Source organism: Oncorhynchus mykiss, chromosome 17 (genome assembly GCF_057628025.1).
Source record: "Oncorhynchus mykiss isolate SJ-2025 chromosome 17, ASM5762802v1, whole genome shotgun sequence".
NCBI classification, from domain to species: Eukaryota; Metazoa; Chordata; class Actinopteri; order Salmoniformes; family Salmonidae; genus Oncorhynchus; species Oncorhynchus mykiss.
Window position 1 is genome coordinate 2,496,980 of NC_143038.1, and position 72,089 is coordinate 2,569,068.

At 43.8% G+C, this 72,089-nt stretch overlaps 3 protein-coding genes across 7 annotated transcripts in view; 2 read left to right on the forward strand and 1 right to left on the reverse strand.

The window, feature by feature from the left end:
• The first annotated feature begins 10,850 nt into the window (after nt 1-10,850).
• Nucleotides 10,851-14,664, forward strand: LOC110485674 (uncharacterized). Its single transcript, XM_090204472.1, has 2 exons — nt 10,851-11,203; nt 12,145-14,664. The coding sequence occupies exon 2, from the start codon at nt 12,257-12,259 to the stop codon at nt 13,553-13,555; it is 1,299 nt and encodes a 432-aa protein (XP_090060598.1). The 5' UTR covers nt 10,851-11,203; nt 12,145-12,256; the 3' UTR covers nt 13,556-14,664.
• Nucleotides 14,665-25,449: 10,785 nt separating this feature from the next.
• LOC118940355 (uncharacterized) lies at nt 25,450-35,982 on the forward strand. 2 transcript variants are annotated; one of them, XM_036949330.2, is made up of 2 exons: nt 25,450-25,584; nt 32,301-35,982. In XM_036949330.2, exon 2 carries the CDS (start codon nt 32,594-32,596, stop codon nt 34,247-34,249), a length of 1,656 nt encoding a protein of 551 aa, XP_036805225.1. In that variant the 5' UTR covers nt 25,450-25,584; nt 32,301-32,593; the 3' UTR covers nt 34,250-35,982. The 2 variants fall into 2 exon arrangements, with proteins under 2 accessions (XP_036805225.1, XP_036805224.1); XM_036949329.2 differs by having other exon boundaries at nt 25,461-25,772.
• A 24,709-nt stretch (nt 35,983-60,691) lies between these two features.
• The window catches only part of LOC110487281 (ral guanine nucleotide dissociation stimulator-like 1), an 18,329-nt gene continuing 6,931 nt past the window's right edge, over nt 60,692-72,089 (reverse strand). For 2 of the 4 annotated variants that reach the window (XM_036949333.2, XM_090204473.1), the window contains 16 exons: nt 71,773-71,943; nt 71,441-71,589; nt 70,145-70,189; nt 69,883-70,052; nt 69,517-69,671; nt 69,138-69,425; nt 68,867-68,970; nt 68,584-68,668; nt 67,128-67,196; nt 66,098-66,184; nt 65,860-65,892; nt 65,537-65,754; nt 64,799-64,904; nt 64,245-64,517; nt 63,930-64,044; nt 60,692-63,699 (listed from right to left, as the gene is read on the reverse strand). In XM_036949333.2, coding sequence (XP_036805228.1) covers nt 63,545-63,699; nt 63,930-64,044; nt 64,245-64,517; nt 64,799-64,904; nt 65,537-65,754; nt 65,860-65,892; nt 66,098-66,184; nt 67,128-67,196; nt 68,584-68,668; nt 68,867-68,970; nt 69,138-69,425; nt 69,517-69,671; nt 69,883-70,052; nt 70,145-70,189; nt 71,441-71,589; nt 71,773-71,943 — 2,223 coding nt within the window. In that variant the 3' untranslated portion in view covers nt 60,692-63,544. Of the gene's footprint in view, nt 63,700-63,929; nt 64,045-64,244; nt 64,518-64,798; nt 64,908-65,536; nt 65,755-65,859; nt 65,893-66,097; nt 66,185-67,127; nt 67,197-68,583; nt 68,669-68,866; nt 68,971-69,137; nt 69,426-69,516; nt 69,672-69,882; nt 70,053-70,144; nt 70,190-71,440; nt 71,590-71,772; nt 71,944-72,089 lie in introns of all 4 variants that reach the window. The other 2 variants (XM_036949332.2, XM_036949334.2) reach the window with 1 other exon arrangement.

Sequence of the window (72,089 nt, forward strand, 5' to 3'; positions counted from 1 at the left end):
TATTTCATAGTAGTTTGTAGAAACAATATATAAAGTAGTAAAAATAAAGAAAAACCCTTGAGTGAGTAGTTGTGTCCAAACTTTTGACGTGTACTTTTTATGAAAGTGAATTCCATGAAAGTGAATTCATGGAAGGAAGGATTATAGGCTGCTTAACAACACAAAGTAGCTTAGTTGTGAAAGTTCAGCTAAGTTCAGCAATTTCTTTGGGAAATATTTTCTGATTTTATTGTACAGATAGAGGATGACAGTGAGGAAAGATGGAAAGAGGTTGTGTCAAAGGTCTGTAGTAAGCTGGATTCAAACCTATAGCGACACCATAGCCATAGTAAATGTACATTTGTTCCCCTCCAATTCATATGTGCTACACATGTACTAAATTCTTATGTACTATACATGTCAGCCTGGCCTATCAGAAAAGACGTGACATGTACATTTGTGTCACGCTGGTGTAAAGGATTTGGAGACAGACGCAGGAATACATCATCTGGGTTTTTAATACAAAACAAACACGTATACAAAACACTGGGATGTACCCAAACAAAAGAGCAAGGGTCAACCTTTAAGAACGACACGGGACGAGACCCATAATTCACAACGCACAAAACACGCAGCACAGGCTGAGACAATGCATAGGTACTCACACGACCAACGGACATGGGTACAATAATCGACAGACCAATGGGGAAACAAAGGGCACATTTATGCAAACACAATCAGTGAGGAATTGGAACCAGGTGTGCGTAAGGACACAGATCTGTGCAGCCTAGAAGGCCGGTGGCGTCGACCTCTGTAACTGGTGAACATAATGAGCAGCAGTACCGGGAGGATTCTTGACAATTTGTTCCCTTCCAATTAGTATGATATGTTATGTTGGGCATGGTTACATAACAAAGAAGGTTATTTAAAGGGATAGTTTACCCAAATTACAAAATGACATGTTGGTTTCCTTATCCTGTAAGCAGTCTAGACAGGGAATAACAGAAATCCATGCTTTGGTTTTATTTCCCTGGCACCATTTTCCAAATGCTAATGTTTGAGCATTAGTGGCACAAATGCTAATCAAATGTATGCTTACTATGGTACGTCAACCCCTGAGTCCGTTGGGTAAATGTAGCCTATACATACTATGAAAGTGATTTCCCTGGAGGTTTGATCAACTGGATAACCTGAGTGAGCTGTATTGAATGTTAATCTGAGGACCATTCAATGGCTCCATCTGTGCAATCCTTCAGTATACATACTGTACGCATTTTAATTGAAAGACAATCGCAAAGTGTACATGCCATAATTACATGTTTACATGGAACATATAAGACCACAATACAGTATAGTAAATTAATAACAAATAGCAATTGCACTTTTGTTTTCTGTAAATGTATTATATATGTACAGTACCAGTCAAAGGTTTGGACACCTACTCATTCAATGGTTTTTCTTTATTTGTACTATTTTCTACGTTGAAGAATAATAGTGAAGACATCAAAACTATGAAGTAACACATATGGAATGATGTAGTAACCCAAAAAGTGTATTTTAGATTTTAGATTCTTCAAAGTCTCATGGTTCCACCTGTCACAAGAGGGCGGCAGAGACCGTCCTAGAGACATTAACGACACTCAGGTGTGTCCTATTTACTCATTATGATTTCCCTGTTAAAAGAGGTGTGTTTTAGGTTGTCCTGTGCTGAAGTTTGAATTGTGTGCCGTGTGCGTTTGTCTCCTGAGTGAGTTTTTGAGAGTGCTTGTGGTTTTCCAAGTGTTACTGTAATCCTTCCGTTACCATTTCTCAGTAAAGTATTATGTTTATCATGAACCACTGATTCCTTGTCTGGTCTATTCTCTACACTTGAGTCCAACCTCACCATGTCACAGCAAGCTTCAGCCTACAACATGGACCCAGCAGAGAGCACCCAGATCAAGAATGTTGTAACCCACCAAAGAGCACTGCTGGGGAGGCAGCAAGAACAACTCTTCCAGATATATAAACTCCCCGGGCACTTAACGACTCCCTGCAACCACAGTCCAACCCCAACCCAGGAGGAGCCAATGCCCAAATCTCATCACCCAGTGCTACACGCGTCGCCGTGTTTCCTCCAGGGAACTTGCACTGAGAACCCAAGATCCCATCCCCCGAGCGGTATGACGGCCACCTGCGAGGATGCAAGGGGTTCGAGCAACAGTCCTCTTCGTTCCACACCGATCGGGCCATGATCGTCAACATAATCTCTCTACCCTTGGGCAAGGCCCTGACGTGGGCAACGCCGATGTGGGAACAGCAGCCACCATCCTGCAGCTCCATATTAGCCTTCACTGTCGAGCTGCGATGAGTCTTCGACCACCCAGTTGGCGGATGAGAAGCGTCCAGCCGACTGTTTAACATCCGTCAAGTGGCCAGACCAGTGACTGACTTCGCCATTGAGTTACGCACTCTCGCCGCCGAGAGTGGGTGGAATACAGAGGAAATAGTCATCGCTTTCCACCAGGGGTTGTCTAACTCGATCAAGGATGAACTGGCCTCTCGGGAACTGGGAGAGGACCTTGAGTCCATGATAACGCTGGCAATCAGGATCAACAACCAACTCCGAGAACGCGTGAGACACCCCAGTATCCCGGTTTCCAGAGCACCCCAAGCCCCGCAAACCCAGCATTGAGGAGCCTATGCAGCTGGGACGCACACGTCTGAGCCCACAGGAGCGTGACAGGCTCATGCGCAAAGACTGTGGAGGTCTCGGCCATCTCCATGCTACCTGCCCAGAGCTGACGGGAAATGCCAATGCTCGCCAGGACAGGGGGAGACCGTGACGCTTTCAGTTACCTCCCGGTTACAGAGTCACCGTCTCTTACTACCCGCAACCCTCCACTAGGACAACCATCAGCACCAGATTCAAGCCTTTGTGGACACCGAGGCCGCCAAAACTTTCATTGTTCAAGACTTCACCAGAGAGTTACAGATCCCCTGCGTGAAATGTCCCATCCCTCTGCAGATTCAAGCCCTCGATGGACGCCCCATTTGCTCCAGTCAGGTGGAATATCAGACCAAGCCCATTCTACTGCAGGTTGGGGTGACCCACTCTGAGACTCTTAGTTTTCTGTTGATCGCTGCTTCCGAGAACCCCCTTATCCTAAGGTAGCCCTGGCTAGCGCTGCATAACACACTAGTTTCCTGGTCCAAGGGACACCTACTAGACTGGAGTAAAGACTGCAAGACGAAATGTTTAAGACCCCCACCAAGAGCCTCGCTGTGTCCTCCTGCATCCCTTGAAGACCAAGACTTTTCCGCTCTCCCTCCAGAATAATTTGACCTCTGGCCGTCATCCTTTCCCCTCATTGTCCTTACGGCTGTGCCATAGAACTCCTACCCATCGTCACACCTCCCCAGGGTTGTTTGTAGTCCCCCTCGACCGCTGAAGATGCAGTCATGAACAATTACATCCGGGAGTTGTTGGAGGCAGGTTTAATTTGCCCCTCTATATCCCCTGCTGGTGCAAGCTTCTTCTTTGTGGGAAAGAAGAATGGAGGCCTGCATCCCTGCATCGATTACAGAGGGCTGAACCAGATTACGATCAAGAATTGTTACCCCCAGCCCCTGATGTCCTCTGCATTGGGGTTGGTCTAAGGGGCCCAATTCTTCACCAAACTGGACCTCTGCCATGCTTACAATCTGGTGAGAATCAGGGATATGATTGGAATACTGCATTAAGCACCCCTAGTGGCCACTGAGTATTTAGTCACGCCCTTTGGATTATCGAACTCACTGGCAGTCTTTCAAGCATTGGTCAATGACACCCTGAAGGATATGTTGAATTGCTTTGTCTTTGTTTACCTCAATGACATCTTGATCTCCTCAAAGACCCTTCTGGAACACACATACTGCATGTCCGCCAAGTCCTGAGATGCTTCCTGCAGAATTAACTTTATGTCAAGATAGAGAAGTGTGAGTTCCACGTATCCCCGGTTTCCTTCCTGAGTCAAATTATGTTTATCGCAGGCATCCAAATGGACCCCGTAAATATTGAGGTGGTTGCCAACTGACCCCGTTTTTGCTGGACCCCCGAGGCTGACAGGGCATTAATGGAGCTCAAGGGATGTTTCACCTCTAGATCCATCCTCGTTCATCCTGATCTGACTCCTCCCTTTGTGGTGGAGGTGGACACCTTGCACCCCGGAGCAGGGTCGGTCCTTTCACAGCGGCACGAGGAGTACAAGAAACTGCACCCATGCGCCTTTCTCTTCAAGCGGTTCTCGCAGGCAGAATGCAACTACAATGTAGGCAACCGGGAGCTCTTGGCAGTTGAGTGGGCTCTTGAGGGGTGGAGAAACCAGTTGGAGGGGGCACCTCATCCTTTCGTGATCTAGATGGACCACAAGATCTTTGTCTCCATTCAAGAAGCCAAGAGGTTGAACGCTCGCAAGACTAGATGGGCTCTGTTTTTTAACAGGTTCAATTTCAAACTAGCCTATTGCCCAGGATCCAAGAATCAGAAGGCAGATGTCCTGTCCCGCCAACACGATGTCTCTAATGAGGAGAGGGTCCTCAAGCCCATCATCCCCAACTCACGCATTCTGGCCCCAGTGATATGGAGTATTGAGACCACTGTCCGACAAGCCCAGACCCGAGAACCTGACCCCGGCAGGGGGACCCACTAACAGACTTTATATTCCTCGATCAGCCCAGGTCCCGATTACTACAATGGTGATACTCAAAATGAACTGGACATCCAGGGGTTAATTGGACACTGGAGATCCTGAGGCGGAAATTCTGGTGGCCCAGCATGATGGAGGATGTGAGATCCTTTGTTGAGGCCTGTTCCATCTGGGCCCAAAGCACGTCTTCACCTCAGCGACCGGCTGGGTTTCTCCAACATCTGCCCGTCCAAGCCGGCCCTGGTCTATGTGTCTGGAGACTTTGTCACAGGGTTACTTCCATCTCAAGGGCTTACCACTATCCTGGTGGTCGTTCATCGGTTCTCCAAAGCAGCCCATTTCATCGCCTTACCCAAGTTGCACTCAGCAAAAAAGACTGCTCATATCATGGTTATCCATACACTGACTTCCCCAGGACATTGTCTCAGATCGTGGGCCCTAGTTTGTCGTACGTGAATCTGGCCTTCATGGTCAAATTTCTGCAAATAAACCACTACTAAAGGACACCAATAATAATAAGAGACTTGCTTAGGCCAAGAAACACGAGCAATGGACATTAGACTGGTGGAAATCTGTCCTTTTGTCTGATGAGTCAAATTTGAGATTTTTAGTTCCAACCGCCATGTCTTTGTGAGAGACGCAGAGTAGGTAAACAGATGATATCTGCGGGTGTGATGGTGTGGGGGTACTTTGCTGGCGACACTGTGATTCATTTAGAATTCAAGGCACAATTAACCAGAATGGCTACCACAGCATTCTGCAGCGATACGCCATCCCATCTGGTTTTCGCTTAGTGGGACTATCATTTGTTTTTCAACAGGACAATGACCCAACACACCTACAGGCTGTGTAAGGGCTATTTTACCAAGAAGAAGAGTGATGGAGTGCTGCATCAGATGACCGGGCCTCCACAATCCCCTGACCTCAACCAAATTGAGATGGTTTGGGATGAGTTGGACCACAGAGTGAAGGAAAAGCAGCCAGCAAGTGCTCAGCATATTTGGGAACCCCTTCAAGACTGTTGGAAAAGCATTCCAGGTGAAGCTGGTTGAGAGAAGGCCAAGAGCATGCAAAGCTGTCTCAAAGCAAAGGGTGGCTACTTTGAAGAAAATTAAATACATTTTGATTTACATAACACTTTTTTGGTAACTAAATTATTCCATATGTGTTATTTCATAGTAGTTTGTAGAAACAATATATAAAATAGTAAAAATAAAGAAAAACCCTTGAGTGAGTAGTTGTGTCCAAACTTTTGACGTGTACTTTTTATGAAAGTGAATTCCATGAAAGTGAATTCATGGAAGGAAGGATTATAGGCTGCTTAACAACACAAAGTAGCTTAGTTGTGAAAGTTCAGCTAAGTTCAGCAATTTCTTTGGGAAATATTTTCTGATTTTATTGTACAGATAGAGGATGACAGTGAGGAAAGATGGAAAGAGGTTGTGTCAAAGGGCTGTAAGCTGGATTCAAACCTATAGCGACACCATAGCCATTGTAAATGTACATTTGTTCCCCTCAGAATTCATATGTGCTACACATGTACTAAATTCTTATGTACTATACATGTCAGCCTGGCCTATCAGAAAAGACGTGACATAGTAAATGTACATTTGTGTCACGCTGGTGTAAAGGATTTGGAGACAGACGCAGGAATACATCATCTGGGTTTTTAATACACCCAAAACAAACACGTATACAAAACACTGAGATGTACCCAAACAAAAGAGCAAGGGTCAACCTTTAAGAACAACACGAGACGAGACCCATAATTCACAACGCACAAAACACGCAGCACAGGCTGAGACAATGCATAGGTACTCACACGACCAACGGACATGGGTACAATAATCGACAGACCAATGGGGAAACAAAGGGCACATTTATGCAAACACAATCAGTGAGGAATTGGAACCAGGTGTGCGTAAGGACACAGTTCTGTGCAGCCTAGAAGGCCGGTGGCGTCAACCTCTGTAACTGGTGAACAGACTGAGCAGCAGTACCGGGAGGATTCTTGACAATTTGTTCCCTTCCAATTAGTATGATATGTTATGTTGGGCATGGTTACTTAAAGGGATAGTTTACCCAAATTACAAAATGACATGTTGGTTTCCTTATCCTGTAAGGAGTCTAGACAGGGAATGACAGAAATCCATGCTTTGGTTTTATTTCCCTGCCACAATTTTCCAAATGCTAATGTTTTAGCATTAGTGGCACAAATTCCATTCATGTCATGGTACCAATATGATTTTTTGTGCATCATGTCTAAATCATCTGAATGTATTTCAAAGTCACTTATAGATGATTTGAACATGATGGGCAAAAAATGATAATATCGGTACTATGTACTAAATGCTTATGTACTATACATGTTAGCCTGACCTCTCAGAATAGACGTAATTAGTATGATATGTTGTGTTTGGTATGGCTGCCTATGTCAGTTGGCTTCCTAAGTAGGTAGGCTTGCTTCTTCTGGATCGGTGTTCCTTTCCACGGGACGGTTGAGCTAATGTAGGCTAATGCGATTAGCATGAGGTTGTAAGTAACAAGAACATTTCCCAGGACATAGACATATCTCATATTGGCAGAAAGTTCTTGTTAATATAACTGCACTGAACAGTAGCTATTACAGTGAAAGAATACCGTGTTTGAGGAGAGTGCACAATTTTGAACATGAAAAGTTATTAATAAACAAATTAGGCACATTTGGGCAGTCTTGATACAAAATTCTGAACCGAAATGCAATGGTTCATTGGATCAGTCTAAAACTTTGCCCATGCACTGCTGCCATCTAGTGGCCAAAATCTAAATTGCAATTTTTTTTCTCTTGCATTTCAAAAATGATGGTACAAAAAATACTAAACGGTTGTCTTTTTTCTTTGTATTATCTTTTACCAGATCTATTGTGTTATATTCTCCTACATTCCTTTCACATTTCCACAAAATTCAAAGTGTTCCCTTTCAAATGGTACCTAGAATATGCATGTCCTTGCTTCAGGGCCTGAGCTACAGGCAGTTAGATTTGGGTATGTCATTTTAGGCGAAAATGTAGAAAAAGGGGCCTATGTTGCCTTTGGTCCAATTCAATAATCACCTTTCAGACTAGCCAGCCTAATGGGATTGGTGATCCCAAGACATGAAGATTAAAGACAGCATTGGAAATCTGTTATAACCCAAATTGAACCCATTTTACACACTCTGTTATTATTATTATTATTAATATTATGTGTTGTTCGGTGTTTACTGTTTACTGTATCTGTATTGTGTGTGTACTGTATATAGACTATATGTATATTCCTGTCTACATTCTGTCTGTATATTCTGTCTGTATATTTGCTCTGCCTAATATTTAAATGCCTGTCCTAATATGTATAAATTGCATTCCTTTACTTTTAGATTTGTGCGTATGGTTGTGAATTGTTATATATTACTGCACTGTTGGAACTAGGAACACAAACATTTCGCTACACCCGCAATAACATCTGCTAAATATGTGTATGTGACCAATAACATCTGCTAAATATGTGTATGTGACCAATAACATCTGCTAAATATGTGTATGTGACCAATAACATCTGCTAAATATGTGTATGTGACCAATAACATCTGCTAAATATGTGTATGTGACCAATAACATCTGCTAAATAGGTGTATGTGACCAATAACATCTGCTAAATATGTGTATGTGACCAATAACATCTGCTAAATATGTGTATGTGACCAATAACATTTGATTTGACTTGACTTAAATTCTGGCAACCGGTCAAATTCCTGGTATGTGTAAAAGTAAACTCCATTCATAATATAAACTGTACAAATAAATAACAAATAGTCATTGAACTTTTGCTTTAAACATATCTGTACATATTTTGTATATTTTGGTCATTTATCCAGATAGACTCACAGTCATGTGCATTAACTAAGGTAGCCAAGACAACTACATTCACAGTCAGTGCATTAACTAAGGTAGGTAAGACAACTACATTCACAGTCAGTGCATTAACTAAGGTAGGTAAGACAACTACATTCACAGTCAGTGCATTAACTAAGGTAGGTAAGACAACTACATTCACAGTCAGTGCATTAACTAAGGTAGGCGAGACAACTACATTCACAGTCAGTGCATTAACTAAGGTAGGCAAGACAACTACATTCACAGTCAGTGCATTAACTAAGGTAGGTAAGACAACTACATTCACAGTCAGTGCATTAACTAAGGTAGGTAAGACAACTACATTCACAGTCAGTGCATTAACTAAGGTAGGTAAGACAACTACATTCACAGTCAGTGCATTAACTAAGGTAGGCAAGACAACTACATTCACAGTCAGTGCATTAACTAAGGTAGCCAAGACAACTACATTCACAGTCAGTGCATTAACTAAGGTAGGCGAGACAACTACATTCACAGTCAGTGCATTAACTAAGGTAGGTAAGACAACTACATTCACAGTCAGTGCATTCAACTAAGGTAGGTAAGACAACTACATTCACAGTCAGTGCATTAACTAAGGTAGGTAAGACAACTACATTCACAGTCAGGGAATTCAACTAAAGTAGCCAAGACAACTACATTCACAGTCAGTGAATTCAACTAAGGTAGCCAAGACAACTACATTCACAGTCAGGGAATTCAACTAAAGTAGCCAAGACAACTACATTCACAGTCAGTGAATTCAACTAAGGTAGCCAAGACAACTACATTCACAGTCAGTGCATTCAACTAAGGTAGCCAAGACAACTACATTCACAGTCAGTGAATTCAACTAAAGTAGCCAAGACAACTACATTCACAGTCAGTTAATTTCAACTAAGGTTGCCAAGACAACTACATTCACAGTCAGTGCATTCAACTAAGGTAGCCAACACAACTACATTCACAGTCAGTGCATTCAACTAAGGTAGCCAAGACAACTACATTCACAGTCAGCAAATTCAACTAAGGTAGCCAAGACAACTACATTCACAGTCAGTGCATTCAAGTAAGGTAGCCAAGACAACTACATTCACAGTCAGTGAATTCAACTAAGGTAGCCAAGACAACTACATTCACAGTCAGTGAATTCAACTAAGGTAGCCAAGACAACTACATTCACAGTCAGTGAATTCAACTAAGGTAGCCAAGACAACTACATTCACAGTCAGTGCATTCAACTAAAGTAGACAAGACAACTACATTCACAGTCAGTGAATTCAACTAAGGTAGACAAGACAACTACATTCACAGTCAGTGAATTCAACTAAGGTAGCCAAGACAACTACATTCACAGTCAGTGAATTCAACTAAAGTAGCCAAGACAACTACATTCACAGTCAGTGAATTCAACTAAGGTAGCCAACACAACTACATTCACAGTCAGTGCATTCAACTAAGGTAGCCAAGACAACTACATTCACAGTCAGTGAATTCAACTAAGGTAGACAAGACAACTACATTCACAGTCAGTGCATTCAACTAAGGTAGCCAACACAACTACATTCACAGTCAGTGCATTCAACTAAAGTAGCCAAGACAACTACATTCACAGTCAGTGAATTCAACTAAGGTAGCCAACACAACTACATTCACAGTCAGTGCATTCAACTAAGGTAGCCAAGACAACTACATCCACAGTCAGTGAATTCAACTAAGGTAGCCAAGACAACTACATTCACAGTCAGTGCATTCAACTAAGGTAGCCAAGACAATCACATTTACAGTCATTGCAAGAAAACTTTCCTCAATAAAGCAGATATCATTCAAATCAGTGCTAATAAGATATGCTCCGTGTATTACACGTGGAGGGGAATTCCATGGATGGATGGATAAATGTAAAGTTCAGTTGAGCACTGAGTCAGTGGGCATCCCAGTTCAGGAGAGAGCTCTCAGGTCAATCAACATGAGGGATTGGAGGTGTATGAACAGACAGCATGAGACATATGTATCTGTAAAACCAGAACCCAACCCATTCTGTCATACATGAAGGTATTTAAACAAATTATTTATTTCAAAATAGGCATATTGTCAGTCAATGTCTTGCAAATGGATATTTGGAGAGATGGTGGACTGGATTTGCAACTTATTTGGAGACATTAACATACAGTAATTTGATCAAAGATGTTGAAAACATGGTTGAAAATCAGATAGAGAGAGAGAGAGCGAGAGAGAGAGAGAGAGAGAGAGAGAGAGAGAGAGAGAGAGAGAGGTGGATTGGGGTGAGAAAAATAGTATGTGACGCGTAGCAGCTGAAAGCGGATAGGCTCGCCCTGCTGTGACTAAATGAGGCATTGGCTCGAGGCCGAAGGGGAGGCGGCTTTGCGTTCCATTGGTGGTGGTTCTACTCTATAGGCTGAGGACGCGGGTTCAGGCGAGGTGAGGAGACAAACCAAGTTGAACCTATACTGGGTGAAGAAACAAATATGAGTAGCGTCAGTGTTCGCTGAGCAGAAACAAGCGCGAAGCGACCTGGGAGAGACGCGCCCTATCATCCAATCTATTGAGCAAATACAGTCTTTCTAATAACACTTTGGAGGAGATTCACATGAAGAAGATGAACTTCATCGGGCTATTTCACTAACAGGTAACCTCATCTCAAATGGAAAATAAAATGTTGATTTATTATGTTATATAGAAATGTGACTAAAATGTGTTTTTTAAGAACATTGTATTGTGTGTGGTGCTGAACTAGTTATTTAAGATGGATACGGAAATATACAAAGTGGTTGATAAAGAAGTGTAGTCTAAAGTTAGGAGTAGGCACTATGCAGCATATCAAAACCAGATAAAGTTTACCGACTCCCTTGTTCGATTCTCAGTTATCCTGCGCATGCTACCGCGGTTCTCATCCGCCAGTGCTGTTTTTCGGGGACATCGGGTAAAATCATGCATAAATAAGTGCATGTACTGTAATGTTCCTCTCTGTAACGTTGCGTAACGCGAGGAAATGATGACACGCCTTGGGGCTGCCTCCTCAGTGGGTGCACTAAATTCAACATGTTCAGACTGTGTGTGGGAGCAAATAGTTGTTAAACGACTGTTGCTGTGAAAACTACAGTATTCAGCGTACTGTTGAATTGACAGAAAGTTCACTGGATTCCTTTACACAACCTATGTTATAGCCTATAGAAGCTTTATTATAGGCTTTAATTATAGGCGAGTGAAAATTTGAAAATTCTCTCATCCCAATAAAACATTCAGGAATGTATTGCATATAACTGTATAGTCAACATAGAAATAATAGACTAGTATAGGATAGAATATTCTGCACAAATGAGCAACTTACTTTCATCCTCAACTTGCTGATATCCTTCTACCATGTCGCAAAATGGAATTGTCCTAGGGATGTTTTTCATAATGAGAAATATGTGCGTGTTAACCATCTATGTGCATCTGTTCAGTACACTGTACACTACAGGAATGTTTGGAGCTGTGACAGAATGATATAACATTGTGTTGAACTTACATAAGGTTTACTCAAACCTCACTAACCTCCTCGTTGCCTTTTCTCTCTCTGTCCACTAGATGGTGGCATTGCAACGTGAATCACAGCCACTCGGAGCCAGCGTCATTTTCAAAACAACCAGAGAGTGTATTTCTTCAGTGAGCTATTAAACGAAACTCAAGCACACAATCTATGAGTTTGGCAATTACTCGATCACACCAGGGCTATCCAAGCATGAAATACCATACTAGACCCACCAGTAGCGTCCTCCAGGATTTGTCTGGTGGTCCCTCCCATCTGTTGGGACTGGAAGGCCTGGACCCGAGGCCTCTGAGCGAGGCAATGTCCTTCACTGACGAGGCGGTCTCCATCCTGACTTCCAGCAGCCAGCTAGCCCGTTCCCTACTGGGCTGCACCTCTGCCCTGAAGCGGAAAGAAAGCCTAGCCGCCACCGCTAACCATACTAACGCTAATGCTATCTCTAACAATGACGGTGAGGATGACTTTGACGATAGCAACAGTGCTCTGCGCCGCAAACGCGAGTTCACTCCCGACGAGAAGAAGGACGACGGCTACTGGGATAAGAGGAAGAAGAACAACGAGGCGGCGAAACGGTCGCGTGAGAAACGACGTGCCAATGACATGGTCCTGGAGACGAGGGTTCTGGGGTTGTTGGAGGAGAACGCCCGACTAAGGGCCGAACTCCTGGCCTTCAAGTTCCGCTTTGGCCTAGTCAAGGACACCTCCGACATAGCCATAATGCCGCTGTCCGTGCCTCCACCCAAACATCTTGAACCGAGGTACTACTTACCCCACGATGATGGTTCCTACCCCCATAACACCCCCGCCACCACCTCCCACCACCATCCCCACCACTCATCCTCATACGAGGTGAGGGGAACTGGGCGGCCAGCAGGGCGTGACGTGGGCAGTAGTATATCCGAGGACTCTGGTTTCTCCCCTGGAAGCTCCAACGTCGGCAGCCCTGTGTTCTTTGACGATGGACTAGGGGACCACAGCCGAACATCCCCCAGAACGGTAGAGGAACAGGGGCGTTATGAGCCTCGCGCCTCCCTGGAGGCAGAAGGACAGTACCACGGCAGGCAGGACTCTAGCCTACCACACAAACTCCGCTTCAAAACCCCCGGTGGAGGTAGCGAAGGTGGGGAGATACCAGCAAGGTCCCCTAATAGTAAACGCCCTTTCCCCGTAGCTACAGTCGGACCAAACATCCAGAGGAGCCAGGCTGGATGGTACAGTCATAGGGGAGAGGGCCAGGCTGCGTGGCCCAGTGAGGAGGCCCGTGCTGGGCATGATCAGCAGCACCACTACTCCCCCTCTGGAGGGTCTGCACACAGCCCCACCACTACCACAGACTCCCAGTATGTGGCGGAGAATGGCACCCTCAAATCCCAGCTCAGCTCTCTATCGCAGGAGGTGGCCCAGCTCAAGAAGCTGTTCTCTCAGCAGCTGCTCTCCAAACTGGTCTGAGGTCAGGTTGAACACACTCACAACCTCACCTTATACACATTTTTACATTTACATACAGAGAAGAGCAACAGAGAGATAAAGGGGTATAGACTCAAAGAAAGTTTAATTCACTTAAACCAGAACATTGACTTTCACAGTGTCTCAGCTGAACTTGACTCACAGGGCACAGCACTGCCAATTTTTATTTGAACTAGGCAAGTCAGTTAAAAACTCATTCGTATTTACAATGACGGCCTAGGAACGGTGGGTTAACTGCCTTGTTCAGGGGCAGAACATTTTTTTTATTTTTTTTACCTTGTCAGCTCGGGGATTCGATCTAGCAACCTTTCGGTGACTGGCCCAACGCTCTAACCACTAAGCTACCTGCCGCTCCATTGATCTCAAGCAAACAGCTACATCAAGTGTGAAGAAGCCGAGCGAACCATATGACAACCTGAAAACTACTTCAATAACACATTCTCCAGATACGACGATACAGTGGCCTTCACCACTATAAAAGCACACCAGCACAGAAAATACCAGTTACAATAGCAATCAGCAGTCAAAAGCAATACTTCAGGATACTCTGTTTGATTCACAGTACTATAAAACAGCATTTATGGGTAACTTATATGATGCACATTTTTTGTATTTATATTTTCAGTAATTTAGCAGACACTCTTATCCAGGGCGACTTACAGTATGCGAGTGCATACATTTTCATACTTGTTCATATGATATCTGAAATACAGTTATTTTTTTTGTACACTGATCTGGCCTGTGTCTTTGATGAAGTTTCACATTCTTTCTTTAGAGACTTTAATTGAACAGGTGTTAACACACTGGATCACACTGGTAAACCTGAGTACATGCAGCGGTACACACACTGAGGTCAGAGATGGATCCTTTGTGAACTCATTCCGTTTGTATTATTGCGTTACATGTCCGATTACCCTGCTGCTGTAGGACATGGGATCCCTCACCTCTGTTTGTTTCTACACAGTTTGTCTTAAACGGTTTGGCTAATAAAATATCATAATAACAGATTATATGTGCATATTTTTTCATTTCAACTGTAAGTAATGCGATATGCTGTACATGTACGTCAATAAATAAACCGTTTTTCCTAATCAGTGTTTTGTGTCTATGAGTTTCTATTACGTGACTAATACACATTTATGATACTTTATTACGTGACTAATACACATTTATGATACTTTATTACGTGACTAATACACATTTATGATACTTTATTACGTGACTAATACACATTTATGATACTTTATTACGTGACTAATACACATTTATGATACTTTATTACGTGACTAATACACATTTATGATACTTTATTGCGTGTGTCTTACACCGGTAGTCTCACACCCACCATTCTCTTATTAATGCAGCGAGTCTGAAGTTACTAGTAGCCTCGTACACGTGGTTACGACCCCACACACTCCTAGGAAGTGTTCTCGCAGCACATGACGAGTCATCTCCAGTGAGTCATATGAGGGATCGAGGTAGAGAGTAAAAAAGAAAACAGGCTGTATTCCCGAACAAACCGCTGTGTTTCTACTGTGCTAAAAGCATGAATTATAAAGGTCCACCAACACAGAATACATCACTAAACAGCTGGTCTAAATGGATTCACAGTTTACACAGACCACCAAGTGCTTTACATTGTAATGGAGGGAAATATCCTCATCCACTATAAATATATGTAGTAGTCTACCCACCCAGCTCGTGTTTTCTGCATCAGTGATATACTTTAATGGTGCTCTTTTCCAACCCTCTATGTATACACTACTGTTTGCGTGCTTGAACCTAATGAGACAGGCAGGGAGAGGTAGTGAGAGAGTAAGTAAGAAGAGAGAGGGGGGGAGATGGGGACAGTGGTCTACAGAGGCCTTGCATCTCTCTATCTATCTATCTATCTATCTATCGATCTATCTATCTATCTATCTATCTATCTATCTATCTATATATATATAACTCTCTCTCTCTCGATCTATCGATCTATCTATCTATCTATCTAACTCTCTCTCTCTCTCTCTCTCTCTCTCTCTCTCTCTCTCTCTCTCTCTCTCTCTCTCTCTCTCTCTCTCTCACCAACGATGAACGGGTGATATCTTTCTCTAAGGGTCACTAGCACGACACGGCAGTGCACACAGCTGAACAGAGCAAGGCGTTAAAGGGGGAAAAGGAGGGGTTCTGTAGATACAATGCATCTCTACAATATGTACATGAAGGTAAAGTACGGGCAGTGCAAATGTGTTACAATAAAATGGATAAAAATGGAGATTGGGGCATAATCTAGGCCTCCCTCTCTGTTCAGTGATGGGGATGGGATGGGGGAGAGAGTGGGTCTCTGAGTGACTCATATGTACCACGTCAGCAGTAGCCACACACACACACACACACACACACACACACACACACACACACACACACACACACACACACACACACACACACACACACACACACACACACACACACACACACACACACACACACACACAGAGAGAGAGACAACGTCAGCAGCAGCAGGAGGAGAAGCTATTTTAAGCTTCAAGGAGAGGACAGGATATTGATTGGCCCATGTCAGGAAGCACTTCTGGACCTGAATATGAATGGAGAGAAAGAAAACGGAGAGAAAGAAAGACTTAGAGAAGAAAAAAGGAGAGAAAAGGAGGGGTATAGAGAGAAGAAGAGTAGATAGAAAAAGGGAAGTCAAAGGAGGGAGGGGGAGAGACGCTAATACAGGAGATATGATGATAGTGTAGAAGACTACTTCGTATAGAGTAAGAGATGCTAACTGTTCACTACTGGCTCGGTGATATTCAGAGATACATACAGAACAGGTTTGGAAGCTGTTGTTCTTCAATGATCAAAACCCAACACTAGGTGGCATCCGGCACTCTCTGTAGCTGAACACTTCACCCACAGCAGAAATATCCGTTTCCACACCAGTCTTTATCGTTCCAGTAGTAGACTCTCTATAGTGTATTTGTCCAGTAGTAGACTCTCTACAGTGTATTTGTCAGAGCACATGCCTCATGCTACACCAGTCCTTCTCGTTCAAGTAGTAGACTCTCTATAGTGTATTTGTCCAGTAGTAGACTCTCTACAGTGTATTTGTCAGAGCACATGCCTCATGCTACACCAGTCCTTCTCGTTCAAGTAGTAGACTCTCTACAGTGTATTTGTCAGAGCACATGCCTCATGCCACACCAGTCCTTATTGTTCCAGTAGTAGACTCTCTACAGTGTATTTGTCAGAGCACATGCCTCATGCCACACCAGTCCTTATTGTTCCAGTAGTAGACTCTCTACAGCCTCATGCCACACCAGTCCTTATTGTTCCAGTAGTAGACTCTCTACAGCCTCATGTCACACCAGTCCTTATTGTTCCAGTAGTAGACTCTCTACAGCCTCATGCCACACCAGTCCTTATTGTTCCAGTAGTAGACTCTCTACAGCCTCATGTCACACCAGTCCTTATCGTTCCAGTAGTAGACTCTCTACAGCCTCATGCCACACCAGTCCTTATCGTTCCAGTAGTAGACTCTCTACAGCCTCATGCCACACCAGTCCTTATCGTTCCAGTAGTAGACTCTCTACAGCCTCAAGTCACACCAGAACCTTATCGTTCCAGTAGTAGACTCTCTACAGTGTATTTGTCAGAACACATGCCTCATGCCACACCAGTCCTTATTGTTCCAGTAGTAGACTCTCTACAGGCTCATGTCACACCAGTCCTTATTGTTCCAGTAGTAGACTCTCTACAGGTTCATGTCACACCAGTCCTTATTGTTCCAGTAGTAGACTCTCTACAGCCTCATGTCACACCAGTCCTTATCGTTCCAGTAGTAGACTCTCTACAGGCTCATGGCACACCAGTCCTTATCGTTCCAGTAGTAGACTCTCTACAGCCTCATGTCACACCAGTCCTTATCGTTCCAGTAGTAGACTCTCTACAGCCTCATGCCACACCAGTCCTTATCGTTCCAGTAGTAGACTCTCTACAGTGTATTTGTCAGAGCACATGCCTCATGCTACACCAGTCCTTATCGTTCCAGTAGTAGACTCTCTACAGTGTATTTGTCAGAGCACATGCCTCATGCCACACCAGTCCTTATCGTTCCAGTAGTAGACTCTCTACAGCCTCATGCCAAACCAGTCCTTATCGTTCCAGTAGTAGACTCTCTACAGCCTCATGCCAAACCAGTCCTTATCGTTCCAGTAGTAGACTCTCTACAGCCTCATGTCACACCAGTCCTTATCGTTCCAGTAGTAGACTCTCTACAGCCTCATGCTACACCAGTCCTTATCGTTCCAGTAGTAGACTCTCTACAGCCTCATGTCACACCAGTCCTTATCGTTCCAGTAGTAGACTCTCTACAGCCTCATGCTACACCAGTCCTTATCGTTCCAGTAGTAGACTCTCTACAGCCTCATGCTACACCAGTCCTTATCGTTCCAGTAGTAGACTCTCTACAGCCTCATGCTACACCAGTCCTTATCGTTCCAGTAGTGAGCCTGGTTACTTAGACGTATTTAACATATTTCCTGGCATAGGTTTATAATGTTAATATTCTTGTTCTTTTTCTCTCATCTTTCCTTTTTTCACTCTTTAAAAAAAATGTGTGTGAGATAACTGGCGATAACATGGAGAGTGTGAGTGAGACACCCCAGATATTGTTTTTGACAGGCATGGACTCCATACATGGTAACCCCCCAGTTCACTGAGTCTACCTCGGTCTGTTTCCTCCCCGCCTGCCTAACAATAACACTGAATAGCCCAATAGATACACATCAGTTGTTTTGTCTACTCTACCCCAGTCCCCAACACCCCTCCCTCTAGTCTAGTCTACAACCAACCCCCATTCCTATAATCCATAGACCATACAGACAGTCTGGTTGCTGGTTGCTAGGCAGACGCTGGCTATGACGGTTGCCAAGGGAACACTGTGCAGCAGACGCAGCTCTGGGGGGAGTGCGTTGGGGGTTGGGTGGTTGTTGTCGGAGTAGAGGGGGTAGGAGCTACCAAGTTTAAGGTCAACGTCTCCCCAAGATTGTCTGACTGACGGTGGTGTGGTAACAAAGAGAGGGGGAGGGAAGGAGAGGGGGATGGAAGGAGAGAGGGGAATGGAAGAAAAGGGGGGTGGAAGAAGGGATGTATATGAATCTGTTCTTTCTTAATCCTTTCCAATTGATTCCTTTATTCCATGTTTCCAAAGGGGCTTCTCCGTGGCATATGTAAAAGCAATTATGTAACACTGTGAAAACATTTGACTCCAGGTTTGACACTGTTTTAATGAACATACGCACACTAAAAAAAGTGGCAAGAAAAAGCATTTGAATTGGCATTGGAATTGGATGGATTCCAACAGGATATTGGAATATAGAGTCAGCTCTACTGTAAGATACAGTAGATCTGTACAGTAGATACTTCTCTCTGTGTGTTTAGGGTTAATAAGAAAGATGACTAATCAGCACAGAGGGCGTTGGAGTAAACCCTGAGCTGACCAATGCTACAGTCCATAAAGTTCAAAGGGTTAAACGCTCTACTGACACTAATAACGATACTATACACACGTTATGGCCTTTCCTCTTTTGTCTTACAGAGATAGAAACTCACTCTCCTCAACACTACTTGTTGGAGGTTTATTGGAGGCAATGAAGAGGTTACCATTAGATTGAAGAATGGCATTGTGTGTGTGTGTGTGTGTGTGTGTGTGTGTGTGTGTGTGTGTGTGTGTGTGTGTGTGTGTGTGTGTGTGTGTGTGTGTGTGTGTGTGTGTGTGTGTGTGTGTGTGTGTGTGTGTGTGTGTGTGTGTGCATCAAGTAATAAGCATAAATAAGTGAAGACAACAGCCTAGGGTCCTCAAAACCATTTGATGCTTGACGTCTATGGAGAACAGGATTTCTTTATGTTCATGTGTCTTTCACCCTTGTAGTGCAACAGGTCAGTTCTCAAATTCCATATATCCAAAAATGCTCAAAGGCAATATGATAAGAAGTGATTCCATTTTCCCCCATTTTTATATCTCTGAAATGGGAGATCAAAGGGACAGCAGTATTGTATTAGAGAAAATGTGAGAGAATAATCACTTCTATTAAATGTGTGATAACCTTCTTCCATTGAAAACAACATCATTGCTTTCTCCATTGGCTGTTATTTCCTTATCTCCAAGGTCATTCTGAATGGCAGGCCTGCTCTATGATACAATAGAGAAAACACTACGGACCGAGAATAAAAACCCATTCAGAGTGCCAATAGAATAACTGAAGCTGTCCTTGACTATAGTTATCTATCACCACGGACATCCAGAGAGGCTCTTGATGTTGTTACAAAAATCGCCTTGGAAACAGCTTGTCTTATGGCATAAAACTGAGCTTCAGGGCTCAATTGTTATGACATAAAACGGAGCTTCAGGGCTCAATCGTTATGACATAAAACGGAGCATCAGGGCTCAATCGTTATGACATAAAACGGAGCATCAGGGCTCAATCGTTATGACATAAAACGGAGCTTCAGGGCTCAATCGTTATGACATAAAACAGAGCTTCAGGGCTCAATCGTTATGACATAAAACGGAGCTTCAGGGCTCAATCGTTATGACATAAAACGGAGCATCAGGGCTCAATCGTTATGACATAAAACGGAGCATCAGGGCTCAATCGTTATGACATAAAACGGAGCTTCAGGGCTCAATCGTTATGTTCCCTATGTAATCCAAATGAGAGTCCTAGCAAGCCAGATGAACTACCTTCAGGCATTTGGAAATTACTCCCAAGGATGAACCAGACTTGTGGAGGTCTACAATTATTCTTCTGATGTCTTGGCTGATTTCTTTTGATTTTCCCATGATCAAGCAAAGAGGCACTGAGTTTGAAGGTAGGCCTTGAAATACATCCACAGGTACACCTTCAATTGACTCAAATGATGTCAATTAACCTATCAGAAGCTTCTAAAGCCATGACATTATTTTCTGGAATTTTCCAAGCTGTTTAAAGGCACGGTCAAATTTGTGTATGCAAACTTCTGAACCACTGGAATTGTGATACAGTGAATTATAATTGAAATAATCTGTCTGTAAACAATTGTTGGAAAAATGACTTGTGCCATGGGCAAAGTAGATGTCCTAACTGACTTGCCAAAACTATAGTTTGTTAACAAGAAATTTGGGGAGTGGATGAAAAACGATCTTTAATGAGTCCAGCCTAAGTGTATGTAAACTTCCGACTTCAACTGTATATATCCAAGAAGGTAGAAGTTTGTGATGCTATATATAACCTTCAAAAGGGGGGAAGCATATACATAAAAACAGATTAATGACATGGCTATAAGCATCATTTTGAGGATTATACATGTTTAAGATGTAACACATCACCTAATAGGATGAAGTTAGGGATTTATTGACTGATCTCATTATTTTATCTAGAGTGATTTATTTGAACACTCATGCCCATTGTGATTGATGAGTTTAGTTTGAATGTATATTGAAGGGAGCTGAATTGGGATAAACACTTTGTTTTTCTTATACAATATATCTCTCTTTCGCCCTGAGTGCTTTTGCTATGAAAAATGACTTGGGCTGCATCCCAATGCACCCACCCTGTTCCCTATGTAGTGCACCTTTTTTGACCAGAGCCCTATGGGTTAAAAAGTTTTGCACTATATAGGGAATAGGGTGCCATTTGGAACATAACCTTGAATTTAATAGCAGGTTGTAACTGTGATGTCATTTTAGTTGTGCAATAAATTGTGTGATGAGGCTGATTAAATATATATATATATATATATATATATATATATTTCACCTTTATTTAACCAGGTAGGCTAGCTGAGAACAAGTTCTCATTTACAACTGCGACCTGGCCAAGATAAAGCAAAGCAGTGTGACACAGATAACAACACATGGAGTAAACAATTAACAAGTCAATGACACAGTAGAAAAAAAGGAAGTCTATATGCAGTGTGTGCAAAAGGCATGAGGAGGTAGGCAATAAATAGGCCATAGGATAATAATTACAATTTAGCAGATTAACACTGGAGTGATAAATGAGCAGATGATGATATGCAAGTAGAGATACTGGTGTGCAAAAGAGCTGAAAAGTAAATAAAATAAAAACAGTATGGGGATGAAGTAGGTAGATTGGGTGGGCTATATACAGATGGACTATGTACAGCTGCAGCGATCGGTTAGCTGCTCAGATAGCTGATGTTTAAAGTTGGTGAAAGAAATATAAGTCTCCAGCTTCAGCGATTTTTGCAATTAGTTCCAGTCACTGGCAGCAGAGAACTGTAAGGAAAGGAGGCCAAATGAGGTGTTGGCATCGGGGATGATCAGTGAGATATACCTGCTGGAACGTGTGCTATGGGTGGGTGTTGTTATCATGACCAGTGAACTGAGATAAGGCGGAGCTTTACCTAGCATAGACTTATAGATGACCTGGGGTCTGGCGATGAATATGTAGCGAGGGCCACCTGACTAAAGCATTCAGGTCGCAGTGGTGGGTGGTATAAGGTGATTTGGTAACAAAACGTATTGCACTGTGATAGACTGCATTCAGTTTCCTGAGTAGAGTATTGGAAGCTATTTTGTAGATGACATCGCCAAAGTCGAGGATCGGTACGGATCAGTAGGGTACGTTTGGCAGCGTGAGTGAAGGAGGCTTTGTTGCGAAATAGAAAGCCGATTCTAGATTTGATTTTGGATTGGAGATGTTTAATATGAGTCTGGAAGGAGAGTTTACAGTCTAACCAGACACCTAGGTATTTATAGTTGTCCACATATAAGTCGGAACCGTCCAGGGTGGTGATGCTAGTTGGGCGGGCAGGTGCGGGCAGCGAACGGTTGAAAAGCATGCATTTGGTTTTACTATCGTTTAAGAGCAGTTGGAGGCCACAGAAGGAGTGTTGTATGCCATTGAAGCTCGTTTGGAGGTTAGATAGCACAGTGTCCAAGGAAGGGCCAGAAGTATACAGAATGGTGTCATCTGCGTAGAGGTGGATTAGGGAATCGCCCGCAGCAAGAGCGAAATCATTGATATATACAGAGAAAAGAGTCGGCCCGAGAATTTAACCCTGTGGTACCCCCATAGAGACGGCCAGAGGTCCAGACAACATGCCCTCTGATTTGACACACTGAACTCTGTCTGCAAAGTAGTTGGTGAACCAGGCGAGACAGTCATTAGAAAAACCAAGGCTATTGAGTCTGCCGATAAGAATACGGTGATTGACAGAGTCGAAAGCCTTGGCCAGGTTGATGAAGACAGCTGCACAGTACTGTCTTTTATCGATGGCGGTTATGATATCGTTTAGTACCTTGAGTGTGGCTGAGGTGCACCCGTGACCAGCTCGGAAACCGGATTGCACAGCGGAGAAGGTACTGTGGCATTCGAAATGGTCAGTGATCTTTTTATTAACTTGACTTTCGAAGACTTTAGATAGGCAGGGCAGGATGGATATAGGTCTGTAACAGTTTGGGTCTAGGGTGTCACCCCCGTTAGAGTAGCCAGGAGGAAGGCATGGCCAGCCGTTGAGAAATGCTTATTGAAATGTTCGATTATCATGGATTTATCGGTGGTGACGTGTTACCTTGCCTCAGTGCAGCGGGCAGCTGGGAGGAGGTGCTCTTGTTCTCCATGGACTTTACAGTGTCCCAAAAATTTGGGGAGTTAGAGCTACAGGATGCAAATTTCTGCTTGAAAAAGCTAGCCTTTGCTTTCCTGACTGAATGTGTATATTGGTTCCTGACTTCCCTGAACAGTTGCATATCGCTGGGACTATTCAATGCTATTGTAGTCCGCCACAGGATGTTTTTGTGCTGGTCAAGGGGAGTCAGGTCTGGAGTAAACCAAGAGCTATATCTGTTCTTAGTTCTGCATTTTTTGAACGGGGCATGCTTATCTAAGATGGTGAGGAAATTAATTTTAAAGAATGACCAGGCATCCTCGACTGACAGGATGAGGTCAGTAGCCTTCCAGGATACCCGGGCCAGGTTGATTAGAAAGGCCTGCTCGCAGAAGTGTTTCAGGGAGCGTTTGACAGTGATGAGGGGTGGTCGTTTGACCGTGGACCCATAGCGGATACAGGCAATGAGGCAGTGATCGCTGAGATCCTGATTGAAAACAGCGAAGGTGTATTTTGGAGGGCAAGTTGGTCAGGATAATGTCTATGAGGGTACCCATGTTTATGGATTTAGGGTTGTGCCTGGTGGGTTCCTTGATGATTTGTGTGAGATTGAGGGCATCTAGCTTAGACTGTAGGACTGCCGGAGTGTTAAGCATATCCCAATTTAGGTCACCTAACAGAACGAACTCTGAAGCTAGATGGGGTGCGATCAATTCACAAATGGTATCCAGGGCAGAGCTGGGAGCTGAGGGGGGTCGATAGCAGGCGGCAACAGTGAGAAACCTATTTCTGTAGAGATTAATTTTTAAAATTGGAAGTTCAAACTGTTTGGGTATGGACCTGGAAAGTATGACAGAACTTTGCAGGCTATCTCTGCAGTAGATTGCAACTCCTCCCCCTTTGGCAGTTCTATCTTGATGGTAAATGTTGTAGTTGGGTATGGAAATCTCAGAATTTTTGGTGGCCTTCCTAAGCCAGGATTCAGACACGGCAAGGACATCAGGGTTGGCGGAGTGTGCTAAAGCAGTGAGTAAAACAAATAGGGAGGAGGCTTCTGATGTTGACATGCATAAAACCAAGGCTTTTTCAATCACAGAAGTCAACAAATGAGGGTGTCTGGGGACAGCCTGGGTTTATCTCCACATCACCCGAGGAACAGAGGAGGAGTAGGATGAGGGTCACCTAGAGCGTTGGGGACAAAGAATAAAAGGAGCAGATTTCTGGGCGTGGTAGAATAGATTCAGGGCATAATGTGCAGACAGGGGTATGGTGGGGAGCGGGTACAGCGGAGGTAAACCCAGGCACTGAGTGATGAGAAGAGAGGTTGTATCTCTGGACATGCTGGTTATAATGGGTGAGGTCACCACATGTGTGGGAGGTGGGACAAAGGAGGTATCAGAGGTATGATGAGTGGAACTAGGGGCTCCATTGTAAACTAAAACAATGATAACTAACCTGAACAACAGTATACAAAGCATATTGACATTTGAGAGAGACATACAGCGAGGCATAAAGTAATCACAGGTGTTGATTGGGAGAGCTAGCTAAGAGAGAGCTAGCTAAGACAACGATGACCTCATCCTTGAATTAATTCTCTCTCTATGCCCCCATCCTGGCTTTTTTATGCACACACACCTATAATAACACACAACCAACACAATGATACACTTCAATCACATATGGTATGGCATACCTTGTATAGAATATTGTATCTTGCACACAAACACACACATACCTTGTGAGGACTTTTGGGGGATGAACAATTGATTTCCATTAAAAATCCTATTTTCCCTAACCGCTAACCCTAAAAGTAATCCCAAACCCTAAATGTAAATCTAAATCCTAATCCTAATCTTAATCCTAACCCCAACCCCAACCCTAATTCTAACTTTAAACCCTAAACCTAAAATCAGTAAAGCAAAATGGCCTCACTTCTCTGAATTTTTGTTGGTTTACTATTCTTGTAAGGACTTCTGGTACTTACAAGTATAATAAAACGTGTACATACACACACACAGGTAGGCTAATCAAGCTTTAGGCTATTTGTCTTCACCTCGCCCTTTGGGCAACCTAACCAAATTTTTGACCGAAATCTCATTCTGATTCTGTCTGGCGCTAGTCAGATACTACTGGTCCGGTGGCCCGGTCCTGCCAAATTGTGTTTCATCAGGTCGAAGCAATAGGTATCAGTACCGTAGGGGCAAACAGGGAGCGCGCGCGCCAACAAAAAAAGACGTGACGAGGCAGCCTATGAGCTGTTACGCAACCACTGACCCACTAACACACATTCTAGAGGGGAGAGGGAGAGAAACTGGAGCAAGCGCCCAACATAACAGTCGGGACTCAATGCAAAAGGGGGAGACACTGCTTCTAGTAAACTACAACCAGACAGACTGACCTCAGAGCAAGTAAGAGGAGCTAGAGCTGCTCCCGAGCGCTTTTTTTATTCTCTCAGACAAATGAAGCATCTAGCTATTTGACCATTTCTGTTGAAAGAAATAGAGGATACGAGCCAACTTCAACTGCGGAAAGCGATTGCTTTGTGTCCGGCATTGTGCATTTTTTTTGCTGGAGACACGTCACTTGTTCGTAAAAGGTGCGTTGGAGTCCTATTGATGTGCTTAATTATGTGCGGAAATGTTCGATTGGTTTGAATGCTGGATAACAAATTATTTAGAATTGTATATTTGTTTAAAAGTGCAACACTGTTGCGGATTCAGATTCTCATTATGCTTTTAGGTATGGGTATTGTTCACATGCGGGCGACTCGCCCCTACCGGTAGACAGCCACTGTATGTGTGACTTTGACTTATTTGTAGTCATTGTGGTTTATTTTAAACCAGTTCCCTTTCCCAATTATTCATTCATACTGTATATTTATCAAGAACATTCTCAGCTTTAATCAAGGCACTGTATTGTAAAGTGGTGGATGTTGTTGTAAAGAGAAGCCGATTCACATTGCTCAATGCGCTCAATGTCAGGTCGGGCGTTTTTTCCCTCATGGTATTTGTTCAATGGATGGGTAGTAAATCCACTGTGCAATAGATTGGAAAATCAAACCGCTTTGGGGGGTGGCCTCTTGCTGTGAAGAACATTGTCTGGAGTTATTGTAGTTTAAAACATGTTTTTTTTTCTTTACTTAAAAATATTTGTTTTATTGACATGTTGCTAAATCTAAATAGCAGGTGTGTGTCCTATATTTTATTTATGAAGTTGTCATTAATAGCCTTGATAAGTCTAATAATATACAGGTAGGTTAATTATAGGCAAAGTATACTGAAAACGAATAGAACATTATTTTTTATTTCAGTGCAATAAATTGTCTATTGGTGCAGGCAAGTTCGTCATTATTGATTTCGTTCCTATCGGTGACCTCCTTTTGTCGTGTTGTAAGTCAGACCCTCAGACATTCCATGTGCCTGTCGAGGATGTTCGGCCGTCACGTGTAGCTTTTCTCTGGAACTTGGAACAAGAGCGATTACTAGGTATAAGTCTTGCGTTTGCATCCATTCTATGCCATTAGTCATTTTATATGATAAATATTTGCTCAAAACTAGATGTCATGGAATTTTGGCACAAAGGATAGTTATAATCATGTTATTACACATCTATAAGCAGTCCATAGAGTTATTTTGAGGGGGGCTGAGGGGTGGTATGGCATATGACATAATAGCTATGCACTAGTAAGCTACGCAGTAGAATGAGAGGAGGAGAATGAATAGAATCATGGTCTTTCATGAGGGCTGGGGGAAAGTTTGCAGAATTAATTCATAGACAAAGATCTGCAAGCATGTGCCTTGATATTTAACAATTAGGAATATCACATGTATTTCTTTTTTCATTTTTTTTCATTTTTTTTTTAAATCTAGAGGTATTTGTATTTAATTGACCTGTTGCAAAGTAAAAGCAGGTGTTTCCAATCGAGACTTGTGCCCTGAGGTTTTCACCGGCCATATGTTTAATGTTTAACACTAGCCTGTGGATGATTTCCCATAGCCTAAGCAGAATGCGTTACAGTCATCCACCAGTCAGTACAACTATATTTGCTATTTATATATTTCTTGCAAAATCTGTACTCAAACAAAACACTCAAATCCCATTTAGGTGTAATTACACCAATTATACCAGGTGGTATAATTCCGGTATTTTCCGCCAGTCTATAAAGTTGCTTGTTCCCATGGGATCTTAATGGGACGAGCTCTATTGCATAATTAAGATAATAACCAAAAACAGGGCTTGTGTGTGTTGAGTTGTCCAACTCCAGGACATGATGCAATAGAGGGAAACCCCTCCGTCGGCAGAGCAGCAGTCACTGAGCCTTTTAGGCTGCTGCCAGTTGGTCTGTTTACAGAACAGCCTTTCTTTCCCAATGTGAATATTGGTCAAACCAGTCTAACTCAGACTGGAGGAAAGCAGGATGTGTGGAAAGACTTAGAGATACATTTTGGTCTGCAACTCGGTTCACTGTGACATGAAACATAATCAGGAGGGCGTTTCTTTGGCTTTGCCACACAGCCTCTTTGAGCGAATTCTGATTAAGTGTGTCCCTGCCTGGTACAAGCTGGCCATATATAAAAATACTAGAAGGCAAACGTGTTGGGGGCTCGTAGTACTTAGTTGACTCCTGCCACTCTTAGATTTAGCCTCTGTGGAATCTGAAGCAGCTGAACACTTTGGCTGCCCGATAGTGAAGTCACTTTTAGGGTACTTTAATCTAGGCTATAACCTTGAAGGATGCTTGGACTTACACCTAGCAAACAATATCCTCATTTTATTGCAAGTGAATGGAGAGCAGAAGTCCATGTTGCAGTATTACAGATCTTTATGGGTAGGAAGTTGTAGAGGGATTAGAGATGTTTGGCACAGGTTTGGTGCCATCTATATTGGTCAGTTGGAACGTATTGGCCCATTCAAATGATGATAAGTAAATCCTAAATGGACATTGATAAGAACATTGATAAGAATAATTTAACATAAATAAAGTGCATTTCCCTAGTTGCAGATGGAAAAGAAGGGAGGTAGCTTAGTCCCCAAGCCCATGTGACAGAGAGGACGACATGCTTATATAGAACTCAGAGTTGACCTGGAATGTCTCCCTAGATTCTAGGTGCCTTTTCTTAGAAGACAAAGCCAGAAGCTAAAATGGAGGCACCCTGACCGGCCTCTCCACCACATGTCCATTTATGTGGGTGGCTCATCATGTCTTGGAGATGGAGGGGAAAAGGGATGCTTTACATTACTCAGTCTTGCCTTTGGGGGGTCAAAGGTGATGGTGAAACGCCTGAGAACGGCTTTGGCTGTGCTAACATTTCCCATCCGTCTTTAACATCTCCCCCCAGCTAAACTCGCTGGTGGTGAAATCCTAGCTGTGAGTGAGTCATTCCTACAGCTTGATAATTGTGTGGGAAGCAAGGGAGATTCTGGCTTTTGAAAATCTTCAATGCTTTTTTCTTTGTATTATCCCTTTGGAATGATAATTTGGCTATAGCATCCAGTATTTACCTCAATATTACAGAGAGAATTCAACCTCTAAAATGTACTCACTCTGACCTCCAGTGTGTGACCTGTAGGTGTGGCTAATATTTCAGCATTAGGCAAGCTCTGCTTTGTAAACTTGTCACAATGACATTCAGAACAGTAGCACATCAGCCCGGTCCTCACAGCTCTATGAAATATGTTATGTCTGATTTTGACATGGAACATGGGTGTGTGCCTTCTGACGTCAATGCTTTTTTTTAAAGTCTCTAATGCATGCTATTTATCGTCTGCATAGAGATAGAGTAGCATAGAGACCTCTCCCGGTGTCAAATAGAGTATCCAGGAATTCGTGTTGCGTATCAATCACCAGGGGTTTTATAATCCGATTTTGCGCTGCTGACGTAGGCTATTCAAGTTTTTTTTTAAATGTTTTTTACAACGTACCGCAGTGTCTGTAAAATTCCTTTAATGTCGTGTCCACCAATTGAATTCATCTAAGCCCTTCTCGTCAGCCTTCCTCCCCAATACCCCTTCTCTATCACTCTATTTTTAGAGCGCTCTGTAATCCCTCCCCCCTATCCATTTTCCTCCCTCTCCAGCTCTATTTACCTATTTTATGGCACGCAGTCAAAGGCAGAGAGCAAGCTCTTTTTTAAATCAAATCACATTCATTTGTCACGTGCGCCGGATAGAACTTTACCATGAAATGCTTACTTATGAGCCATTTCCCAACGATGCAGAGTAATAAAAAAACACAAGGAATCAAATACACAAGAATGAAGCTATATACAGGGAGTACCAGTACCATATCAATGAGGTAGAGGAAAATGCGCAGCGCTCCGTTTTTAGGTCAGTGGGACACGCAATGGCGCTCTCTCTCTCTCTCTCCCTTCTTTTGATCGATGAGTGGAAACATTGTGACATTCCTGACATTCTAGTTTTCTGTTTTCCCTCGCTACTTTGTTTCTAAAACATACTACACCCTCTAGTATTGTGTCTGGGCGAAAACCAAAACCGAGACAGAGAAAGAGATGGCTCATGTGGTGGCTGTGGTGATTCTTTGGGGGAAAGAAAGACAGCAGAGCAAAATATGAGGGAATTCCTATTTGGCTGTCTCCCACTGTGAAAAAAAGACAGAGAAAAGTGTCCTGGAAGGTGTAACCACTAAAAATATTATGCAAATGAAGAAAGGAGGAAGGGAGCTGCCACTGTGAGAAAGATATACTGTAAACTAGTATTATTATGTCATAAAATGGTCATACTCTAGATTGTTATGATGAGGTTGAAGCTAGGTCAAGTTGTTATGATGAGGTTGAGACTAGATCTATATTGTTATGAAGTTGAGACTAGGTCAGGTTGTTATGACAAGGTTGATACCAGGTCAGGTTGTTATGATGAGGTTGAGACTAGGTCAGGTTGTTATGAGGAGGTTGAGACTAGGTCAGGTTGTTATGACAAGGTTGAGACTAGGTCAGGTTGTTATGATGAGGTTGAGACTAGGTCAGGTTGTTATGATGAGGTTGATACTAGGTCAGGTTGTTATGACAAGGTTGAGACTAGGTCAGCTTGTGTAACCCAGACAAGCTCTATAGCCAAATGAAGTGGCTAGAAAGTACTCTACTTGGGCTGAGTTCAGTTAGTGTGTCAGTGACAGACGGAGTAGAGACAGCTTTAGATCAGATCCCAAAAATAAAACCAAACCTTATTTAGTCTTACTTGAGCTATTGTTAGATATAGTGGTGGTAGCCTGATAGTGGTAGCAAAGACCAGAAATTAACAGATTAAATACCTAACATTAGAAACAATTTTGAATCTATAGAAAAAGAGATAAGATAACAATATCTGACCAAAAGCTTCTGTTACTGATCTACAGGTTTTCCTGTTTGACTAAAATTTGAATCAATAAGACAGCAACCAATCAGAACAGGCATTCATGATTACCTCAGCGCTCTGTTTGATCTGTTATCAGAATCACAAACGGCAACGGACTCTGTCAATGTTTTGACTGATGCAGTCTTGTTGGCTCAGGGAGTTGCTTCAGAAAAAATAATGAACTAGTAATTGTAGCACAGTAATGACCTAGATAGATTATTACGTTGAATCCTCGCAGATCTGTTTTTCTAGTGGAGAAATAGAACATCTAGATAGGACACACTGCCCTGTTAAGTGATGCATAATTAATGTCTCTGAATCGTCAGCGCAACAGATCTAGAATTAGCGCATTTACGTTATGTAACATCTCGATGAGTCAACTGAACTGCTTATTTAGCAACACCACCGACCGATGTTGGTGACTTGTGAGAAAAGGGGATGTTGAGCAATGTTTCCCGTCGGTAGGGGCACAGAATGCACTCGATACATACTAACTAACTGTGGTTGTGTAATACCTGGCAGGCTCTCTAGCTGGCATTTTATAAAGGAAAAGAGACCTTGGCTCTCTCCTCTGGTGCCGTTGGGGAATCACAGCCAGTTGAATAACAAGTCATATGTCAGCTTCAGGACATCAGCCCACTGTTATGACACAGCAATAAGTCACAAGTTAGTGATTCTTTGAGTTGACCTCTTTGATGGATTATTGTAGACAATTGTGCCATAAGAGACCAGTGTGACCTCATAGCTACATTTAAAAAATATCCCGCCTGGCAACTGATAAAGGTTATAGAGGGACATTATTAGAGGTCGATACATAGATGGTTTGCGCTCCTTCCCTTTCTCCCTCCCTGAATGCCCGTCGCTCAGTAACCGCAGCCCTGGCACTAGGTCAGACTGGCCCTCTTATGTGACTGTCTGGTGCAGCGCTGTTACACAACACTGTACAGAGAGCACTTTAGACACTGCAGCTCAGAACCTCCCTTACCCACACAACCCGCCTATTTGTTTTATTTTATTTAACCTTTATTTAACTTGGCAAGTCAGTTAAGAACAAATTCTTACTTGCAATGACGGTCTACCGGGTTAACAGTGGGTTAACTGCCTTGTTCAGGGGCAGAACGACAGATTTTTACCTTGTTAGCTCGGGGATTCAATCCAGCAACCTTTCGGTTACTGGCCCAATGCTCTAGGCTACCTGCCGCCTAGCAGCCTCTGAGCAGAGTTGACCTATATCCCTGTGAGTGGAGTGGAAAGGGTACCGGTCGTGCTGCTGCCTTACTCACCCTCCCTCTCTGTATACCCCCAGGCTGGCCCACCTCAATACCCCGCCTTCTCCTCCACAGAACTCCAATAAGGGTTACGTCTAGCAAAGGAAAGTCCTTTTGAGTATGAGGGATTGTGAAAGGTGATCAAAAGGAATGTTCAGATTCAAATCCAAGATGAAACATTTTCTTACATAATGTTATGATTATGTCATAGTAGCTCGTATACTTTCTGGGCACAAGCAAATGGTGACATGCCAGTGTATGAGTGATGGCAGATCCATTGCAGTTTGGATCAAGTGTCAGATTCGCAGTTATGAAGTCATGTGAACTCAAGAATACCCTGAACTAATCACATTATGAGTTTCTAGGACTGTATGTTCTGTCTCGATCATCACCACTGTACAGTAACATTGAAATACATTGAATGCCTAATGTATGTCACAGTGGGAAGGCATAGTATTTATGGTAACTAATGAATGTTCTCTCTCTTATTCTCTCTCTTTCTATAGTGTGTTTCCTCGTGAGCGATCCCAGCCTACAAGAAAAAGTCTTCCAGTAGACCAACTGACCTACTTCACTTCTGCATCCTAGAGACTTCAAGGATTACAGAAGAACCTACTTTGAAACTCACATTTCACAAAACTTTGTCACGTAATTTAACCAATGAGGTTCAGCCTTAGAGAAGCACAAATACCTCACCCTGAGTTTTTCACAGATCCTGCGACTTAAAAGAGAAAGTTAATACAAATAAGTTATCTCTCCAGCGAACTTTCGTCCTCTCCCTTACCCCCATTTGGCCTTAATGCCAGATCACCAATCTGGTCAAAAGGACTCAACAATGGAAAGCCTGAATCTTCACTTTGCATCTCCCAACAACAACAACGACCTGGACATAGACACATACTCTAACTACAGCGAGAGCCTCCCGCCACTGTCTCCCAGACCCGGTGACGATGATGTCCCGCGCCGCCAGACCAAAGGCGGCTCAAAGAACAGCATGTCCAGCCGTCGCAAACGGGAGTTCATCTCCGACGAAAAGAAGGACGCCTCCTACTGGGAGAAGCGGCGCAAGAACAACGAGGCGGCCAAGCGTTCCAGAGAGAAGAGGAGGATGAACGACATGGTGCTGGAGAACCGTGTGATGGCGCTGAATGATGAGAACAGCCGTCTGAAGACGGAACTCCTGCAGCTGAAGCTTCGCTTCGGCCTCATCAGCACTGCTTCCTACATGGAGAAGAGCCAGCAGCTCTCCAACAGCGGAAACGGACAGTCCAGTGCTGGTAACCCCTACTTCTCCAGTAGCGGGTACTCCAGTGCCTGTGGTAACACTCTGCTGAACTCCGACTCGTCCGAAGCAGAACAGTCCACCAGAGGGGAACGCCACACCCCACTCCCAAAATACTCCCCAAGAGGATCCCTCTCCGACGGGTGCATGTCTGACGACTCTTCCAGCCCTGAGCCCATGGGCTATGAGATCAAGATGGAGTCCAACGACACTGACATGGATGCTGGTCTCCCCAGTGGGATCTCCTTCAACGGTGGCCACCAACACAGGTCCCAAGAGGCTGACTGTGCCATGGACTTCCACCACAACCACCAGAACAACTACCGCCAGGAGTCTGCCAGCCCAGCACCCCAGCAGGTAGCGGCCCCAGCCCAGAGGAGTGTGATCCAGATGTACCGCTCCCCCAGCTCCTCCTATATGGAGAGCCAGAACCAGAGGCAAGCAGAGGACATGGAACAACAACAGTCGCAGGTCCAACAAAGCAGACAGTCCGAGAACACAGAGACCATCACAGAGGAAGTCCAAAGGTACCGAGCCCGTGAGGAGCAGCAAAGACATCAGGAGACACAGAGAAGCCAGTACAGCCCTTATCAGACCCAAGATGGCGGCCACAAGGAAGGAATCGCACCAGAGCTCCTCCACCACAGTAGAGAAGAAGGCAACAAGTCAAGCCACTCCTCCAACCAGCACCACATCAACAACGCCTATCTCAGTACCCTGGATGAGGAGGAGCCCCCAGTGCTCACTTACGAGGGCGGCCCCAGGGCCGGAGAGGGCTTCTACACAGAGTCCCACTCTGGGAAAGACACTTCGTCCAGTGATGGTGATCAAAGGAGCTCAGACAAAGAAGGTGGTTCCACTACCGATGACGAGTCACCGTCATCTTCCTCTTCCGAGGTCGGAAGCTACAACCAGAGGGCGACATCACAGATGTCGGTGCCACAGAGTCAGAGTGGAGACGATCAGGCCACCTACCTGCCCCACAAGCTCCGCCTGAAATACAGAGCGCTGTCCAATCAGGGGGAGGTGCCAAACAGAAGCCCCACCTCCTCCACATCCCCCCCGCCCTCTCATCCCCAGCATCCCTACCTGGCCCTGCCTAGCAACCACCAACATGGCGGCCATAGCAATGGGGAAAACAAAGAGGCAGGGAACGAGTCAGAATTCTGCTAGCAGTGGGAAGCAAGAGAAAGAGAGGAGGTGTGGAAGGAATGCAAAAAGGGATGCAGCGCAGGGAGGAAGAATAAGAGGTGTGAATAAGGGAGCACCAAAGACTCTTTGAGATACTGCGACCAACAACCAACCTCAGCTTTGCTTCATCATCAGGTGTCTCGCTCCTTTTCACCTACCACTATGCCAACAGACACTCCTCTTCGATGATGATGATAATAATAACAAGGACAGTCAAAGTGATGTTCACAATCACCACTGACAGATTCAAAAGACTTGGTTCACTGTGTCACCATGTTTTTATATGGACCCTTCCCTCACTCCATCCATTTATCCAATCCATGAACAATGATAATAATAGATCACTTATTGGTTCAGCAAATGTGGTGGAGTGAAAAGAATGAGGGGAATGGAATGGATGGAACTCACATTTTCTTTCCTTCGGGAAAAGACAAACATCACATCACAATGGAAGGTTAGAATGAACGTTGAAATGGAAGGCTGTTTTCAGGCTCTGGTTTGAACTCTCAAGTGGCCAATTGCTTTGTGGGTGGTAAGGCATTCTGGGAACATTCCCATGACCAAAGAAACACGTCCAACCCCCCTGACAATGAGTTCCATTCTTCCTCCCCACCAACAAAACAGCTGTACCAGTTTCCGTTACTCCCTAAACACCTATCCCTGCTTTATGCAGAATAGGAAACCCAATCATTTTTCAAGCACTTGGATTGTAAATAACTGTGATATAGAAAATGTACATATATTTAAATATATTTTACAGAGAAAAAAATGAAAAACAACAAAAAATAACAAGGAGAAATGGAAGTGGAAAAAGAAAAGCTATCAGTTTGTCCTTGTGAGAAAGTTTTTGTACAGTCCGTTCTCAATGTCAATGAAATGCCTCAAGTTGTTTTCTTAAAAAATGTCTGTATGAACCACCGCTGCAAGAAACTCTTTCTTTTAGATTCCATGTCACTAGGAAATGCCTGGAGCAACCTACCGTCAATTGACCTTTTACTGACCTCTTACACACACACACACACACACACACAGAAAGCCCCTGTTAAGGCCAGTTACGAACATATCACAAGACTACACACTACACTTTTTGAACGGTAAAACCATGAATACAAAAGCACATTGCAATCCAGAGCTCAACAAATTCTCAATTCATTAGACTTACTGATCATAGGAATCAAGTAGTAATTGCACTTGAGAAGCAATGGGGGAAACGACTCTCTTCTCACTCAAAGGTGCCTCTACTTTTCATAGGTCAAAAGAACCAATCCCCAATCTTGGCCTTTACATTGAGTTGCTTTATCAGCTGTGGATCATACAGGCTGTACTAGTTAAACGTCTCACATCCACGTGCCTGCCTACTGGCCGTTCTGTATAAATGTATAGTTCTCTATCTCTCTTGGATACTGTTATTATTATTATTTTATTATTATTTTCTATTTGATTCAGTTCTTTTGGGGGGTTATTGTGTGTTTTTTCCGTCCCCTTGTATCTTCCTGATTGTGATGCTGTAATGTATGTATTTTACCCATGTCCTGATCCCTTGACATTTGTACTCTGTGATATTGTTCAACGTTTGTGGTTTGCCGGATGGTTAAGGAAAATGATTTTCCAGAAATGGGTAATGCAATGGTTATAATGACAACAACTCATTCTGATTGTTGAAAGATTGAAAACCTTGAAAAATAAAAGGATGTTGAAAAAAACATAAATTAAAAGTATTATTTCGTGTGATTTTCTTTAACTTTTGTTGCGCTCTTTCTGGTCTAATGGTGAAACATAATTCACACACATGATAAAATGGTCATAAATGGAACACCGGTGAAATTGAGGGGGAAAAAATATATTTCAATCAAGTTGGCAGATGACTTATGCAGTTTAAAAGTAGACATACATTATATGACATATAAAACATAAACATGTAGAAAACTCCCCAAAATATGATCTATTACAGGACACATCTTAGCACAGAACACACTGATCATTACGACTCTGTCCTGTACTCCTATAAACACAGCTACAACGCTGCAACATAAATAACTTCAGTATTTTAGTGTTCCTCCCCTCTTCTCCTCTGTCCCTTCCTCCCTTCGTCCAGTACTGTACCGAACGAAACTTTTAAAACGAGGCCGTCAAAATCTACACAGATACAAACACAAATAGCTTCAGTATTCTAGTGTTCCCCATCTCCTCTCCTTCTTTCCTCTCCTTCCTCCCTCCCAACTTTCCTGGCAAAGAGGATTAATAGTAATGTGAGGAGCATCAGTGTGACACACAAGCACACTGTGTCCCAACGGCCAGAAATACACAAACACACACACACACACACACACACACACACACACACACACACACACACACACACACATACACACATACACACACACACACACTGTGTCCCAACGGCCATGCCAGTTAGGGCACCGGAATCTAACATCCATGACGTAACCGTGGTGACCTACTTAGTCATGTCATAAACTCTAAACTCCACCAACGGACACACACACACAAGCCGCCGGGCAGCAGAGTCCTGAGTACAACAAATAAACACACACTAAGCTACTACACACTCTCACACTCTAGTCAGTAATCACATAATGGGTGAGAGGCTTTTGCTCCTCAACATTTTGCGGAAAACTTTTGGGTTCAGTTTATATAATAGTGTGGCTACAGTGTGTCATCTGTCTCTTGATAAACTAATATGCCTAACACAGTTATAATGTTGTACACTATAGGCCCAGGCTTCCTGTTATGGAAATATCCATGTAAACTCATTTGGAAATAGTATAAAGCTTGTCTCTAAATAGATGAACCTTTTACTGCATTGGGTTAAATCAGGGTCACACATGGTGTTTCTTTTCTTGAAACAAAAGTACACACCTCACACACATGGTTATGGGCTCAAAAACAAGAAGACACCTGTACCATGTCAGACACACAGTTGAAATGTATTACATTTGGAGTTTGCATCCCAATATTACATATCACAGAAGACTGAAACATGACAAAAACCGTTTGACATAGAAACACCGGATTTTCGGCTGCGTTTAAAAAATAATGTTTATGAACTATGAAAAATATGAATAACATTCCACCCATGACGCCACTAAGGTCATTTGACTGCAGGAAAGGGCTACTACATGTAATTCACACATCTTACAAAGTTACATAATATATATTTTTACAGTAGGTTTAGGCTGTTATGGAAATGTCCACACAATCAATCTCATGAGAGAATAAACTAATTTGTCACAGTTTATATTTATAATCACTGCATCAGCTATAATATAAAGCTGTGTCTCTTTGTAAAGAAATACATCTACAGAATGAGACTGTCCACAGAGCCCTGTAATCAGGAGTTATTACTGTAAACTCATTGGTCTCAGGTCAGGTTGTACAAGGTATGTCTCTTGATAAAAACTAATATGTCTAGTAAAGTCCTATATATCTACACCTACTTATACACATACACCCTATATAATGTACTGCATACATACATATGTGGTGTATGTGGTATATGTCGTGTATATACTGTACAGTATATAGGGTAGGTGTAGATTTTTTGCCCCCTGTTACATCATGATTAGATTTCTTGTATACGATCGTTAAGGGTCACTAGCTCTGAAACAGTAACGGCTTTTACGTGACCGACTGGGATCCGTCCCAGAATGCATCCCACCACGACGCGGATAACAAATTATATAACAGCTTGGAAGAAGAAAATGCCTCTAGAGGAATTTGAGTCGGTTGGCACCTCAGTTGGAACATGCTGTCGATGTAAGAAATAGCACAAGCGCTTCCTTTCACTGGGATGTCAGGAACAAGATGATATTTCACAGCATGGTTACGTGATAAACGTTATAAATAGACTGTTAGCAATTATGAGTAAGTCATCAGTAAATGATGTACAATAATATCAATCAAACATTGTCAAAAGCCACAAGTCACTTTGTTGCGGTGGTAACATTTCAAAGTATTCTTACATGATGAGAATAACAGTGACCAGCTCGTATTTATAGGTTCTGCTGTTCATCATTCATTACCTGAAATAATATAAATGAAACAGTCCAAGTGCCATTCACAAGTCAATTTAGAATCAATCTATTGGGAATATGGTAATATATACCCTAAAAGGTGTATTACATATTACATTCTATAACAAGCCTTGAACATAATTACAATAATCAAATCATTACGTAATAAGCAAACATGTAAATGCAAGTCATTGACTAACCACCACAATCATTAACCATTCATTTCCTGTAATAAAAAGAATAACATCCCTCCGTCTTCCTCCATCTTCTATCAGTGAATCTATAGATATAGTAGAGAGATTAAGACATAATGGTGTTCTGTGCATCAGTTCAGGAACACAGACACCCTGTTGCTGGTGATTAGTTACCAGACAGCTATGGGCTCCATCCTAGCTTGTACATTTCCCCTCTGGCTGGGCTTATAGACGTTGCCACGGCAGCCAGTCAGTCATAGCAAGGCTTTGTCCCAAATGGTATCATATTCCCTATATAGTCCATATATTTCTGGTCAAAAGGAGTGCACTATATAGGAAATAGAGTGCCGTTTGGGACGTGCTCATGGTGACATTCCGTAGAAAACCGCAGTGCTTTGTGTATGTAAGTATAGATAGACTCTACCGGTTCACTTCCCTTCTCTCTCCCTCTTTCCCCCCCATCGCTCCCCCTCTTTTTTTCAACCCTTTTTTTTCTAAAGCTGTAGTATGCAGAAGCTTGCGAAAGCAGCTCAATGGAAAAGTAGGTCATTAGGGAGGGGCAGAGAGGAGGATGAGGGTTGAGGGAAGAGAAGGGGAATTCAGAGTGAGTGGAGAGGGAGGGAGGGAGGTTACGTCACATGCCTCTGCAGTGTCAACTCGGACAAACTCATCAACGCACCCGCACGCGCACGCACGCGCGCACACGTACGCGCACATGCACGCACACGCACACACATCAGTGACTCAACCCCTATTAAACGCAGCCTCCTCACATTGTACATAGACAAATCACTATGGGTGAAACTACCTAATGCTAGAGGCCACAGACCTTGTTGACTTCCTGCTATTGTTACTGACGTAACTTCAGCTGAAGTAAAAGCAAAACAAAATGTGGGAGTCTTTGATGTTCACACTGATACCATCTGATAAGCTTGTGCATGTTTTGTGTGCACATTTTGATTAGGCTTGAAGGAAAGACATTTGAGCGGTTTGAGGCTAGGGGCAAAAGGTTGTAAGGAGTGCCACCATTTTGGTGCAAAGACATGTCATCATTGTAGAACAGGCAGGTTGACGTTTATTGTCGTGAGTCTTGTCCTGGAGTAAGAACCGAGCAATTTCCCATTAGATAGACAATTTTGACTTTGCAACTGATTATTTTTTGCTTTTTGGTCTTAATTTAAAGTTAGGGTTAGGCATTAGGGTTAACAGTGTGGTTACGGTTAGATTTAAAATCAGATTTTGTGGCTGTGCCAGCTAGTGACCACTCTGCAGAGCTGCCTCCAGAACAAGATTCATGGCAAAAAACAGTAACCTGTGTAGAACAGCCACAGGTGGGATTTGAAATGTTTGCCATGACCAGTAGCAGGAAATAAGGTAATAGGCCTACCAGTGTCCCGCCCTGTTACCCTGGGATACGCAGCACTAGAACACTGTTTTCTTTCATCAAGGAAGATTCTATTCTGCTATTCTATTATACTCTCTCTCACACACACACACACACACACACACACACACACACACACACACACACACACGTACACATGCACACGCACACACACACACACACACACATACACATACACATACACATACACATACACATACACACACGCACACGCACACGCACACACACTCACTCACACACACACACACACACACACACACACACACATACACATACACACACACACACACACACACAGGTGTACAGTAGCCTATAATATAGCATTAGTGGCCCTGGTGTGGTTTCTGGGCTCCCGGTCTACCCAACTTCCTGTCTGGAAATACAGTTTAATACCGTAGAACACAGTGTAGCTGACTGTAGGTTGTGTGTGTGTGTGTGTGTGTGTGTGTGTGTGTGTGTGTGTGTGTGTGTGTGTGTGTGTGTGTGTGTGTGTGAGTGACTGCAGAGTGTATAGAGATCCACCCCTCGGCGAAGTGAAGCCAATGCAATGGGTCTGGGTCTGGGTCTGAGCCTGTCGTGAATAACACAACCCAGAGTTACATAACCACCACTCTGATGCTGGATGTAGGTCAGAGGGGAGGGAGGGATGGAATGAGGAGGGAGGGAGGGAGGCAGGGAGGAAAAACACAGAGTGTTAACACTGTATGTTGGTGAGTGAGTGAGTATGGAGGGGGTGAGGGAGTTTGTGAGTGCATATGCATCTTGGGTTTCTACATGTTGTCTGGGTGTGACTCAATGCAGTAAAGTAAATCAACCACAAGTAAATTCTGTACTCTGTTCTATCTCTCATATTTCCCTCCTTCTAATCTAAACCAAAGCGTGTTCTCTCAAATCAACAATCTTTGCCACTGCCTCATCTTACATGTGACGGGTGTATGTTACGCAATAGTTACTTCTTTCCACAAACAACCTTTTCCACTCTCATCTGGCTGTCAGGTCATTAGGCTGTCAGGTCATCAGGCTGTCAGGTCATCAATTAATCAATCAATCAATTAATCAATCAAATGTATTTATAAAGCCCTTTTTGCATCAGCAGATGTCACAAAGTGCTTATACAGAAACCCAGCCTAAAACCCCAAAGAGCAAGCAATGCAGATGTAGAAAACTCCCTAGAAATGCAGGAACCTAGGAAGAAACCTAGAGAGGAACCAGGCTCTGAGGGGTGACCAGTCCTCTTCTGGCTGTGCCGGGTGGAGATTATAAGAGTACAACCAGTAATAATCATAGTGGTTATAGAGGGTGCAACAGGTCAGCACCTCAGGAGGAAATGTCAGGTGGATTTTCATAGCCAAGCATTCAGAGGTCGAGACAGCAGGTGCGGTAGGGAGGGACGGAGGGGGTTCAAAAACAGCAGTTCCGGGACAAGGTAGCACGTCTGGTAAACAGGTCAGGGTTCCATAGCTGCAGGCAGAACAGCAGAAACTGGGTTAGTAGCACGACTACTAACTGGGGACGGTGACAGCCAAGAGGACTGGGGACGGGGACAGCCAAGAGGACTGGGGACGGGGACAGCCAAGAGTCGTCAGGCCAGGCATGGTCCTAGGGCTCAGGTCCTCCAGGAGGGGAGAGAGAGAGAGATGGGAGAAGTAGAGGGACCATAATTAAATTCACACAGGACACCAGATAAGACAGGAGAATTACATCTGATAGGACAGACTGACCTTAGCCCCCCAGCACATAGACTATCGCAGCAGAGGCTGAGGCGGGGGACATGTTGCTAGTCATTTCCTCCTGGGTCCTAATGGTTCTACTGGTTAGAGAGAGGGACATGTCAACATGACTCAATTATTCAATCAAACGGATAGGAAACAAACTTTACAGTGATAGGAGAGGAACACTGTGGAACTGTTTTGTATACTGAGCCAGAATGAGTGAATTCATTTGTAGTACCATTCCTTGCTGGCAAACGTTCAACTTTTATAAATTGTATGATTTACAACAAGTTAAAACATCCCGAAACCCTTAGTTGCTTAGTTCCACATCCTGCTAATTTCCAATCTACTAACTTTTGTAAAAGCTTTATTTTCTAATTGTAGCACATACGCTTCAGTATTAAAACATCAGGTCCTGGTCAAAAGTAGTGTATTGGAAAGGGAATCGGGGGGCATTTGGGACAAACTCTTGGTGTAGTGTAGATGTGGGTCAGGGAGGGTTGGGGTTGTTGTTGTGTAGAAATAGAGACATGCCTCTCTAACATGCTTGGCTACATGCCTGACTGCTGAGCAGTTCAGCTTACCCCTGTCTGCTGCCTAGCACCACCCATCTCCCCAAACAGTTCTCTGTAACAGTTAGGTTAGATGGCTACACTCTTAGAAAGAAGGTGCTACCTAGAACCTAAAAATGGTTCTTAGGCTATCCCGTAGGATAACCCTTTGAAGAACCATTTTTGGTTCCATGTAGAAGCCTTTACACAGAGGGTTGGAACCAAAGCGGGTTCTAACTGGAACCAAAAACGGTTCTCCTATTAGCTAACAAACCCTTTTGTAACCCTTTTTTCTAAGAGTGTAGGTGTGTGTCTGGGGGTGTTAGTGTGAGTAGATGTATGAAAACAGCCAGTATAAGCCTTACCACAACCAATACTGATAGAAAGGAGGAGAGAGAGAGAGAGACAGAGAAGGAGAAACAGAAAGAGAGAATGAAGGAAACTAAGGGAGAGAGGGAGATGGAAAGGGAAATAGAGAGAGGGAGAGAGAGGGAGAGAGAGGGGTAGAGAGGTACAGTAGAGGAAGAGAGAGAGAAAGAGAGGTAGCGGTAGCGGTAAGTCGAGGGACAGAGAGAGATAGGGAAAGAGAGAGGAAGCGGGAGAGAGAGAGAGGGAGAGAGGGAGAGAGAGGGGTAGAGAGATAGCGTCTCATAAAAGCATTAAGGAGGGTAAGGCCTTGGGGGAGGGAGGGGCAAGGGGATATGAAGGGAGAGGGAGGAGGAGGGGGGGATCGAAGTGCTCAGTGAAATGTAGGTCAATCTTGGCCCTTCACACACAAACACTCCTTCAGATCCTAAATTGACCTTACAGTCGACAGATCTCCACGGATGTCTATTACATTAAGGGAAAGAAAGGGGGAAGAGGGGGAGAAAAGAGGGAGGAGTAGGGAGGGAAGAAAGACTTTAACCAGGCAACCCTCATCAGGCCTTACATTTTATCGGAGATGGAGAGGAAATAATTTGCTGTGACACTATGGACATAATGTGGAAACACTAAAAGCAGCACGCCAGACTAAAAATCATTTTGACTCTAACACTTTCAACTTAATGTGGGAGTGGGATCAAAAAGGACAGCAGGTGGCAGAACCAGAGTCTGCAAAAATAGAACTAGGGGAATAGGAAGTAGGCCACTGGGCTAACTGCTGGGCTGTGTGTGTGTGTGTGTGTGTGTGTGTGTGTGTGTGTGTGTGTGTGTGTGTGTGTGTGTGTGTGTGTGTGTGTGTGTGTGTGTGTGTGTGTGTGTGTGTGTGTGTGTGTGTGTGTGTGTGTGTGTGTGTGTGTGTGTGTAGTATGTCATGGAGAGGCACTAACACCATCCTAGGTATGTTGGCATTTACAGATCCAACACATGATACTCACACTATGCCCATTCCATGCCTACTGCCTCTAGGACTGCCAATCAACTGTATGTTCTACTCTGTCACTACAGCAGGAAAGTGTATAGAGAATGACCCAGCTATCTCATTCCAAACATTGATCTGTGTTTTTACGTTTTTGGAACATATTACTATTATATGTTTGTACCATATCCGTTGGCCTATACCAGGTTCTCCAATCCTGTTCCTGGAGAGTTAACCTCCTGTAGGTTCTCTTCAACCCCAGTTGTAACTAACCTGATTCAGCTTTTCAACCAGCTAATTATTATAATCATGTGTGCTAGATTTGGGTTGGAGTGAAAACCTACAGGATGGTAGCTCTCCAGGAACAGGGTTGGAGAGCCCTGGCATATACACTGAGTGTACAAAACAGTAAGAACACCAGTCTCAACGTCAACAGTGAAGAGGCGACTCCGGGATGCTGGCCTTCTAGGCAGAGTTCCTCTGTCCAGTGTCTGTGTTCTTTTGCCCATCTAAGTATTTTCTTTTTATTGGCCAGTCTGAGATATGGCTTTTTCTTTGCATCTGCCTAGAAGGCCAGCATCCTGGAGTTTCCTCTTCACTGTTGACGGTGAGACTGGTGTTCTGCGGGTACTATTTAATGAAGCTGCCAGTTGAGGACTTGTGAAGCGTCTGTTTCTCAAATTAGACATTCTATTGTACTTGTCCCCTTGCTCAGTTGTGCACCGGGGCCTCCCACTCCCCTTTCTATTCTGGTTAGAGCCTGTTTGCGCTGTTCTGTGAAGGGAGTAGTACACAGCGTTGTACGAGATCTTCAGTTTCTTGGCAAATTCTCCTATGGAATAGCCTTCATTTCACAGAACAAGAATAGACTGACGAGTTTCAGAAGAAAGTTATTTGTTTCTGGCCATTTTGAGCCTGTAATCAAACCCACAAATGCTAATGCTCCAGATACTCAACTAGTCTAACGAAGGCCAGTTTCATTGCTTCTTTAATCAGAACAACAATTTTCAGCTGTGCTAACATAATTGCAAAAGGGTTTTCTAATGATCAATTAGCCTTTTAAAATGATAAACTTGGATCAGCTAACACAACGTACCATTGGAACACAGGAGTGATGGTTGCTGATAATGGCCGTCTGTACGCCTATGTAGATATTCCATTAATGTGCTTTTCTGTTAAAAACAAGGACATTTCTAAGTGACGCCAAACTTTTGAATGGTAGTGTATATGTTTACATTACTTATTTGATTGATTTCCCACCATTTTATAAGTCAGAACACAGCAATCCATACCTTCCAAGGACCATGTAAACGTCCCCTGTCTAATAAACTTGTATTTGCCTCCCTCTGGTGGCCGACTACATCATTACATCCATTTCTATCACTTCACTGCAATGTTACTTCAAAGGGGTGATCCTTAGATAAACATTTATCCAGCTTGACAGCACAGACATGGCAGAGCAGTCTTTCATAGCTCTACGAGAAACAATGCCACCTACGAACTTCCTTAAACTTAAAATAAGTAAATAAGTAATTTTGTGTGGAAGTCAAACAATTGCTTTATGTCGGCGGCAGAACGACAAAATCGAGACATTTACATAGCCCTTCTCCTCTTGTCTATAGGAGGAAAGAACGCTGTTTAAATGGCCCAAATGTTGATTTAGACTTTCACAAATTTGATAGAATTTGACTATCACTAATGTGATGTGTGTTTGGTAAAGTAATAAACAAGGTAGATGTAGATGTTTTAAAACAGATTAGAACTATATATGGACATATTATAAAGGATGAAAAGGCTTATTCATTCACAATGTTTTTCTAATATCATATCATCATATTTCTATGCTTTATGGTACTTTTATTGTGTACTAGATCATATGGGTTGAAAAGTGTTTTTTTTCTGAGACAAACAATCCCAGTTGAAAGCCAAGGGGGGACACTAATTCTTTAATAAAATATTGCCCTCTTGCTAGATTGATGACTAAAACCATAGCGAAACAGTGCAAAAGGGCTGGTTTCCTCCCCTTCATCTACACTGATTGAAGTGGATTTAACAAGTGACATCAATGAGCTTTCTCCTGGATTCACCTGGTCAGTCTATGTCATGCTCTTAATGTTTTGTACAGTCACTATATATGCCCATATGACTCAATCTGCTGTATATTGTCAATAATAACCCACATATCTGCTGTAGTTATGTATTACACAATTGTAATGTGTAGATATAAATATGTATTTAGGTCTGTAATGTATTGCATTTCCATTGGCCTATATACAGTATATTTGTATGTACAGTAACAGTATGACCCCATTCCAATATCTACACTAGCATATTCATTTGAATGAAGCAATGTATTGGGCATGCTGCTGCATGCATTTTAAGTGGCATGCTAGTGTGAAGACAGGAACGTACTGTAACTTCTGAAATTGAAGCGTGTTAACCCTCACAACGTCGCCGGCCCAGATGGCGTCCCAAGCCGCATCCTCAGAGCATGTGCAGACCAGCCCGCTGGAGTGTTGCGGACATATTCAATCTCTCCCTATCCCAATCAGTTGTCCCTACCTGCTTCAAGATGTCCACCATTGTTCCTGTATCCAAGAAAGCAAAGGTAACTGAACTAAATGACTATCGTCCCGTAGTACTCACTTCGGTCATCATGAAGTGCTTTAAGAGGCTAGTTAAGGATCATATCACCTCCACATTACCCTACACCCTAGACCTACTACAATTTTCATGCCGCCCAAACAGATCCCAAGGATGATGCCATCGCACTGCCCTATTAAATCTGGACAAGAGGAATATCTACAGTGTGCAAGAATGCTGTTCAATGACTACAGCTCAGCGTTCAACACCATAGTCCCCTTCAAGCTCATCCCTAAGCTCAGGGCCCTGGGTCTGAACCCCGCCCTATCTCACTGGGACCTGGACTTCGAGGTGGTGAAGGTAGGAAACAACACCTCCGCTATGCTGATCCTCAACACGGGGGCCCCACAAGGGTGTGTGCTCAGCCCCCTCCTGTACTCCCTGTTCACCCATGACTGCGTGGCCATGCACGTCTCCAACTCAATCATCAAGTTTGCAGATGACATTACAGTGGTACGTCAGATTACCACAACGACAAGAAAGCCTACAGGGAGGAGGTGAGGGCCAGGAAAATAACCTTTCCCTAAAAGTAAACTAAACTAAAAGAGCTGAACATGGATTACAAGAGACAGCAGAGAAAGTACACCCTATCCACATTGACAGGGCCGCAGTGGAGGGTGAAAAGCTTCAAGTTCCTCAGTATGCACATCACTGACAACCTGAAATTGTCCATCCACACAGGCAGTGTGGTAAGAGGAACTGTTGCGCCTTCTTTACCACACTGTCTAGGACCCCCTAGGAAACTCACAAACTTCTACAGATGCACCATTGAGAGCATCCTGTCGGGCTGTAGCACCGCCTGGTATGCCAATTTGTCAGTCCGCAACCGCAGAGCTCTCCAGAGGGTGGTGCGGTCAGCCCAACGTATAACCAGGGGAACACTAGCTTCAGGATATCTACAGCAGTGGTTCCCAAACTGTCAGCCATTGCATACCATAGATAGCTATTTATAACTTGTCAGAAATGTCCAGATCAACTAGCCCAAGTCAGCTATCATGTTTTAGCTAGATTTTTTATCCCACACATTTTGTTGTAATGTTTGAGTCACACAAACATGGCGAAATGTATAGAATTGCAAAAAAAATAGCTTATAAACAGCAAAAAAATTGTGCGCCCCACAACAAAATGTGTAGAATTGCAGGAAATAAGCTATAAACCTGCAGAATGTTATTTCTACCAATAAGAGGGTTGTGAACAGTTTGTGTCATGAACAGTGCTTGTGCCGATAGAAATGCACGTGCGCAGAGGCGGGATGTTCCCCAATGCTGGAAGGTGGACCTGAGTGAAACAGTTTGGGAACCCCCAATCTACAGCACCTGTTGTCACAGGGAGGCCAAGAAGATCATCAAGGACCTCAGCCACCCAAACCACTGCCTGTTCACCCTGCACAACCTAGAAGGCGGAGACAGTACAGGTGCATCAAAGCTGGGAGAGAGAGACTGAAAAACAGCTTCTATCTCCAGGCCTGTTAAATAGTCACCACTAGCCGGCCTCTGCCCAGTAACCTGCCCTGAACTTACTCAGCAACCACCCAGTACTCCACCCTGCACCTTAAAGACTGCTGCGTCATGCTTGGAATTGCGCATTGCGATCTTAGGTTTGTGTGCGACTACTCGGCCATGGAAACCCATTTCATGAAGCTCCTGATGAACAGTTATTATGCCGATGTTGCTTCCAGGGCTGTTTGGAATTCTGTAGTTAGTGTTGCAAGCGAGGACCATTTCTAGACGCTACACGCTACACGCTTCAGCACTCAGCGGGCCCATTCTGCGAGCTTGTGTGGCCTACCATGTCGCGGCTGAGCTGTTGTTGCTCCTAGACATTTCCACTTCACATTAACAGCACTTACAGTTGACCGGGGCAGCTCTAGCAGGGCAGAAATGTGACAAACGGACTTGTTGGAAAAGGTGGCATCCTATGGCAGTGCCACATTGAAATTCGCTGAACTCTTCAGTACGGCCATTCTACTACCAATGTTTGTCTTTGGAGATTGCATGGCTGTGTGCTTGATTGTATACACCTGTCAGCAATGGGAGTGGCTGAAATAGCCGAATCCACTAATTTGACGAGGCGTCCACATCATTTTGGTGATTTACTGTAGTTTCAAGCATAGTGTTAGCTGCATCATGTTATGAGTATGCTTGTAATCGTTAAGGACTGAGGAGTTTTTCTGGATATTTTTTTTTAACAGAATGTAGGTAAGCACAGGCATAAACCTGGATCAGTCTGCTTTCCACCAGACACTGGGAGAATAATTCACCTTACAGCAGGACAATCGCCTAAAACACAAGACCAAATCTTGACTGGAGTTGGTTACCAAGAAGACAGTGAATGTTCCTGAGTGTCCGAGATACAGTTTTGACTTAAATCTGCAATGAAAATCTATGGCAAGACCTGAAAATGGTTGTCTAGCAATGACCAACAACCACTTTGACAGAGTTTGAAGAATTTTGAAAATAATAAAAAGGCAAATGTTGCACAATCCAGGTGTGTAAAAATCTTAGAGACTTACCCGGAAAGACTCACAGCTGTAATCACTGCCAAAGGTGATTTTAACATGTATTGACACAGGGGGTTGAATACTTGTCTAACCAAGATACAGTATATCAGTGTTTTATTGTTCACCTTTTATTTTACAAATGTTAGAATTTTACTTTGACTTTGACAGAGTATTGTGTGTAAATCGTTGACGAAAAAATGTAAATGAAATCCATTTTAATCCCACTTTGTAACACAACAAAATATGGAAAAAGAGTGTGAATACTTTCTGAAGGCACTGCAGTCATTAACACTGGTCACTTTAATAAGGTTTACCCACTGGCTTACACAGTGATTTCTATACTGTATTCTAGTGAAGGCTCATCCTATATAACTAATGCTGTACACATATTTTCTATTCATATACTGTCCATACAGTATATACACACCGGCATTTATTCTGGACTCTGATATATTCTGGACTCTGATATATTCTGGACTCTGATATATTCTGGACTCTGATATATTCTGGACTCTGATATATTCTGGACTCTGATATATTGCTCATTCTGATATTTCTTCATTTTGATTTGGGTAATTTGTGTGTATTGTATTGTTTGGTATTTACTTCACTGTTGGAGCTAGAAACATAAGCATTTCGCTGCACTGGGGATAACATCTGCAAAATATGTTTAAGCGGCAAATCAAATTGGATTTGGCTCCATCTATTAGCCAACGGTAACCTACAGTAAGACCAGTCAGTGTAAGTGGGTGCTAATAGTCATGTGTCTAAGTAGTGTCAGCCTGTTGACAGTGATGGACTCCATGAGGTTATGCAATGTTATCTCCAAAAGCCTAAGTACATGTAGGCCTTCAGTATAAGTCAGCCTATTAGCCAGCAGAAGCTTATGTCTTATGTGTTGAAGTTCTAGTAGTAACCAGGGCTGGACTAACGTATTTGGGGCCCCGGGGCATCTACCGCTAGAGGGCCCCCCAACTCCCAAAACTTCCTGCATTTCAACACATTTTGCCATTGGGCAGAGTGAGAAATTTGCGGTTATATACTGCTATTCTACAAATTTTTCCATGAAGCTGAGAGAAAATGGTGCTGTTTTACAGCCAATTTCCTGCAAATCTACACATTTTGTCAGGAGGCGGAGAGAAAAAGTTGCAGTTTTAAGCTAATTTCCTACAATTCTACACATTTTGGCATTATGCTTATGACGTGTTCATATGCTATCTGGGTGGCCCCCAACCATCAACTAAAAACCCTGCTTGGCCTTTCGGTAATCCAGCGCTGGTAGTAACCAGCCAGCGTGTTGACAGTCAGTGATGGAATCCATGATGTTCGCTGAATTCTCTATAAGCCTAAGTAGGCCTACAGTACATTTGTATGTACAGTATATGTCTCAACCTACTTGCCAGCAGTACACAGTATATTCCATGGTTAAGTAGTAGCCAGCCTGAACACAGTCAGTGATGGACTATATTTGTATGCACAGTACAAGTCAACTTAATAGCCCGCGGTAGCTTATGTGTTGAAGTAGTAACCAGCGTGTTGACAGTCAGTGATGGATACCATGGTGGGTCTATAACCAGATTATCTGTTTAGATTAGTCTCAGCCTTCTACTCCATCTGGCTGTTACACACACACACGTCATGAAAAGACACATCCACAGGCCCCAACCACCCGCTGTTACGGGACATAACAGGCGCTTACAACAGGCGTTTTGCTCTCGCCCCATATCTGCATCATGCAACTAAACAAGCACACACACACACCATCAGCAGACACGTGTATCCAGCCACACATGCACCCAGGCATACAAAGATGTACATGAAAGGGACACACACACACGTAAACGCACCACCCACTCGCACACACACACAGGCCTACAGACACACAGGCCTACAGACACACAGGCCTACAAACACACATGGACAGACACATAGACAGAAACACACACACGCACACAGGCCTACAGACACACACACACACACACAGGCCTACAGACACACACACACACACATAGACTGATCTCTGATTAAGACTGGTCCTGAGTTTTCAATCATGGTTGAATAAATTAGAGACATTATAAATACAGGTCTACTTTAAATAAAGGTCAGCGCCCCAAACACCACTCTATTCCCTATACACTGAGTATACAAAACATTTAGGACACCTGCTCTTTCCATGACATACAGTGCATTCAGAACCCTTCCCTTTTCCCACATTTTGTTACATTACAGCCTTGCTTGTAGTGTCATACCCAAGAGGCTGTAATCGCTGCCAAAGCTGCTTCAACAAAATAAGTAAAAGGTCTGAAAACTCTTTTTACTTGTAATGAACGTGCAAACATTTCTAAAAAACCTTTCCTTTGTCATTATGAGGTACTGTGTGTAATTGATGAGGGGAAAAAAACATGTTATACATTTTATAATAAGGCCGGTAACGTAACAAAATGTAGAGAAATTCAATGGGTCTGCATACTTTACGAATGCACGGTAGACTGACCAGGTGACAGCTATGACCCCTTATTGACATCACTTGTTAAATCCACTTCAATCAGTGTAGATGAAGGGGAGGAGACAAGTTAGAGAATGATTTTTAAACCTTGAGACATGGATTGTGTCTGTGTGCCGTTACAGAGGGTCAATGGGCAAGACAAGAGATTTAAGTGCTTTTGAACGGGGTACTGTATGGTAGTAGGTGCCAGGCGCACCGGTTTGTTTCAACAACTGCAACACGGCTGGGTTTTTCACACTCAACAGTTTCCTGTGTGTATCAAGAATGGTCCACCAGCCAAAGGACATCCAGTCAACTTGATACAATTGTGTGAAGGACTGGAGTCAACATGGGCCAGCATCCCTGTGGAACGCTTTCGACACCTTGTAGAGTACGTCTCGACGAATTGAGGCTGTTTTGAGGGCAAAAGGGGGTGCAACTCAATATTAGGAAAGTGTTCCTAATGTTTGGTATACTTTTGACAATGGCCCTGGTAAAAAAAAAAGTTGTGCACTATATTGGGAATAGGGTGCCATTTGGGACACAAGCATGATCAGTGTGTTAGGGTCCAACTGGCTGGAATAAGTGACGCACGACTCTGGACCACAGCTGTCAGTCTGTCTCTATGGACAGAAATAGAGCACTGGGGCACAAAGGCAGGCGCGCGTGTGTGTGTGATGGACACACACACTCTCTCTCCCAGTAATGGAAGCAGCCTAACTGGGTTAGAGCAGGCATGTTCACGTGGAGCGAGGAGGAGGCCAGTCAGTCATTATGTCAGTGGGGCAGCCTGACACGGATCCACGTACAGGTAATAAGGTGACGTTACACAGTGGGAAGGATAAAGGAGGTTACATACACAGATTACACACACCAGTGGTGTAGCGGAGGGTAAATGCATGTATATGCCTCTTACGCACCTTTTGTATTGAGCATCACTGTTTACCCTCCAACCGTGGAAAAATGCTATGAAAACAGAAGGACGGTTACTTTATTCACCATGAAAACCGCAAACGGCCAGAAGCGCTTACCCACCTATTTTTATTTTTACTGATATACACACACACACTCACGACCACACACACACACACTAAAAGTCAGTCAGTGGGGCAGCCTGATACTGATCTGTAAAATGACACACTGGGAGCTCTAAAATAGGCTACATAAATACACACAGACTCCCACACAATCAGACGGAACAGAACTACTCCTACAAAGGCCCAGGTAGTCAGTCAGTCAGTGGGGCAGCCTGATACTGATCTGTAAAATGACACACTGGTAGCTTTAAAAGAGGCTACATAAACACACACAGACTCCCACACAATCAGACGGAACATAACTACTCCTACAAAGGCCCAGGTAGTCAGTCAGTCAGTGGGGCAGCCTGATACTGATCTGTAAAATGACACACTGGTAGCTTTAAAATAGGCTACATAAATACACACAGACTCCCACACAATCAGACGGAACAGAACTACTCCTACAAAGGCCCAGGTAGTCAGTCAGTCAGTGGGGCAGCCTGATACTGATCTGTAAAATGACACACTGTTAGCTTTAAAATAGGCTACATAAACACACACAGACTCCCACACAATCAGACGGAACATAACTACTCCTACAAAGGCCCAGGTAGTCAGTCAGTCAGTGGCTCAGTGTCAGTAGGGCAGCTTCACACCGATCCACAGGTAGTCAGTCAGTCAGTGGCTCAGTGTCAGTAGGGCAGCTTCACACCGATCCACAGGTAGTCATATAAAGTCACACTCTCCATAGAGGCTACATATGACCCACAAACTCTCTCTAACACACACGTTCAAACCTCACAGAAATACACAATACAAAAGCACAACACAAATACAAACCACATACAGAATATTATCCTATCAATTATCTTCCAATGTAATTTTTCCTTTTTTCCAAATCTTACCCAAACAAGCTTGAACACCTGCCTACAGACTGTTCATAAGCCCACACACCGAGTTTAAATAGAAAGATGAAGGTAGAAGGGGAGTGGGGATAGGGGAAAGGTTAGAGGGAGACAGAGAGCAGGTTGGGTTAGAGAGGGGGTAGAGAGAGGGATAGGGGAAAGGTTGGAGGGAGACAGAGAGCAGGCTGGGTTAGAGGGGGGTAGAGAGAGGGATAGGGGAAAGGTTGGAGGGAGACAGAGAGCAGGCTGGGTTAGAGGGGGGTAGAGAGAGGGATAGGGGAAAGGTTAGAGAGGGATAGAGAGAGGGATAGGGGAAAGGTTGAGGGGACAGAGAGCGGGCTGGGTTAGAGAGGGGTAGAGAGAGGGATAGGGGAAAGGTTGGAGGGAGACAGAGAGCGGGCTGGGTTAGAGGGGGATAGAGAGAGGGATAGGGGAAAGGTTGGAGGGAGACAGAGAGTGGGCTGGGTTAGAGGGGGATAGAGAGAGGGATAGGGGAAAGGTTAGAGAGGGATAGGGGAAAGGTTAGAGAGGGATAGAGAGCGGGCTGGGTTAGAGGGGGGTAGAGAGAGGGATAGGGGAAAGGTTAGAGGGGGACAGAGAGCGGGCTGGGTTAGAGAGGGATAGAGAGAGGGATAGGGGAAAGGTTAGAGAGGGATAGAGAGAGGGATAGGGGAAAGGTTGGAGGGAGACAGAGAGAGGGCAGGGTTAGAGAGAGGTAGAGAGAGGGATAGGGGAAAGGTTGGAGGGAGACAGAGAGCGGGCTGGGTTAGAGGGGGATAGAGAGAGGGATAGGGGAAAGGTTGGAGGGAGACAGAGAGCGGGCTGGGTTAGAGGGGGATAGAGAGAGGGATAGGGGAAAGGTTAGAGAGGAATAGGGGAAAGGTTAGAGAGGGATAGAGAGCGGGCTGGGTTAGAGGGGGGTAGAGAGAGGGATAGGGGAAAGGTTAGAGGGGGACAGAGAGCGGGCTGGGTTAGAGGGGGTAGAGAGAGGGATAGGGGAAAGGTTAGAGGGGGACAGAGAGCGGGCTGGGTTAGAGGGGAATAGAGAGAGGGATAGGGGAAAGGTTAGAGAGGGATAGAGAGCGGGCTGGGTTAGAGGGGGGTAGAGAGAGGGATGGGGGAAAGGTTAGAGGGGGACAGGGAGCGGGCTGGGTTAGAGGGGGATAGAGAGAGGGATAGGGGAAAGGTTAGAGGGGGACAGAGAGCGGGCTGGGTTAGAGGGGGATAGAGAGAGGGATAGGGGAAAGGTTAGAGAGGGATAGGGGAAAGGTTAGACAGCGAAGGGGAAAGGTTAGAGGGGGACAGAGAGGGCTGGGTTAGAGGGGGGTAGAGAGAGGGATAGGGGAAAGGTTAGAGAGGGAAGGGGAAAGGTTAGAGAGGGATAGGGGAAAGGTTGGAGAGGGATAGGGGAAAGGTTAGAGGGGGACAGAGAGCGGGCTGGGTTAGAGGGGGGTAGAGAGAGGGATAGGGGAAAGGTTAGAGAGGGATAGGGGAAAGGTTGGAGAGGGATAGAGAGGGGGAAAGGTTTGAGGGGGATAGAGAGAGGGATAGGGGAAAGGTTAGAGAGGGATAGGGGAAAGGTTAGAGAGGGAAGGGGAAAGGTTAGAGAGGGATAGGGGAAAGGTTGGAGAGGGATAGGGGAAAGGTTAGAGAGGGACAGAGAGCGGGCTGGGTTAGAGGGGGTAGAGAGAGGTATAGGGGAAAGGTTAGAGAGGGATAGGGGAAAGGTTGGAGAGGGATAGAGAGAGGGAAAGGTTTGAGGGGGATAGAGAGAAGGATAGGGGAAAGGTTAGAAAGGGATAGGGGAAAGGTTAGAGAGGGACAGAGAGCGGGCTGGGTTAGAGGGGGGTAGAGAGAGGGATAGGGGAAAGGTTGGAGAGGGATAGAGAGAGGGAAAGGTTTGAGGGGGATAGAGAGAAGGATAGGGGAAAGGTTAGAGAGGGATAGGGGAAAGGTTAGAGAGGGATAGGGGAAAGGTTGGAGAGGGATAGAGAGAGGGATATGGGAAAGGTTGGAGAGGGATAGAGAGAGGGATAGGGGAAAGGTTTGAGAGGGATAGAGAGAGGGATAGGGGAAAGGTTGGAGAGGGATAGAGAGAGAGGGATAGGGGAAAGGTTAGAGGGGGGAGAAGACACATGAGGTCAAAGTCTGTTTTAGGTGGGCGCCAATGTGCCGAGGGTGAGTGTGAGGCAAGTGTTTACAGTAAAGAGGCAAGTACTTTGCATCAGGGTTGTGTAAACCCCTCCCACTCACCCTCACAAACTGCACACATACTGCCTCCCTCCATTCACTCCAAAAAGTGAATTCAATTCCATTTTTATTTTTACAACTTCAAAATCAAACAGCATTCTTCACACTAATCTGCAACCCCAACCCTAACCCTGACCTAAACCCATGTTTTACATTCATACAAAACCCCAACCCTAACCCTGATCTAAACCCATGTTTTACATTCATACACAACCCAACCCTAACCCTGACCTAAACCAATGTTTTACATCCATACACAACCCAACCCTAAACCTGACCTAAACCCATGTTTTACATCCATACACAACCCAACCCCAACCCTAACCCTGACCTAAACCCATGTTTTACATTCATACACAACCCAACCCTAACCCTGACCTAAACCAATGTTTTACATCCATACACACCCCAACCCTAAACCTGACCTAAACCCATGTTTTACATCCATACACAACCCAACCCTAAACCTGACCTAAACGCATGTTTTACATCCATACACAACCCCAACCCTAAACCTGACCTAAACCCATGTTTTACATCCATACACAACCCTAACCCTAAACCTGACCTAAAACCATTTTTTACATCCATACACAACCTTACCCTAACCCTAAACCTGACCTAAACCCATGTTTTACATCCATACACAACCTCAACCCTAAACCTGACCTAAACCCATGTTTTACATCCATACACAACCCAACCCTAAACCTGACCTAAAACCATGTTTTACATTCATACACAACCCCAACCCTAAACCTGACCTAAACCCATGTTTTACATTCATACACAACCCCAACCCTAAACCTGACCTAAACCAATGTTTTACATCCATACACAACCCCAACCCTAACCCTGACCTAAACCAATGTTTTACATCCATACACAACCCAACCCTAACCCTGACCTAAACCCATGTTTTACATCCATACACAACCCCAACCCTGACCTAAACCAATGTTTTACATCCATACACAACCCCAACCTCAACCCTAAACCTGACCTAAACCCATGTTTTACATCCATACACAACCCAACCCAACCCTGACCTAAACCAATGTTTTACATCCATACACAACCCTAACCCTAAACCTGACCTAAACCCATGTTTTACATCCACACACAACCCCAACCCTAAACCTGACCTAAACCAATGTTTTACATCCATACACAACCCCAACCCTAAACCTGACCTAAACCCATGTTTTACATCCATACACAACCCAACCCTAAACCTGACCTAAACCAATGTTTTACATCCATACAAAACCCAACCCTAAACCTGACCTAAACCCATGTTTTACATCCATACACAACCCAACCCTAAACCTGACCTAAACCCATGTTTTACATCCATACACAACCCTAACCCTAAACCTGATCTAAACCCATGTTTTACATCCATACACAACCCAACCCTAAACCTGACCTAAACCCATGTTTTACATCCATACACAACCCCAACCCTAAACCTGACCTAAACCAATGTTTTACATCCAAACACAACCCTAACCCTAAACCTAGCTAACCTAAACCCATGTTTTACATCCATACACAACCCCAACCCTAACCCTGACCTAAACCAATGTTTTACATCCATACACAACCCTAACCCTAAACCTGACCTAAACCCATGTTTTACATTCATACACAACCCCAACCCTAACCCTGACCTAAACCAATGTTTTACATCCATACACAACCCCAACCTCAACCCTAAACCTGACCTAAACCCATGTTTTACATCCATACACAACCCCAACCCTAAACCTGACCTAAACCCATGTTTTACATCCATACACAACCCTAACCCTAAACCTAGCTAACCTAAACCCATGTTTTACATCCATACACAACCCCAACCCTAACCCTGACCTAAACCCATGTTTTACATCCATACACAACCCAACCCTAAACCTGACCTAAAACCATGTTTTACATTCATACACAACCCCAACCCTAAACCTGACCTAAACCCATGTTTTACATTCATACACAACCCCAACCCTAAACCTGACCTAAACCCATGTTTTACATCCATACACAACCCAACCCTAAACCTGACCTAAAACCATGTTTTACATTCATACACAACCCCAACCCTAAACCTGACCTAAACCCATGTTTTACATTCATACACAACCCAACCCTAACCCTGACCTAAACCCATGTTTTACATCCATACACAACCCCAACCCTGACCTAAACCAATGTTTTACATCCATACACAACCCCAACCTCAAACCTAAACCTGACCTAAACCCATGTTTTACATCCATACACAACCCAACCCAACCCTGACCTAAACCAATGTTTAACATCCATACACAACCCAACCCTAACCCTGACCTAAACCCATGTTTTACATCCATACACAACCCCAACCCTAACCCTGACCTAAACCCATGTTTTACATCCATACACAACCCAACCCTAAACCTGACCTAAACCAATGTTTTACATCCATACACAACCCCAACCTCAACCCTAAACCTGACCTAAACCCATGTTTTACATCCATACACAACCCAACCCAACCCTGACCTAAACCAATGTTTTACATCCATACACAACCCCAACCCTAAACCTGACCTAAACCCATGTTTTACATCCATACACAACCCAACCCTAAACCTGACCTAAACCAATGTTTTACATCCATACAAAACCCAACCCTAAACCTGACCTAAACCCATGTTTTACATCCATACACAACCCCAACCCTAAACCTGACCTAAACCCATGTTTTACATCCATACACAACCCAACCCTAAACCTGACCTAAACCAATGTTTTACATCCATACAAAACCCAACCCTAAACCTGACCTAAACCCATGTTTTACATCCATACACAACCCAACCCTAAACCTGACCTAAACCCATGTTTTACATCCATACACAACCCTAACCCTAAACCTGACCTAAACCCATGTTTTACATCCATACACAACCCAACCCTAAACCTGACCTAAACCCATGTTTTACATCCATACACAACCCCAACCCTAAACCTGACCTAAACCAATGTTTTACATCCAAACACAACCCTAACCCTAAACCTAGCTAACCTAAACCCATGTTTTACATCCATACACAACCCCAACCCTAACCCTGACCTAAACCAATGTTTTACATCCATACACAACCCTAACCCTAAACCTGACCTAAACCCATGTTTTACATTCATACACAACCCCAACCCTAACCCTGACCTAAACCAATGTTTTACATCCATACACAACCCCAACCTCAACCCTAAACCCATGTTTTACATCCACACACAACCCCAACCCTAAACCTGACCTACATCCACACACACACGATGAGCATTCAGAGGTTAAAATGGAGGCCTGGTTCATGGTAATGAGGACCTGTGAAGACCACAACATCGACCACCACCAAGAAGGACCACCACCACCCCCCCTCACACAAGGAATGTGCTAGACAGGATCATGACCTTTGGAATGCTGCGGTCGCCAGACAGCGGTCACAGGGGGGAAGGGAGGCCCTTATTTCCTTATTTGGGGTGGATACTTAGAAGAGGCGTGTGATGTCTCGGCCCTGACGGACGGTCATTTGGTTTGTTTCTATCTATAAGGGGCTCACATGAGCATCTGTCACTTTGACCTCTGACCTCTGTTTGGTATCCATGATGAGAAGGTCAGAGTGGAGGAGGGGGAGGGAGAGTGGCTGAGACGGGTGTCGTTCTTTCTCCTTCCTCCATGGCCTTCAGCTTATCGTTGAGGATGTGTTATGATGTTATTTCAATTATGGAACATTGACGTCAACTGACTGACTAGGCTTTCGGCTTCTTTGTGAATACGGTATGAAAGTTAGTAGCCTTGTCGTTTTTGAACTTTTCTATGCTTTTTGAATTGTATTCAATGTGCAAAAACGTTGCGAAATAGACTTCGGTGGCAAAACTTCATAAAAGGCATCTGGCAGATGTAAATTCATCCAGCCACAAATGTTTTTTTATTAAATTACAGATTTGTCCTGAATTTGATATAATCAAAGCCATTCAAAAGATTAGGGGACAGCAACCGGAAGGATGATGTGGTAGGAAAATATCACTTTCACATCGTGTATTGGTCATTTTAATGCCAAGGCTGTGCTTGCCGTAGGCCATTTTAGAAAACATTAGTTAAATCCAGACTCGCCCTGTTTCAGTCTGTCCTCTGTCCTACAATTAAAAAGAACAGCCAGTGCTGTACAAAGTGGTTAGATCACAGTGCACTTCACATTCCCTCATGGGGTTGTGGTGTGCCTGTCTGTTGATGTTTGTTTAGGCAGCACAATAAGGCTGTGAATGGTGCACATTTCAAGATTTATAGTTTCATGTGCACAAAACATTAAAAACACCTGCTCTTTCCACGACAGACTGTCCAGGTAAAGGCTAAGATCCCATATTGATGTCACTTGTTAGATCCACTTCAAATCAGTGTAGGTGAAGGGGAGGATACAGGTTAAAGAAGGATTTTTAAGCCTCGAGACAGTTGAGAAATTGATTGTGTGTGTGTGTGCCATTCAGAAAGAGCAAGACAAAAGATGGACGTGCCTTTGAACGGGGTATGGTAGCAGGTGCCAGGCGCACTGGTTTGTGTCAAGAACTGCAACGCTGATGGATTTCACACTCAACAGTTTCCCGTGTGTATTAAGAATGGTCCACCACCCAAAGGACCTCCAGCAAACTTGACAATGCGTTCAACACCTTGTAGAGTCCATGCCCCAATGAACCGCGGCTGTTCTGAGAGCAGGTTCTTAATGTTTTGTGAACTCAGTGTATGTACATTCCAGTGGTGTTGAAATGGATTTGGAACAGTCTTACATTCTCTTCATTGTTCTTTGTCTCCAATAGACTTCATAAAGCGCTTCTGCCCACTAGTGGTTGAAATACAGACTGGAGTCAGCAGATCGTCAGAACAGTCTCCTATCACCCCTCCCTACTCAACAACCGGACCCAGAACGGGGGAAATACTGGACGCGATTCAAGACTAAAAATACAAAAATGTGGGCGAACTCAGTCGGGCTTCGATCCCTAGTATCATATGAACATACATAAGACATGGACAACTGTGTGGAATTGCCAACAAAAGGTATGTAAACATGTTTGGATAGCATGGTTTGCGAGGGGTGGGTGTTTTACTACACCGATACTTTTCAATATCCATTTGGATCTTTGTCAAATACTTCACCCCGGCCGGCTCTATCGGTTTCATAGTTCCACTCAGACTGTAGTGCCACCATGTGGCGAGAAAGAGCATAGCCCATATTAAATGTCATACATTATTTATTCAATGCTCAAAGTCAGCCACCACATTTCAATGGAGGACAGGTTCAAAATCACATCTCTATAAAACAGAATAAACTTCAAAGATACTACTGCAGTGACAGTAAGGTATTTTAATTGATAAAGCAATAAATAATGCAATAGTCTGTCAAACTCAAACAAAAACACTAACAATCAAAGTAAACAGTGGAATTACCTTTCCACACCCAAGACATTTCTTCAAACAGCATGGTTCTCCAAATGGTTCTCAGACACAGCATAGCAACGACACCACACAGACTCTACAAACTTCAGGTACAGAAATGCTCACCTGCATAGGTCTAAGGGACGCTTTTGTTTTAACCAGTCCCTCCCTATTTATAGTCCCAGAACGGTGGCAATACGGACCTCAATCATGAAAAATAAAGCTACATTTTTTGCATGGACTAGGTGACAAATAGCATGGACTAGGTGACTAGTGCGTAAGATATAATGCAAAGTCAACATGAGTTGAGTATATTAAATCTTTATTAATTAATATCCCATAGTTTAAAACAAAGTGACATTGAAAGAAAAGTGCTTGAATTAAAACACCCAACTATGTCTTACTAAACTCGTGAGGATGTTTTGGGGACCAACAATGATTCCCATTCAAAATCCTATTTTCCCTAACCCTATTTTCCCTAACCCCAACCCTAAAATAGCCTTTTTATAAGTGAGGACCGGCCAAACGTCCTCACTTCTCTGAAGTTGTTGGTTTACTATTCTAGTAAGGACTTCTGGTCCTCACAAGTTTAGTAAAATGTACAAATGACAAATGACTCTGAGTAAAACACTGATAGGGATTTCAGCTAAATCTTAAGCAGCACAAAAGGTCAATTCATGCTTGTTCTCTGTTGTCTCCCCATCTGACTTGTAAACAGTTCTACACCTCACAACACTATCAGCAATACCCACATTCACCAACCACCCACTGCCCTCACACCGGCTAATGAATTCACCATAAATAACACCATCACATTCTGTGTCTTTCAACATCCACATTCAATAGTCATTCTCATCCCCACTGAAATCAAATGGGCCTTTAACCACGAGGGGGGGGGGGGGGGGTTAGGGGTTTGTTATCAGACATTGTTTGGGGGAAACCCTCTCCCTCCTCCTCTCTCTTTTTCTGCATTTCTTCAGAAAGCCTGTAGTCACGTATAGAAAAACACAGTGTACAAAACAGTAAGAACACCCTCCTAATATTGAGTTGCACCACCTCCTTTCCCCTCAAAACAGCCTAAATTTATTGGGGCATGGACTCTACAAGGGGCCAATAGCATTCCACAGGGATGCTGGCCCATGACTCCAATGCTTCCCACAGTTATGTCAAGTTGGTTGGTGGACAATTCTTGATACACACAAGAAACTGTTGAGCGTGAAAAACCCAGCAGTGTTGCAGTTCTTGACACACACAAACCGGTGTGCCTGCAATCTACTACCATATCCTGTTGAAAGGCATTTAAATCTTGTCTTGCCATTTACCCTGTGACACATAGAAAATCCAAGGCTTAAAAATCCATGAAGCTTCATCTCCATTGATTGAAGTGGATTTAAGAGGTGACATCAGGGATTATATCTTTCACCTGGTCAGTGTGAGTCATTAATGTTCTGTACACTGTTTATATCCTTCATTTGACATTCAAAACAAACGGTCTGATAAGAGACTTAAAGTGCCATCATCCCATTATAGTTAAGACATTAAACATACTGTACATTTACCAGGCACTCCATTGAACAATTCAAATTACAAACAAATATCACCTTATAATTTGTAAAATAAAAAAAAATCCCTCGCTCAAAGCTGAAACACTGAAATGCAACATAGCATTGAGAATCATTTCTGAAACGATCTGGTCTATATTCATATTGCTAATAACACTATCATATCTACCGTTGTTAATTATTTCTGTCTCGGTCTGTGTGTGTGTGTGTGTGTGTGTGTGTGTGTGTGTGTATATATATATATATATACATACACACGTATATCTAAAGCCTATGGAACACATCCTGCTTCAACACTTTAAATGTACCTTTCCTTCCTCACTTTCTGAAATGTTAGAACCGCGTACCCAGGGGTGTGGACCATGTGAATGGTCATCCCCTCAGCCCATAAGGACTGCATCATTATGTGAGACCTACACACCCCCCTCAATCATGTTGGACACTTCCATCGACCCAGGGTCAATGACCTGCATGCCCTTTATGTTGGAAGATAACACACCTATTTAGAGTAGAAAGGGAGATTTCCTGCCTCCAGGTTCCTTTTCTCCACAAATAAGTAGATGCATAGTCACTTGTGTTGATAATAGTCTTTGCTGTTCGGAGCTAAATTAATGACATGCAGTGCTGGTTCGATACACTGGTCTAAAGTGCCATAGCATATTTGTTGACATTAGCTGATGTTAGTCTTGTGTAGAAAATAAAAATGGTTGTGGTTGATTTCTCATTTCTTCCATTGACATCCAGATGGCTTCAATCCACCGAAGTGGATATAAGGCCACAAAATGTCTGCTTGCGTCACTTCAATTCACCTGTTCAGTTTCAATCTCTGAGTACTCCATCTTCCACATACTTATCCCCTCAAAACAGCACCTCTTGGCATATTTATCTCTCTTGGTTTTCCATCCTTCAATATGGAACCTCCTGGAATGCATCTATTCCCATCCTTGAATCCATGAGTATCAAAATAATCTCCTTTCCAATGATGAGTCAACCACGTCCTGGTGCAGAAGCTTCATAATGGTGTTCACAATGCAAGTTCTCAGGCTGTGGCCAATGAAAGGCTTAAATGCGCATTTCTACCAAGCATCAGCAGCTAGCTCAGTTACAGTGACTACGCCATGGTTCCAGTGGGGCACAATTCCACTTCCACCCTTTTCTATTGCTGTAGTTCTCCCTCCAGACTAGAGGTGGAGCTGTGGTGCCGTCTACTTGGTATGGCATCCCCTGGCCTGGGCCCCGGGGCTAGAAGAAGTGCCCAGGCATCTGCTATGGCTCCTCCAGCGCTGGCGGAGGACAAAGTCATAGTTGGCTGAGGTGGCCATGGCGTAGAACACGTTGGCCTTGTCAGGGATCTGGAGTTCTGGTGGGAGAGGAAGGGAATATATAGATCAGTATGGGGATTATATTGAGTGCCATGCACATTTGGGGTGTATCTCCATTGTCTATGGTGGCTTCTTTTCCTCGTCTCCTCTCCTTTATCTGTACTGATCAACAACAGAGGTGAACACAATACAACATGTAGTTTAAAAGTGCAGAGGAAGAAAGGAGACAAGGGAGAGTAAGCTTCTTTCCTACTCTGACTGCGCTCACCTTTGTCCTGGGACAGCAGCTGTGTGAGGCTGAAGTCTGTACAGCTCATGTTCTCCAGGTTGTGTTTGTCCAGGGCCCTCTGGATCACCTGAGGAGTGTGGTCCTGACTGGTCAGCTGGACAAGAGGAACAGAGAGACAAGGTTAGCAGAACACACTGGACTTATAAGCTGCTTCAAGTGTACACTCTTATAGGAGGTGGAAATCCCAATTATTATTATTACTACAATCTAGAAAATCAACTACCATCCCTAAGCAGTGAAGAGAGAGATCTACATTGGGGCACTTTAAGGGAGTATTTGTTAGAGTTCACTCACCAGAATGCTCTTATAGACATTGCCGTTGTTGCCGCACTCCACGCTCACCCTCACGATGCAGGAGTCGGCTACCTGCTTGTTATAGACGGGCTTAGAGCACGGAGGAGAGGAGGAGGAGCAACAGGAGGAGGAGGAAGAGCAGTCAGGGCTCATGGCCATAGAGGAGTAGGAGAGGTCGGGCTGGGAGGAGCTGCAGGAGGCGTCGGAGGGAGTGGGGGAGGTGGTGTTGGAGGAGAGGCCTTCAGACACGTTGTGGAGGGAGCCTGACAGAGACTGGGAGAGAGGAGGCATAATAAATGCTCCATGCTAACTGGCTAATAGCTGTTATACGTAAACAAGGTCAACATAGAACTTCAGACCTGGATTCAAAGAGTACTTTAGCTGTGCTTTATTGAGCTTGCCTGGCACATTGGAACCACATTGGAATACTCCCCAAAGTGCAAACCCCACCCAAAAGGCTCTCCAGGCAGGCTCAATCAAAACGCAAAAAAATATTTGAAAGAAATCAAATATTTGAACCCAGATCTGATTGAATCCTGAACATGGTTATCTACCTTGAGTTTGACTCTGAGGGGCGAGGGCTGTGATGAGGACAGATCCTCCATCTCTGAACCACTGGAGCCTGATGACGACACACTGAGCTGGTCTGAATGGGTCTTTCTGCTGGAGACATCAGTGCCCGACAGCAACCGACACACACATGAAAAAGGAAAGAGTTAATTAAAGTGCTCACAAATACCTCAAAAACACTCACATGTTCAATAGAGATGAGGTATAGACAGACACCCCGATGAAGGCATTAGCCAAGACACGCTGGTGTGTTTTAATAATGCTGTAGCCCACACAAAGGCTTTTTAACTTTCAAACCCACATGAGTGCCTGGACTGATTTTCTTTACCAACACTTAACCATTTGTGGATATCATTTTTCCTTTAGCTTTTGAAATGACTATTCCCCTCCAAGAGCACCTGCAGTTGTTTGGGAATACCTGCAGGACTCTTGCTACTTCTTTTCTCTCAATAGATAAAGTATATTCCTAACATAGTCTTTGGCCAATGACAGGAGTGTATTCTGTATTTATTAGTATCCCCATTAAATCACTAAATATACTCCTGTCATTGGCTGAAGACAAAGAGATGACAGGAGTGGAATGTTAGCTAGAAAAAGACTGGTACCCAGCCTAGCTACAACACAGTAGAGTATTGTATTTGGGTAGAGAGTGGCACAGGGTAAATAATAAATTATGTGAGAAAGGATTCTTGACATTTTGGCCATAGGAAGGCCAGACTTACGAGGGGAGCTTCTTGTTGAGCAGGCGCTGGCTCCAGGAAGAGGGCGAGTTTGGACAAGGGTCGACCGGATGCTCCAGAGCACGGGACAGCTCATAACTCTCCTGGTCATTGAGCATGGTGTGGTTCTGCAGCCAGGCTGAGATGGTCTGGTCTACCGGGAGGCTGTAGCAGGAGCAGAACGCCTGCAGCTGGCCAATCTGAGACAGGATCTCAAACTCCTGATAGAGGGAGAGAATGTCATGATACAGCCCACACACACAGCACTGTATGGTTACTGAGATTGGTTGCATTTCTTTTAAAAACCACTAGGGGGTGACACTTACCCGTCTACGTTTCTCAAAGTTAATGAGGCGACCCTGTGAATTAAAATACAAATAGGATTGAAATGAGCTCACATACCAGACCATTGTAAATGCAGACAAATAATAGACAAGGAAAGTGGGTCATAAATAGGAGTGAGAAGTTGGGATGTTCTGACCACCAAAAGGTCTAGGAAGGCCACATCACAAAGCCACACTCGTATTGAATACATTGGGTTAGATATTAGAATTGTGATCTCACCTCTACTGTGTCTGTGAGTGCAGTATCCAGCATGGTGAGGACTGTCAGGTAGGTGCCCAGGTAGGGGACTACACCACTGTTAGGGCTCTGTTTGAGGGACGATAAGACACTACGTCATACAGCAGCCTATCCTGTATTATACATTTGTCCCAAATGGCACCCTATTCCTGCCTAGTGCACTCATTTTTCACCAGAGCCTTGGTCAAAAGAAGTGCACTAAATAAGGAGCCATTGGGGCACGTTCTAAACAATGTAAACAGTTTATATTGTGTGAACGACAATGGGATGGTACGTCATAAAACAGTTCACAGCGATCGTGTTTATACAGAAAGCATCACCTAACCTTTATATAACATTGACCTGATGATGATCCACAATGACTAAAAAGGGTCTAAGTTAAGTTAACTTTGTACAATGTAAATTCAAGTGTCATTAAAGTGTGCAAAAGGCAAGTGTTGTGATTTGAGCTGACTAAAAGTTTCCACTGGAAGAGAGGATGGAAATTAAAAGGAGGAAGGTTGGAACGGAGAGAGATCTATATTATGGAATTACTGTGGAACCCAAATGGCACCCTATTCCCTAAATAGTGCACTACTTTTGACCAGAAAGTATTGCACTATATAGAAAATAGGGTGCCATTCAGGAAGCATCCAGTATCACAGACAGAGGCTGCATGTAACTTGTTTCAGAGAAGTCGAAACTAGGACGGGTCAGGACCATTAAGGGGTATTCCTACCTCACTTCCTCTTTTCGCTCTAAAGCATTAGGAAGAGACTTGTTTGCTGAGCTAACAGTATTATTTTAGTCTTCTCCACGTATCTCGTGCTCTGTGGTCCAAAGTCAAAGAATAAGGAAGCTACATAATGTCGGCAGATTTGAATGGATTTGCACGATTGTTGTGGACAGTAACTGAATATTATCAGCATGCTAGCTGTTCATACAATATACTGTAGGTGCTCAGACAAAAGTTCTATAATTTTAGTACAAATCATGTTAGAACACCAAAAGCACGGGCAGGAAGTAGTCTTACCATCTGTTTAGATATGGGGCACAGCTGGGGTGACTTGGGGGTGACGTTGTCATCCGGCTGGCTGCCATCCTAAAGAACAGCAAAAACAACAGTCACATTAGGCTTGGTATAAAATGGGCACGGAAAAGCATTCATTCAATTGCCAACCATTAGCCAAGAATCAATAAAGTCCTCTAAAGGTTCCTACACATGAGAGTGCTTGAAATAGTGTGCATTATTCACGGTCACACTACCTGCATCTACTTGTTTTGGGCTTAAACAAGTACATAGAGTTTGAGATGGGTGGGGAAATCAGAGCCAGTGCATAGTTAAGTTAATTAAATTAGAACTACTTAGTTCTTGTTATTATTGGGTGTGGTGTCTGATTGGTTGTCCCCCGTCATGATAAGGCTGAGATTGAGCATTGAATCACCTATAAAACCCAAGCACACACCCTTCTTTAGATAAGCAGCCAGTGGTGGCTGGTGGTACTTGAAATGGGAGGACGGGTTAATAGTAATGGCTGGAACGGAATTAATGGAATTGTATCAAACACCTGGTTTTCCATGTGCTTAATACCATTCCATTAAATCCATTCCATCCATTATGAGCCATCCTCCCCTCACCAGCCTCCTCTGGAATCAACACATACCAAGTCACCTCCGCCTGGTAATCGGTGTTGCTAGCTTTACCCGGAGGCATGTGTGGGTTCAGTCAAAGCAGTGTGACTCAATGTGCCCAGCCCGACACTGGCAGTCATATTGAATACGCCACCTTAGATGTGGGCCGTTTACAAAGCCAACAAGTAAAAGTGAATATAATATGATAGACAGTGCTATCGGATATGACTGACCCTATTTGATTGTGTGGCCAAAGTATAAAGTACAATGGCTCTTTTGTGCTGAAGTGTACACTTCCGATATGATAACAGCCCTATCATTATACTGTATTAACACCCATATCAGTCTTTTAGTTGGTGGCAGGTAGCCTAGAAGTTAAGAGGGTTGGGCCAATAACTGGAAGGTCGCTGGTTCGGATCCCTGAGCGGACTAGGTGAAAAATCTGTCAATATGCCCTTGAGGATGTCACTTAACCCTAATTGCTCCGGATAAGTGCATCTGCTAAATTACTAAAATGTAAATGAAAAAAAAATGCTTATGGAACAGAACAGTAAATGTTGCTACTCAGGTGGAAAATGTATTTTTAAGTGGTGTTCTTACTGTTGAACTCTACGGTTGTGGTGCCCTTCTGTGTTTATTTTTTTTTTCAATTGAACCTTCATTTAACTAGGCAAGTCAGTTAACAACAAATTCTTATTTACAATGACGGCCTACCCGGGAACAGTGGATTAACTGCCATGTTCAGAACAGATTTTTTTTTTACCTTGTCAGCTCGGGGATTCGATCCAGCGACCTTTCGGTAACTGGCCCAACGCTCTAACCACTACCATTCTTTGGTTCTATACTGTGGTTCTTACCTCCACCAGGATCTCTCTGCTGGTCAGAAAACAGTTCTCATCTGGGAACGTCTCACACAGCTGGTCAAAACAGGCCATACAATCCCTAAAATAAAATGTATTGTCAGTTTTCAGAAATGTGCAGTATGCATCTCAGCCACCATATTCAGGGTTGCTTTCCGCTCAAAGAAGAATATCCAAGTGGTTCAGTTCAGAAGTAGAGTAAATCTGGGTCTGAGAACTTACCCTCAGAATCACTGGCTGAGAAAATATAAACCTGCTACCGTGCCTCTGCATATCTTACCTGTTGACGGCAGCCCAGGTCTTCTTGAGGCGGTACACAGCGTTGGACTGCAGGGCTGACAGGATGGCTCTCAGAGAGGAGAAGTTCTTCAGCGTTCTGCACTCCTACAGAGGACAGGACCGAACACAATGCCTACATTTAGCCACTTAAGAAACAGTTTCTGTTGCTTTCCTAAATATCTACATTTTAAAAAAAAAAGCTAAACATGTCTCTAAAGATCTTAAAATGTAGATATGTATATGTTCTATGTATACCATCTGGGCTTGCTGACCTGTGCTATGGCGATCCACCGCTCTAGCACCCTGGCCCTGAGGGTAGGGCTGGTGTGGGGGAGTAGAGGGGAGCTAGGGGCCGTAGATGGACTCAGGGTTGAGGAGGAGACAGAGATCGGAGACGTTGACGAGGAGCACAGCAGGGAGGTGATGACCCGGTTGGTGACAGCGTTGAACTGGGCGATGGTGGCACGGACGGTGGGCGCCACGTTGCGGTTCTCCTTCTTGTCCCGCTGAGACCAGACACAGCCCAGGCACTGGAACGGGACCACCTTGATGAAGAGGTCCTATAGAAAGGAGGGAAATACACTAAGATTTGTCATTCATGCAGAGTGATTGAACAGAAAGGGTTGGGTCATAAAGATGATTAACACTTACAGCGTCCAATCGTGTCAGTTGCTTTGCCACTTCAATGACAGGGAAGTCCATAAAGTCTCCAGTCGCCTCCTTCGGTACTTCCTCTCCTGACCCCTCCTCTTTCTGCTGACAATCACCATTATCTATTGGTGCAGACTGATGCAGACAAATGCGATCTAGGAAGAAAATAAGCAAAAAATAAGCATAATCACAACTTGTAAGACTTCTGCTGGTGAGGTAGGATGACGTTTTTTGCTTGTGAGAGAAAGGGGCAAGGATAAAAACTTGAAACAGCGTGTTCTACCTACATTTGTCCAATAAAAACCCAGAGTTTGATTTCTGTTGAAAAACATTTTTCTACGGTTTGCCTTACTGAATGCTACCAACCTTCTTCCTGGAGCTTCTTGAGCAGCGTCTCAGCTGTTTGTGCGAGGCGACGGAAGGCGAGGCGGTGGCGGAGGTGGAAACAGAGCAGCCTCAGGGAGGGGTGCCGAGGGGGTTCCCTGAAGTCCTCCCTGTGTTCCTCTAGCCAGGTTCTGATCAGGGGCACCAGGGTGCTGGAGGAGGGGGGGGGGGGTGATTAATATCAAGGGCGTTTTATGGTAAGAAGACATTGTAGAAGTAGTTGAGAGAGTGAAGTTCCTCATACCTCCTTGGGCAGACTGTGTTGTCCAGGTTGGCAATCATATCATCCCTATGGAAAGAGAGACATGCAGTACTTAGAAAAAACCTGAATGTTTGCTCAATGGTTACTGCTCCTACAAGGGATTTAGGGGTACAAAGCAATGTTTTGACCAACATGGTCTTTGTCAAAGAAATAGTTGGCCCTCTGCTACTCTCCTCCCACACCATGAATCTGACAAGCAAGAGTAGCCCTTTACTAACATATAAACTACAGAGACCTGACCTTCGGCGGAAAGCCCATTGCTGTCAATTACAATCCATGTGCCCTGGGGCTAGCATATGGTGACATCAGTTTCATAAGGTAGCCTGTTGCTACCAGCGCTGCAGAAATTATGATGACAGCTTAACAACCAATTAATCATTATCTCTAGGGTTCTAAATGTCATAGGTCAAAGCAGATAGCATTAAACTCCAGTAAAAAGCTAACTACTGTACTGGTTAAGGGTCTTACTAGTCGATAACATAGTATTTAACTTTTCTGAGCTATCACAGAATAAGGTTCCCAGATTTTCCAGAAATTCCAGTTAGAGAATTCCTGGATATCATGAGGGAATAAGCAGGAGTTCCAGGAATACTCAAACTATGATATCTGGAAAACCTTTTTATTTATTTTGCATAAAATATTATTAATAACCTATGAGGCAGCATTTTTAAAAAGGAGTCTTTAGACATTCTTGTTGGACCCGTCATGTGGTAGGTAATTAGGAACCGGTTAGGCAAACTCATAACTGAGTGACTGTCGCCTCCCACGACGTCACACAAATATGTATGGGGTGAAACTGAATTATTCAAACTAGGAAAGACTTACAACATTAGACTGGTAGTCCTACATCATGCCAGATGCCTTCCAAATATTGTTGAAAGAGGTGCAACCAAAGTGCAGCCTCAGAGATTAGTCAGAGGTTATTAGTCTGATAAGAATTCAGGTCATTTTGTATGGGTCCTATCTAGGCCAAGGACTCCAGGCAAGACTCAAGGGTTTACTTCACAAGATGACTTTAGTCAACTGCTTTCAATGACTTTTCCCACTTACAAAAAACACATGCATTTAAAAGTTATCTTAACAGTAAGTGTCTGCTAAATACACTATCATATCACAAAACATTCAGAAGTAACATAGCATCATATAATCTCTGTAACCATCTCACCTCTGGAAGAGCAACAGCACAGTGCCACATACTGAATTACATTTGTGTTAAATGTATGTTGCTCTGAATAACAAAAAACAAGAACCACCATGAAATTCTATTCTGTGTCTCACCTCTGGAAGAGCAGTTCTATGAGTGTGTTGGAGGTGGTGAAGGTTCTGTAGGTGGACAGAAACACTCTGACGTAGTCAGATTCCTGGTGTTCTGAGTCCAGCAGGTGGGTTATCAGGCGCTCCAGGGTCCCCGCTTTCAACCGACGCACCTTCAATCAAATACAAATCCACTTTATTCATAATGAACTTTTTACATTAGCAGTTGTCGCAAAGTGCTTTTCTCCCTCTCCCTAGATCTTTCCCTTTCTCAGCCTCTCTTGTCCTTTGTCTATCCCCAGTCTTTCCTTCTCCACATCTCTCTCTGATCATTCATTCTCTCAAAGTGCTTTTACCTTCACTGTGTGGTACTGGATGAAGTTGAAAGCTGATGGAGTCGACGGGGACATAGTGAGAGGCTCTGAGGGGACCTGGGTGGAGGGGCTGGGGAGCACAGGCTCCCTACATAGCGTTATGCCGAACACGGCCCCCTCTTCCACCTCCTCCCCCCACTCCTGCACTGGGTCCTGGTGGGAGACAAAGGGAGTGGAGGTGAGACTTCAATAGACTAGAATAGTAATTGCACATTAAGGGTTGTTGGCATTAGCCAAAAGTGCCATAACACACAGAATTAATCAAAATGGGTTTGCCAGTTCTACTAAATTCACAGACG

What these genes read in the sequence shown, in the direction of transcription:
- LOC110485674 (XM_090204472.1), top strand. Translation starts at nt 12,257, where the DNA reads ATGAGTTTGGCAATTACTCGATCACACCAGGGCTATCCAAGCATGAAA.
- LOC118940355 (XM_036949330.2), top strand. Translation starts at nt 32,594, where the DNA reads ATGCCAGATCACCAATCTGGTCAAAAGGACTCAACAATGGAAAGCCTG.